General features: G+C 31.8%; 1 protein-coding gene and 1 long non-coding RNA gene across 5 annotated transcripts; one reads left to right on the top strand and one right to left on the bottom strand.

The window, feature by feature from the left end:
* The first annotated feature begins 27814 nt into the window (after window positions 1-27814).
* LOC139503498 (probable nuclear hormone receptor HR38) lies at window positions 27815-71445 on the top strand. 4 transcript variants are annotated; one of them, XM_071293287.1, is made up of 12 exons: window positions 27815-28012; window positions 38340-38670; window positions 41865-42078; window positions 54537-54954; window positions 61771-61898; window positions 63855-64585; window positions 64860-65043; window positions 65331-65460; window positions 65678-65838; window positions 66317-66519; window positions 66881-67059; window positions 67990-71445. In XM_071293287.1, the coding sequence occupies exons 5-12, from the start codon at window positions 61878-61880 to the stop codon at window positions 68247-68249; spliced, it is 1869 nt and encodes a 622-aa protein (XP_071149388.1). In that variant the 5' UTR covers window positions 27815-28012; window positions 38340-38670; window positions 41865-42078; window positions 54537-54954; window positions 61771-61877; the 3' UTR covers window positions 68250-71445. The 4 variants fall into 4 exon arrangements, with proteins under 4 accessions (XP_071149388.1, XP_071149390.1, XP_071149387.1 ...); XM_071293289.1 differs by lacking the exon at window positions 27815-28012 and having other exon boundaries at window positions 38083-38670; XM_071293286.1 differs by lacking the exons at window positions 27815-28012; window positions 38340-38670; window positions 41865-42078; window positions 54537-54954 and adding an exon at window positions 56603-56729.
* LOC139503499 (uncharacterized) lies at window positions 33377-41916 on the bottom strand. Its single transcript, XR_011659115.1, has 3 exons — window positions 41730-41916; window positions 35124-37265; window positions 33377-34308 (listed from the first exon to the last, which is right to left on the bottom strand). It is a non-coding gene; the product is annotated as an uncharacterized lncRNA (long non-coding RNA).
* Window positions 71446-72089: the final 644 nt, after the last annotated feature.

Below are 72089 nucleotides of genomic sequence, written 5' to 3'. Positions count from 1 at the left end.
TTTTGTGTACACTTTTGAAAATATTACCCAGAATGGATTCGATTTTGAATCAGTGAAGTAGGCAAAAATAAAATAATTTTGTAAATACAAATATTTCCCTAACGTTTATTGTAAACATAAAATGGAAAAAAGTTATCTTCTGCAACACATTGCTGTTTAAGACAATTGTAATACAATGTCCAAAATTCCAAACGCCTTTTTCAACGTTTGCATTGCAGAACATCCATATTCAAAATTAGTTATTTTCTGACTGAACTTAAATTTAGCAATGATAATAGTTAATACACTACTGAGTATTCCTTGGTTTATTTGTTTTGCCTATCAGAAGTTACCTGGAAATAAAATTGCATTTGTAACATTGGTTCCAGATGGAAGAAATATTCTGTAATATTATTTGCTCTGTAACAAATATTACAGTATTTGTTCGGAATACAGAGTATAAAACATTTGTTGGAAAAGAAAAAGAAATGATGGGTTTGTTTGCAGCAAAGTGTCTAGTTTCTAACTTCTGTTAGACTGAATAACTATGCGTTGACATACCGAATTTAATCCAGTATCGTGCAAACCCATGCTGTATATTTATCTTTAAAAGGTACACACAGATGAGTTGCTAATATCAAAAGAAAAATTTCTAAATCTGCTTCATACAAAATGTGAATGTCACTTGCTTTGATTTCGCATAATTCAAGAAACATTAATTCTACATTTAAAATGATCAAATATCAAAAGTATGTATTTAGGCATTATGTTAAAATTTAGTCATCAGGTTTATTTAAAAAAAATAGGAGAAAGATACAAAAGGATATTGAGTTTCAAACTTTTAAACGGAACAAATTTGACATTGTCATGGCAAAACAAAAACAGATACGATGATAAAACAAACAACAGTACACAAAACACATACTAGTAAAACAAACTAGACATCGCAAACGAAAATTGGGGTTGATCTGCGATATTTTGGAAGGATAAGCAGGTCCCGCTACATATGATTACCCGTCGTCTTGCTAATATAAATAACCGACGTGTTAATCTATGTATTTATTTTTTTTCCTTTTTTTTAATCTATGTATATTTTTTTTTTCGTTATTATAGTTAAAAAAAAATCTATGTATTTTTTAACTATAATAACGAATTCAATCTTTGCTAACGAGGGCGTTTAAATATCAAATGTAAAATAAAGCAATGAACTTTAAGCATTGGATTTTACATAAACTTTTAATTATATATTAATTCACACCCGCATACACTTGCTATGTATGGGAGGTACTAGCAAAACTAAGTTTGGAAACAAATATCAATCTCCGATTACAGTGCTTTCCTTTGTTTACATTTTTGAATGCTAATAATTCAGTTCATTTAAACAGAACACCAGTGAGAATAATTAAATGTCATCGATTGTAAATCTTCGAAAACAAAACACCCCCTCAAAAAAGAGAGAGAACTTGCATAGAAAACAAAACATTAAACCCCACATTCCGCTAGTAATAAATATAACCATCTTCTATATGAAAAAAAAGGATCAATTGGGTTCTCAAATATATAAAAAAAAAAAAAAAAAGAAGAGAAAAAAATTGGAAAAGAAAATAAAGATAAGAGAACAGTAGGCCCACAACAACAAATTGTGAATAAAGAACACAATAGATACAGATAAGTCTGGTTCATATTTTACTAAAATCTATGAATTAAAAATGAACGGTGGAAAACAAAACTTTGCGACAAAAGTGATGAATTCAGCTCCCAATTGTAAACTTATCATTTCTAGAAACATGCCAGTAGCGCCTTCATGCTGAGTATATATCCCCCATTTGATACGATGTTTTAGGACTTGCATTCCCTATTTGGATTTTCTTGATGGAGAGTTGCTACTACATGAAGGAAGTTATTAAACCAAAAGTTCCAAGAGGTATACATGTAGTTGAAATCATCGCTTCGTAAATTTTACGAACACCATCACGAGTTGGTTGGCCGTTATGGGATATCTGTTTTACAGATGACGACGAATCTGTTCCAAATGTCGTTAATACAATACCGTACTCTTTTTCCAATTATGTGATCTACCGACTTAATCATCCCGTTCCAAGCTTGTGCTTACAAACGCATGAAGACGGGTGCCATATGTGGAACAGGATCTGCCTACCCTTCTGGAGCAGGATCTGCTTACCCCTCTGGAGCACCTGAAAACTCCCCCAGTTTTTGGTTGGATTTCTCATTGCTCTGTCTGTTATTTTCTATTTCGTTTTTTGTGTACATTTTCGTTCTTATTTTGCTGTGGCAGTTTAATTTTACTAATGAGTTGGAACGTCTATTTTGTTTTTCAGCCTCTCTTCTTGTAAGTTTAACTACAAGTTTTACAACTTACTCCTTTTTGAATGCTGCACTATAACATACATATGTTCACCACCAGTGGTACATGGATAAACGTTTTATTAGGAAACATACCAATCGACTTTTGAACAAAGAAATTAAGGCACCTAATTTGAAGAGCAGACAGGAAATACTCGCTGCTACAGAAAACAATTTCAACTATTTCTGTTAGAACCGATACGGCTGTTAAGTGACACTTTTGAGAGGACAGTGGACTTTTCAACTGTTGTCATAAGGACCTGCTGTTGAAAACGTAATCACCTCAATTCGTCTTTTCAGAATCTAAAGGACTGTGGGTAATTTCATAGTTCGTACACCAAAATGAAAATAACGGTTACGTCATTGGTTCAATTTCCATTGTATAGTACGTTTTAACCAATCATAACGTTTTGGTGTACGCTTTTGAAAATATAACTTAAAATGCATTAGATTCTGAAACGGCGAATTGTTACTTTATTTTCGGTAATACTCTACATAACTCTCATACAAACCTTACCCGTTTTTTAGAACAGAGTATGACGAAAATTCGTCATTAATTCTGATAATAGATGAGGCCTCAAATGGTTGCTATCGAAACAACCAGTATGACAAAAAAATGTAATAACTTAATTGTGCTAAATGGTTTTAACACCTCCCGAGGGTTCTTTACTGACGTCTGTGTTTATATCTAAGAAAATGGCCTACTCACATCTGTTCAAAGCTAGAGAGCTGAAACCTCCCGAGGGTTCTTTACTGACGTCTGTAGATATAGGAAGATGTGGTGTGAGTGCCAATGAGACAACTCTCCATACAAACAACAATCCAAAAAGTAAACCATTATAGGTTAAAGTACGGCCTTCAACACGGAGCCTTGGCTCAAACCGAACAACAAGCTATAAAGGGCCCCAAAATTACTAGTGTAAAACCATTCAAACGGGAAAACCAACGGTCTAATCTATATAAACAAAACGAGAAACGAGAAACACGTATATATTACATAAACAAACGACAACTACTGTACATCAGATTCCTGACTTAGGACAGGTGCAAACATTTGCAGCGGGATTAAACGTTTTAATGGATCCAAACCTTCTCCCTTTTTCTGAAACAATAGCATAACATCACAACAAAGAAAAACATACGATAATGTGTTTATATCTAAGAAAATGACCTACTCACATCTGTTCAAAGCTAGAGAGCTGAAAACTGATTTTTATGCAGATTTTTAAAATTATTTTTGTTTCCAGAAATTAAAGGTAGAATACCAATCTCATTAAAATCCGATGTTCTGATACGCTACCCTCCACAATATTTTAATTAGAATGCATACCAAAAAGGTCGTCGGGACATGACCCAATATCGAGTTGGTTCAGATGTTAGTGGAGGGTAGCGTATAACATCGGATTTTAATGAGATTGTTAGTGGAGGGTAGCGTATAACATCGGATTTTAATGAGATTGGTAGAATACATTCTTAAATATAACAAGATTCTATCAGAAGTTAATAAATCAAATTCGTTCAAAGGGCTAGATTTTAAGTCATTAAAAAATCTCAAGCCAACAATTCGGGACCGGGTTGTATGAATATAGTCAAACGTTTACTTAGGAGCTTTATTACACAAAAAAAGAACCTTAAATAAATAGCACAATTCTTCTAACTTAAAGGTCAAGTTTGACTGAGGGTGCTGGAACTCTAGCTGTAAATATATTTCTTAATGTATAAACGGGAAAAGAATTCATGTTAGTATTGGACCACTAAATATCAGATAAAAATATTAGTTCAGTCAGATAATAATTTATTTGGGATATGGATGTTCGATCGCAATCGAGCATCGATGGATGCCACATGTTGAGCAGGATCTGTTAACCATTCTGGAGCACCTGAGATCATCCCCAGTTTTTAGGTGGGGTTCGTGTTTCTTAGTCTTTAGTTTTATATGTTGTGTCTTGTGTACTTTTATTTGTCTGTTTGTCTTTTTCTTTTTAAGCCATGGAGTTGTCAGTTTTTTTTTTCGATTTGTGAGTTTGAAATTCCCTCTGGTATCTTTCGCTCCTTTTATGCAATCGAATATTTACAAAGGCATGTAATGTTTAAAATATATTGTTTATTATCTTCCCCTGATAGTTATTGTCCTTTACTCTATTCGATTAGCATGTCTTCTCTCAAACTCCGAAACAGCGGCGGTTACGTCCTCTTTACTATGCTACGTTGATAGTTTAGCGAAGCAACGTCACCACTGTTTCGGAGTTTGGTCTTCTCTGACATTTATTACCGAAAAGTAAACAAAGAAATTCATTGTATGGGTATTGCTCTTTTTTGCAGATCGAAATGACCGTTGCAGTTCAAAATGTGTTTATTAGTTTCATATTGTAAACAAAATGAATAAGTAAAACAAATTCCTAGATAATGAATAACAAGGACATTCTGAACGAAAACAGACATTCTATCAAACATTAAGCTATATGTGTTGTCTTGCTTGCCCCATTTTTCTTATTTTAGTTATGAATATGATGTATGGAAAAAAATCATTAATTATTAATTTACAGTAGGTTTCTAAGCTTTATCCTACTTAATGTATTTTTACTTTATGAATAAAACAAATACATTTGTACATGGTAAATTGACCTTAATCTTTTCAATTTGGAAATAAGACTTAAAGTCTTCTTTTTGTGCCTCTCTTTTTTTTGGCACAATTTTCTTTATTCTGTAAAATTATATGTTCTTGCTATTGAAGTTTCTGTAATTTTAATTGCAGTCTCTTATTTCGTATATTTAAGAGACTTATTCCTATCTTCATACTTCAGTACAGTACTATGACTTTAGAGCTTGAATGTCCTTTCGGTATCTTTCGCATCTCTTTCGCAATAAGAGGGAAAAGTTCAGAAGAAAGCGTAAATCAGAGTTTTTACTTATTCAACAGATCCCTACGTTGTACACAAGGGTGGTTAAATATCAAATAGAAAACAAAGCAATAACTTTCAGCTTGTATTTTTATATAAACATTTAATCATTTATCAATATACACCTTCATATTGTTTATATAGATATAAGAAGGTCGTTGTAAGAGTGCCAATGAGACAACTCTCTCATCCAAGTCACAATTTGTAAAAGTAAACCATTATAGGTCAAATACGGTCATCATCTCTGAGCATTTACTCACACCGAACAGCAAGCTGCAAAGAACCCCCTAATTACATGTGTAAAACCATTCAAACGGGAAAACCAACAATCTCATCTATATAAAAAAACGACAAACGAGAAAAACTTATGAACCACATCAACAAACGACAACTACTGAACATCAGATTTCTAACTTAAGACAGATGCAAACGATTGCAGCGAGATTAAATGCTTAAATGGTACCAAACTACCCTTATCTGAAACAATATTGTAACATCACAACATATAAAGACACACTATAAAATATCAATTGAAATGACTTAATCAATCAAAAGACACATTAACACAAGTAAACATACAGTTTATATGTATAGATGTAATATCACTAATATACGGTTACCTCTACGTGTTTTTTTTTAATTTACTATAACGGGAAAACTTGAAAACAAAATGTCAACACCCGAACAGAGAATCCCTTTGTTAAATAGTTGAATGTTTATTTGTCATTTAATTACAAAAGGCTGCAAATAAAAGAAAAATATGTCTAGCTTGAATATATTAAATACAATTGTTTCTAATCTTAAATGTCCTTGTGGTATCCTTATTTAGGCCAAACAAAAAAGTATGTGTGTTTACTGTCACATGCTGGAAAAAATAGGGTAGGTACATGTAGGTAGGGATTATATTTTTTTTCTTTAATATTTTTTTACATTGAGTCTATGGGAGTAACATTGTGACTTCTTTAACAGTGCTTAATCAAAAATTGTCAAAAAAAACTCTAGGGTAGGTAGGGATACAGCAAACACACATATCTTTTTGTTTGGCGTTAGTTAAAAAAAAATCATTGTTTTTTAATTCTAACACTTGGTAATAATGCCTTCATGGTACCCCAATTTAATGAATACAATTTCTAATTTTGTATTGCGAAATTATTTTTCAAAAACTAGTATGCACTTAAAAATGGGTTAATGTAAATCAAAACTACGCGACTATGTTATTCATACTCATGATACATATATAGAAATAGGAAACTGTGAAGAACATGCGATATTATTGTTTGTTTTTATTTAGTTTAATTTGAAACACAGTCTTTCTCTGTTTGTACTTTGAGTTTGAACAACAATTAATAAAGCGGAGTTTTCCCACTGAGTAAACCAGTTTTCTATTTTTACTTTAAATACTGAGAAAGAAAACAACGCGATAGTGTTGTTCAAGCTCTAAATAAAACATACAGCTCTAACACTGGGAACCAAATGAAAAGGGAAAGAAATTAGAAGAATAATAAAGATTAAAATAAACATTCAGCTGTTTATCATGGAAACAGGTATAATAGTCAATTTCTGTACGAAAATTCATTTTCTGATTTCTCAGTAACTTGTCTTTGTCCAATATATCAAAGAAATATAAACGTCATGCGTCAATGACTGCGCAAGAGCTGTATAGACAGTCAGTGTCCGTAAAAACTGCCATCGTCGTCGTCAATGATATTGCAACCAAACAATTAGTACAACATAATGTTGTTTCAGGTGGTATGGGTGTTTTTCGCCATTTTGGATTGTAAAAAACAAAGTACCTAAGGTCCAGATTTTCTATCAAGTTAGCAAAATTTGATGCAGGAATGCAGATATTTAATGTAAATTTCATTTAAAAGAACCAATTTATAAAAATATAACTTATAAATATTAATATTTTTACAAGTGTAGACTATTTTTGGGTTTTTTTTTAATGTTTTTATATTGGCATTTTAAGGGGCGGTAATCCTTAAACAGTTCTTTTTCTGAAGGAATCTACATGGAATTTTCCTATTTTGTATTTTAGCCATCTTTTCTTCTGATATTCTCAAAGCATTGTCTAAAAGCTATCTTTTAGTAATTTATTTTACAATTCTATCATTTAGTTTAAATTAATTTCTATACACAAAATGGTGTTTTTTTTCCATATAATCCATACAAAATGTGTCGTTTTGTCACAAGCTGTAGTTTGATAAAATGCGCGGTGACCTATCATTTTTATTATATTTTTTAACATATATCAATAGATACTACATTTTGGCAAAGTCAGAACAATTTCTATCATTTCTATTTTAGACTCCCATACCACCTTAAAGTACGAACATAACTACTGTGAAAACACCGCGACATTGTTATTCAAACTAAAATTAAACGTAAAACTTGGATACTGTGAGGGAACGAAACACAACGCGATATTTATTTTTCGAAAATCAAAGCATGCAGTTAAAAATGGGATAATGTAAATTAAAACTACGCGACAACTTTATACAAACTCAATTAATGTACAAACATAGAAAAGGGATACTATGAACTTCAAGGAATACTTCGTGATATTGTTAAAACTAAAAGTAAAATTATAAATCTGGCTTATTCAGTGGGATAACTCCGCAATAGTGTTATTCAAACAACAATTAACGTACAAAAAAAGCGACACTGTGTTTCAAACTCAAATTTTAAAATAAATTAAACCTGGAATACTGGGATATAAAAACAACGCATTAGTGTTGTTCAAGCTCAAAGTACAAACATACAACTGTGATACAGTAACTGTGAATCAAATTACCAATCGTCACAACTCGGCCGATTCCGTACCTCATAGAAGGAGAGAAGCGGAGTCATCCGAGGATTGCCGATTGCAGGATATCTCATTCGTCACAACTCGGCCGATTCCGTACCTCATAGAAGGAGAGAAGCGGAGTCATCCGAGGATTGCCGATTGTCAAATTACAACTTGATCAGCGAATTTGTTGGTCAAACCAATTAAAAGAACAAAAATAAAACTGGGATACTGTGTACACAAGGACAACAACGCCATGATATTGTTTAATCCAATAGTACTAGTATTAGGTTTGTACGTTACTTTGAGTACAAACAACACAATTTTAGCATAAAATATGAGGGTATAAATTGAATACTTTTTAAAAATTGCCCTCTCAGTTTTGAATCGGCAAACAAATGTTGCATCTCCATATTGCCTAGACTGAGAAATAAAAAACTGAATCACCCCATTAGAATAATGCAAACAGGAACACGTGAAGGTGCTGCAACCAGACAAATTGACATCAGAAACTCGCCTTACTGTGAATTTGAAAATGCCACTATCTCTTTTAAAAGCAAGAAAAGGTTAAAAAAAATATATAAATGATGTAACAAAGCCACTCTGCTGTGCTGATGTTTCTGGACGAGGATATTAATAGTTTACAAAGATTGACAGTTTTCCTGCCGAAGGTCTGCTGTTTCTCATCGGGTACTCCGGCAGCCTCAATACATAAAAAATGGTTGCAATAGATCCAGTCTAGGAATCTCAAAGTTGCAAATAAGAATAAAAAATAAACAAACAAGCAAACGAACAAATAAAATGTCTCAGATCCTTTTTTTTTTTAACTAAGAAAACAGTTTTTACACAAAAGTACACGATATTATTGTTTTAAGTACAATAAGTATTATGTAAAATTGTCAGTGACAACCATGCTTAAAATATAAAATCACAAGAGTTACCTCGCTTTGAACCAGGATTCTTTGCTTTTTACACACCAGAAATAATCACTACCAATGAAATCAAACGAATGTGTAATGTAATGTGTAGAAAAGTGAAATAGACTTGCAAATACTTTGGAGAAATAAAGAAACACGATCCCTCGCTCAATGCTAAAATACATTGTTAACCAACTTATTTTCCAGAATACTTTATTTCTCCTTTATAGTCCATTCTAGCCCACTTCGCACCGATTTAATGTCGCGTTTTTCGAATGTTTTTAATGCAGTTTAATAAGTAACATTGAAAGTTTTATATAATCGCGTAGTTTTCTATTCTCTAAAGTTGCGATAATAGAACGTTCGCGAAAATTAGTTGGTTTAATATATTTATGAATATGGCAGACATAAGTCATAATAAAGAGAATTATGATCTTAGCTGGTCTTTCGGATATATTTTCTGTAGCTTTTCTTTTGCATGCTGTTCGTAGTATTTGACGCTCTAACTTTTGTGGGTCTGTCTCATGTGTATGTGCAAGACTTCCCCTCAGACAAAAATGATACTAAATATACAGTGTATATAAAGTGCGAATCCAGTCAGTTCATGTTCACTGTTGTATGTGAGTATGTTCATTGTAGAATAAAGGATCATGGGAAAACATTATTTAATTACGTTTTAAAAATACCAAAATAATTGATTTGAAATTAAATTTTAACATATTTTCATTATGATGTGTCTTTTTAATGTAAAATAAATGTATTAAAATTCAAATATGTGTTATAAAAGCAACATAATATAGAATATCAATTATTAAAGGCGATCCATTTTCACTATAGATGCGATGAATTATCACTGTATGGCATTCATTTCTGATGTAGAATTTTCGAAGATGCGATGAATTTTTATTGTAGATTAATGTGATAATTAGACTTGCAACTAATGAAAAACTTATTAGATTGCTTTAATATTTATATCTATTTATAACTTGTTTATGTCTATAAAAACTGGCTGGCCATTTATACCTTTTCCCACAGTATCGACATGTGTGAACTGTTTCCCTGCTTTGTGATTCGCTAGGTCTTTAAAAGTTGCAAATTCCTGATTACACAAATCACACTGATACTTTTTGTTGTTTTCTTGGTGTATGTTGTTTCAAATTATGTTTGTAAAAAAAATACTTTCTTAAATTTATAGGGCTTGTTGTTTAGGTGCTTGTTGACTTGGCCATCAAAGAGTTGTTTTTATACGAGGGCAATTTTCGGTTCGTATATTGCTATGATGTCGTCATCGTCTGCGTCGTCCGAAGAAACATTTGGTTTCCAGGCAACTACAATTTAAATGAATGGATCTATATAAATTTTAAAGAAGGTTCAATACCACAAAATGAAGGTTGGGATTATTTTGGGGATGATGGTTCCAATTTTTTACGAAAAAGGGGCATAAAAGAAGCATTATTTTTAGTTTCAGGATAATTTCTTGTGAATAAGAATTTCGATTGCTCTGAAATTGTAATACAGCGTTCAATACCACAAGTAGAAGGTTAGGATACATTTTGGGGTTATGGTACAAACAGTTTAGGAATGAAGGAACAAAAAAAGTGACAAAAAACAATCCTGTTAACTTTGTAGTTTCCGGACAATTACTTGTGTGTAAGTTTTTTTTTTTTTATCTTTCTGGCATTGTGCCACAAGGAACAATATCACAAATAAAGGGAAGACTTGGGTTAGGTTCGGGGATAAATGTCCCAAACATGCAGAAATAAGGGGCAAAAGAAATGGCAATTTTTTTTTCTAATTTCCAGACAATATCTTGTGTTTAAGTGTATAGATCTCTCTAAAATTGTACTACAAGGTTCATTACCACAAAGGAAAGACTGGTATTGGGTTTGATGGTTATTGGTCCTAGACGGAAAACAAAATGTAATGGTCGGGTTCTAATTTTTTAAAGGGGTTCATATCGCTTTTATTTTATTTTTTTTATTTCAAATTTTTGAAAAGTTTCAAGAAGAAGCCTTCAGTTTCACAGTATTGCGCATACGATTTATAAAATCTTCGACCACATTTACCTTGTGTCAGAAACCTATATAACGTCATTTCACAATTCAAATTCAGATAGTATCAAGCTTTTTACGTGTTGTAGAGCACCCTTGATACTACCGCAGAGGTCGAACCCCGAACAGTTTGGGGCAAGTATTTACACAACATTTAAGCAAGACATCATTTTTTATGAAATAAAGAAAATGTTGAATATCGGACCCTTTGGACCTCAATGTGGACCATTTTGATAACTTGGCCCAAAATACCAAAATCCCAAAATTAAAAACACAGTGAGATTCAGCATGCCAAAGTACCCCAAATATTCAATTGTTGTTGAAATTCAAAAGAATTTATTTCTTGACAGTTAGGACCCCACAAACTTGTTAAATGGACCAAAAAAATAATACACACTATCATGTATAGATTCAGCCTACCAAAGAACCTCAAGTTTTATTTTGGACCCTGTGGGCCTATTTAAAACTGGACCCAAAATCAAAAATCTTACGTCAAAACCTCGTTGAAATTGGTCAAGAAGGGATTTATAAAAAAATGTTAGAAAATAATTGTTGTTTTTTATCCCCCTTATCCCATTCTATTTCGATAGACATGATAGATGTACGTATTCAGTGATGAAGTGTCATTGCATTGGATTAATATAACTGTACTTTAAATAAAGATGCTGATGAATTATAACAAAAATCTATGACATTGCTTCTTCTGCTTTGTAAATAGACCCATACTCGAAATCCAATGATAAAATTTGTTTGCACATGCGTATAATGACTACTGCAGAAACATGAATTTTATCAAATTGGCATGAATTTTAAAATATATTTCTTTAATCTAAAACAGTTACACTTTCAACTCCTAAATGATCCACATGTTGTTATATCATGACTATTATATAAAATAAATATTAATTCTATTGAATTAAATGGATTGTTCAATCAAAGTTTCCATCTCAAAGTCAGAACTATCAAACCCTAATCTTACTTTAATCATTGTTTGAGCAAGTCGGCTGAATTAGGAATTTATTGCATAGAAATGAATAAAACTCATACAGTGAAAATGCACCGCTTATACAATACTAATGAATCGCTCTACATTGAAAATGAAAGTAAAGTATCATTATTCAACAGTAAACATGACTCGCATAAAGATAGCATTATAGTGTAATTCAATACAATATGGACAAACCAAATAACAAAAGCTATTCTACGTTATACAACATTAATAATTGTGTTGAAATGAATATTTTTCTTCAACTACATCTTTCCTGCTAGTTTTTAATCACCTGCACGATTCTTTCGTAAAACGTCCTAAATATTCACCTATTTCGGTATATATTTCACGTATGGATGGCTCTCGTCGCGATAAAAATCCGTTCCCATCTCTTATTTTGTCTAACTTGTATTATTTATTACTCAACATTTACATGTGAACTATTATTCTTCATTTTCTTCAAATATCATAATTTTTTCGTCTGTTTATTTACCATTCTACATCAGAAATGCGTGGCATATACAGTGAAAATGGTATTTTAGGATCCGCACTTTACACACACTGAATATATATTAATCTTTAATATGTACGATCAATATGTGTTCAGGGAAATTGGCGCAAATGAGTTCCGAAAACAGGCGCAATTGATACATTTGAAGAAAAAAAATTGGCGCAAATGATACCCCTAAAAAGAGTAATTGGCGCAAAAGGAGTGTTGCCTCAAGTACGTTGAGATTAATTCTATCTTCCTTTAGATATGTCGACCATTCATTATCTTAAATATTCAAAATTGCACCATACGATTTTTTTATGACAAGTCAAAATGTTGAGTTTAACCTTTGAATTATCCATACTGTGATTTTTAGCCGTATAGTCCGAATGACAATGAAACTCCTTAAATAAGCGACTTTTTCTGACTTGGTCACCGTACTATAACTATAATAACGAATTCAATCTTTGCTAACGAGGGCGTTTAAATATCAAATGTAAAATAAAGCAATGAACTTTAAGCATTGTATTTTACATAAACTTTTAATTATATATTAATTCACACCCGCATACACTTGCTATGTATGGGAGGTGTACTAGCAAAACTAAGTTTGGAAACAAATATCAATCTCCGAACAGTGATTTCCTTTGTTTACATTTTTGAATGCTAATAATTCAGTTCATTTAAACAGAACACCAGTGAGAATAATTAAATGTCATCGATTGTAAATCTTCGAAAACAAAACACCTCCTTAAAAAAAAGTGAGAGAACTTGCATAGAAAACAAAACATTAAATCCCACATTCCGCTAGTAATAAATATAACCATTTTCTATATGAAAAAAAAGGATCAATTGGGTTCTCAAATATATATAAAAAAAAACGAAGAGAAAAATTGGTAAGAAAATAAAGATAAGAGAACAATAGGCCCACAACAACAAATTGTGAATAAAGAGAACAATAGATACAGATAAGTCTGGTTCATATTTTACTTTAATCTATGAATTAAAAATGGACGGTTGAAAACAAAACTTTGCGACAAAAGTGATGAATTCAGCTCCCAATTGTAAACTTATCATTTCTATGTAGAAACATGCCAGCAGCGCCTTCATGCTGAGTATATATCCCCCATTTGATACGATGTTTTAGGACTTGCATTCCCTATTTTGATTTTCTTGATGGAGAGTTGCTACTACATGAAGGAAGTTATTAAACCAAAAGTTCCAAGAGGTATACATGTAGTTGAAATCATCGCTTCGTAAATTTTACGAACACCATCACGAGTTGGTTGACCGTTATGGGATATCTGTTTTACAGATGACGACGAATCTGTTCCAAATATCGTTAATACAATACCGCACTCTTTTTCCAATAATGTGATCTACCGACTTAATCATCCCGTTCCAAGCTTGTGCTTACAAACGCATGAAGACGGGTGCCACATGTGGAACAGGATCTGCTTACCCTTCTGGAGCAGGATCTGCTTATCCCTCTGGAGCACCTGAAAACTCCCCCAGTTTTTTGGTTGGATTTCTCATTGCTCTGTCTGTTATTTTCTATTTCGTTTTTTGTGTACATTTTCGTTCTTATTTTGCTGTGGCAGTTTAATTTTACTAATGAGTTGGAACGTCTATTTTGTTTTTCAGCCTTGGAAGTTGAACTACAAGTTTTACAACTTACTCCTTTTTAAATGCTGCACTATAACATACATATGTTCACTACCAGTGGTACATGGATAACCGTTTTATTAGGGAACATACCAATCGACTTTTGAACAAAGAAATTAAGGCACCTAAGGGAGCTACATTTGCCATTTGATTTTTATGGGGAGGCTAGGATGAAAAATTTTGTCCTGCATTTTGTTTTAGTTGTAATCTCTGTCCTGCCTTTTTATTTTTCACTATATGCGGTCCTGCTTTCTTTTTTTTTTTATAGTTTATCCTGACTTCTTTTACTTAAATTGTCATCCTGACTTTTTTATTGCAAGTGTCTCATCCTGCCTTCTTTTTTACTCAAAACTCCTGTCCTGCCTATTTTGAAAATATAACCCAAAAATGTTCTGAAACGGCGAATTGTTACTTTATTTTCGGTAATACTCTACATAACTCTCATACAAACCTTACCCGTTATTTAGAACAGAGTATGACGAAAATTCGTCATCAATTCTGATAATAGATGAGGCCTCAAATGGTTGCTATCGAAACAACCAGTTTGACAAAAAAATGTAATAACTTAATTGTGCTAAATGGTTTTAACACCTCCCGAGGGTTCTTTACTGACGTCTGTGTTTATATCTAAGAAAATGGCCTACTCACATCTGTTCAAAGCTAGAGAGATGAAACCTCCCGAGGGTTCTTTACTGACGTCTGTGTTTATATCTAAGAAAATGGCCTACTCACATCTGTTCAAAGCTAGAGTGCTGAAAACTGAACTTTTTGCAGATTTTTTAAATTATTTTTGTTTCCAGAAATTGAAGGCAGAATACATTCTTAAATATAACAAGATTCTATCAGAAGTTAATAAATCAAATTAGTTCAAAGGGCTAGATTTTAAGTCATTAAAAAAGCTCAAGCCAACAATTCGGGACCGGGTTGTATGAATATAAACAAATTTTACTTAGTTGAGTTGTCATCGTAATGTTATAATTCACATGGCTTTAAAAGAGAGGTTTGGCATGCCACAAAACCAGGTTCAACTCGCCATTTTTTTCTTTAAAAATGTCCTGTACCAAGTCAGGAATATGGCCATTGTTATATTATAGTTCGTTTCCGTGTGTGTTACATTTTAACGTTGCGTCGTTTGGTTTCTCTTATTTTTGAGTGTAAATTCACATTGCGATAAGACGTGTCACGGTACTTGTCTATCCCAGATTCATGTATTTAGTTTTGATGTTATATTTGTTATTCTCGTGGGATTTTGTCCGTTGCTTGGTCCGTTTCTGTGTGTGTTACATTGTAGTGTTGTTTCGTTGTTCTCTTATATTTAATGCGTTTCCCTCAGTTTTAGTTTGTTACCCCGATTTTTTTTTGTCCATGGATTTATGAGTTTGAACAGCGGTATACTACTGTTGCCTTTATTTACTTAGGAGCTTTATTACACAAAAAAAAGAACCTTAAATAAATAGCACAATTCTTCTAACTTAAAGGTCAAGTTTGACTGAGGGTGCTGGAACTCTAGCTGTAAATATATTTCTTAATGTATAAACGGGAAAAGAATTCATGTTAGTATTGGACCACTAAATATCAGATAAAAATATTAGTTCAGTCAGATAATAATTTATTTGGGATATGGATGTTCGATCTGCAATCGAGCATCGATGGATGCCACATGTTGAGCAGGATCTGTTAACCATTCTGGAGCACCTGAGATCACCCCCAGTTTTTAGGTGGGGTTCGTGTTTCTTAGTCTTTAGTTTTATATGTTGTGTCTTGTGTACTTTTATTTGTCTGTTTAATGTCTTTTTTTTTAAGCCATGGAGTTGTCAGGTTTTTTTTCGATTTGTGAGTTTGAAATTCCCTCTGGTATCTTTCGCCCCTTTTATGCAATTGAATATATACAAAGGCATGTAATGTTTAAAATATATTGTTTATTATCTTCCCCTGATAGTTATTGTCCTTTACTCTATTCGATTAGTTATTGTCCTTTACTCTATTCGATTAGTTATTGTCCTTTACTCTATTCGATTAGCATGTCTTCTCTGACATTTATTACCGAAAAGTAAACAAAGAAATTCATTGTATGGGTATTGCTCTTTTTTGCAGATCGAAATGACCGTTTCAGAGGGGGTTAGGAGGGGTCCTGATCCCGAAATCCCGGGCTTAAAAACACGATATCCCGAAATCCCGGGCTAAAAAACACGAAATACCGAGGTCATGAAATTCGAAAAATAGAACTCCATGATCCCGAAAGGGTCAATCTCGAAATCCCGAGCTTAAAAACACCCTATCCCGGAGTCCCGATGAAGGTCTTACCCCCCCCCCCCCCCTTTTCGTTTCAGTTCAAAATGTGTTGTGTTTACTAGTTTTATATTGTAAACAAAATGAATAAGTAAAACAAATTCCTAGATAATGAATAACAAGGACATTCTGAACGAAAGCAGACATTCTATCAAACATTAAGCTATATAAAAGAGGGACGAAAGATACCAAAGGGACAGTCAAACTCATAAATCTAAAACAAACTGACAACGCCATGGCTAAAAATGAAAAAAGACAAACAGAAAAACAATAGTACACATGACACAACATAGAAAACTAAAGAATAAACAACACGAACCCCACCAAAAACTAGGGGTGATCTCAGGTGCTTCGGAAGGGTAAGCAGATCCTGCTCCACATGTGGCTTCCGTCGTGTTGCTTATGTGATTACAAATCCGGTAAATAGTCTAATTCGGTAGGTCACATTCATGGAATGACCGTTTCAGTTCAAAATGTGTTTATTAGTTTCATATTGTAAACAAAATGAATAAGTAAAACAAATTCCTAGATAATGAATAACAAGGACATTCTGAACGAAAACAGACATTCTATCAAACATTAAGCTATATGTGTTGTCTTGCTTGACCCATTTTTCTTATTTTAGTTATGAATATGATGTATGGAAAAAAATCATTAATTATTAATTTACAGTAGGTTTCTAAGCTTTATCCTACTTAATGTATTTTTACTTAATGAATAAAACAAATACATTTGTACATGGTAAATTGACCTTAATCTTTTCAATTTGGAAATAAGACTTAAATTCTTCTTTTTGTGTCTCTCTTTTTTTTTTGGCACAATTTTCCTTATTCTGTAAAATTACATGTTCTTGCTATTGAAGTTTCTGTAACTGTAATTGCAGTCTCTTATTTCGTATATTTAAAAGACTTATTCCTATCTTCATACTTCAGTACAGGCGCTATGACTTCAGAGCTTGAATGTCCTTTCGGTATCTTTCGCAATAAGAGGGAAAAGTTCAAAAGAAAGCGTAAATCAGAGTGTTTACTTATTCAACAGATCCCTACGTTGTACACAAGGGTGGTTAAATATCAAATAGAAAACAAAGCAATAACTTTCAGCTTGTATTTTTATATAAACATTTAATCATTTATCAATATACACCTTCATATTGTTTATATAGATATAAGAAGGTGTTGTAAGAGTGCCAATGAGACAACTCTCTCGTCCAAGTCACAATTTGTAAAAGTAAACCATTATAGGTCAAATACGGTCATCATCTCTGAGCATTTGCTCACACCGAACAGCAAGCTGCAAAGAACCCCCTAATTACATGTGTAAGACCATTCAAACGGGAAAACCAACAATCTCATCTATATAAAAAACGAGAAACGAGAAAAACTTATGAACAACATCAACAAACGACAACTACTGAACATCAGATTCCTGACTTAAGACAGATGCAAACGATTGCAGCGAGATTAAATGCTTTAATGGTACCAAACTACCCTTATCTGAAACAATATTGTAACATCACAACATATAAAGACACACTATAAAATATCAATTGAAATGGCTTAATCAATCAAAAGACACATTAACACAAGTAAACATACAGTTTATATGTATAGGAGATGTAATATCACTAATATACGGTTACCTCTACGTGTTTTTTTTTAACTTACTATAACGGGAAAACTTGAAAACAAAATGTCAACACCCGAACAGAGAATCCCTTTGTTAAATAGTTGAATGTTTATTTGTCATTTAATTACAAAAGGCTGCAAATAAAAGAAAAATATGTCTAGCTTGAATATACTAAATATAATTGTTTTTAATCTTAAATGTCCTTGTGGTATCCTTATTTAGGACAAACAAAAAAGTATGTGTGTTTACTGTCACATGCTGGAAAAAAATAGGGTAGGTAGGTAGGGATTATTTTTTTTTTCTTTAATATTTTTTTACATTGAGTCTATGGGAGTAACATTGTGACTTTAACAGTGCTTAATCAAAAATTGCCAAAAATGTCTAGGGTAGGTAGGGATACAGCAAACACACATATCTTTTTGTTTGGCCTTAGTTAATTTAATGAATACAATTTCTAGTTTTGTATTGCGAAATTATTTTTCAAAAACTAGTATGCACTTAAAAATGGGTTAATGTAAATCAAAACTACGCGACTATGTTATTCATACTCATGATACATATATAGAAATAGGAAACTGTGAAGAACATGCGATATTATTGTTTGTTTTTATTTAGTTTAATTTGAAACACAGTCTTGCTCTGTTTGAACTTTGAGTTTGAACAACAATAATTATTATTAATAAAGCGGAGTTTTCCCACTGAGTAAACCAGTTTTCTATTTTTACTTTAAATACTGAGAAAGAAAACAACGCGATAGTGTTGTTCAAGCTCTAAATAAAACATACAGCTCTAACACTGGGAACCAAATGAAAAGGGAAAGAAATTAGAAGAATAATAAAGATTAAAATTAACATTCAGCTGTTTATCATGGAAACAGGTATAGTCAATTTCTGAACGAAAATTCATTTTCTGATTCTCAGTACCTTGTCTTTGTTCAATATATCAAAGAAATATAAACGGAGATGTGTGTCATGCGTCAATGACTGCGCAAGAGCTGTATAGACAGCCAATGTCCGTAAAAACTGCCATCGTCGTCGTTAATGATATTGCAACCAAACAATTAGTACAACATAATGTTGTTTCAGGACTGGTGGTATGGGTGTTTTTCGCCATTTTGGATTGTAAAAAACAAAGTACCTAAGGTCCAGATTTTCTATCAAGTTAGCAAAATTTGATGCAGGAATGCAGATATTTAATGTAAATTTCATTTAAAAGAACCAATTTATAAAAATATAACTTATAAATATTAATATTTTTACAAGTGTAGACTATTTTTGGTTTTTTTCTTAATGTTTTTATATTGGCATTTTAAGGGGCGGTAATCCTTAAACAGTTCTTTTTCTGAAGGAATCTACATGGAATTTTCCTATTTTGTATTTTAGCCGGAAAAACGTATGGTGACACCATCTTTTCTTCTGATATTCTCAAAGCATTGTCTAAAAGCTATCTTTTAGTAATTTATTTTACAATTCTATCATTTAGTTTAAATTAATTTCTAAACACAAAATGGTGTTTTTTTCATATAATCCATACAAAATGTGTCATTTTGTCACAAGCTGTAGTTTGATAAAATGCGCGGTGACCTAGAATTTATTATATTTTTTAACATATATCAATAGATACTACATTTTGGCAAAGTCAGAACAATTTCTATCATTTCTATTTTAGACTCCCATACCACCTTAAACTCTAAGTACGAACATAACTACTGTGAAAACACCGCGACATTGTTATTCAAACTAAAATTAAACGTAAAACTTGGATACTGTAAGGGAACGAAACACAACGTGATATTTATTTTTCGAAAATCAAAGCATGCAGTTAAAAATGGGATAATGTAAATTAAAACTACGCGACAATTTTATACAAACTCAATTAAGGTACAAACATAGATAAGGGATACTGTGAACTTCAAGGAATACTTCTCGATATTGTTAAAACTAAAAGTAAAATTATAAATCTGGCTTATTCAGTGGGATAACTCCGCAATAGTGTTATTCAAACAACAATTAAAGTACAAAAAAGCGACACTGTGTTTCAAACTCAAATTTTAAAATAAATATAAACCTGGAATACTGGGATATAAAAACAACGCATTAGTGTACGTAGTCCCAGATTACTCTGACGTCCAACGGCTGTTTTGCCAGACAAGCTGGGGCCGTGGGTCCCACGGCCCCAGCTTGTCTGGCAAAACAGCCGTTGTCCACGGCCCCAGCTTGTCTGGCAAAACAGCCGTTGGACGTCAGAGTAATCTCGGACTAGTGTACGTTGTTCAAGATCAAAGTACAAACATACAACTGTGATACAGTAACTGTGAATCAAACTACCAATCGTCACAACTCGGCCGATTCCGTACCTCATAGAAGGAGAGAAGTGGAGTCACCCGAGGATTGTCGATTGTCAAATTACAACTTGATCAGCGAATTTGTTGGTCAAACCAATTAAAAGAACAAAAATAAAACTGGGATACTGTGTACACAAGGACAACAACGCCATGTTATTGTTTAAACAAATAGTACTAGTATTAGGTTTGTACTTTGAGTACAAACCACAATTGTAGCGTAAAATATGAGGGTATAAATTGAATACTTTTTAAAAATTGTCCTCTTAGTTTTGAATTTGAAAATGCCACTATCTCTTTTAAAAGCAAGAAAAAGTTAAAAAATAAAATTAAAAAAATATATACATGATGTACCAATTAAAGCCACTCTGCTGTGCTGATGTTTGTAGACGAAGATATTAATAGTTTACAAAGATTGATAGTTTTCCTGCCGAAGGTCTGCTGTTTCTCTCCGGGTACTCCGGCAGCCTCAATACATAAACACTGGTTGCAATAGATCCAGTCTAGGAAGCTCAAAGTTGTTGATCTACCATATGATCTTCGAAAGGCATATTGTAATTTTAGATGTATGAACCATAAATTGCCAATAGAACAAGGTCAATTTTGTGGTGTTGAGCGTGATGATCGCATTTGCGATTTATGCAATTTATGTGAAATTGGTGATGAATTTCATTATCTATTTAAATGTACTTTTTTTCAAATGAAAGAAAAAGGCTTTTGCCCTGTAATGTGTATAAAAAGCCAAATGCTATAAAGTATTGTGAACTTTTTTGTTCTGATGACTACAATTTAATTGTCAAACTTGCCAAATTTTGTAAAATTGTCCTGTCTGTTATAAATTAGATTTGCCTTCCACTGCAAATTCCTTAAATCATGTACTTTATGTATACCATTGAATATGTAACCATGTCATTCTATTATCTCATTATTTTGTATATTTGTTATTGTTTGTTATTACTGTTTATATTCACATACCCCTGATGGGGTCTTCAGAAATAAAAAGTTTCAAAGTTTCAAGCAAATAAGAATAAAAAATAAACAAACAAGTAAACGAAAAAATAAAACGTCTCAGATCCTTTCTTTTAAAACTAAGAAACCAGTTTTTACACAAAAGTACACGATATTATTGTTTTAAGTAAAATAAGTATTATGTACAATTGTCATGCTTAAAATATAAAATCACAAGAGTTACCTCGCTTTGAACCAGGATTCTTTGCTTATTACACACCAGAAATAATCAATACCAATGAAATCAAACGAATGTGTTATGTAATGTGTAGAAAAGTGAAACAGACTTGCAAATTCTTTGGAGAATTAAAGAAACACGATCCCTCGCTCAATCCTAAAATATATATTGTAAACCAGCTTATTTTCCAGGATACTTTATTTCTCCTTTATAGTCCATTCTAGCCCACTTCGCACCGATTTAATTTCGCGTTTTTCGAATGTTTTTAATGCAGTTTAATAAGTAACATTGGAAGTTTTATATAATCGCGTAGTTTTCTATTCTCTAAAGTTGCGATAATAGAACGTTAGCGAAAATCAGTTGGTTTAATATTTATGAATATGGCAGACAAAAGTCATTATTAAGAGAATTATTGGTGTCTCAAGTACGTTGAGATTAATTATATCTTCCTTTAGATATGCCGACCATTCATTATCTCTTAAAAAACGTTATTTTTCAAAAGTTTCTGACAGTTTTTTAGGCCACAAAATTAGGTCTACGCGCCTTTTTTTCTTAAAATGTCATATATTAACTCAGTTTTTCGTTTCTCTTTTTGTATGCGTTTGTTTTTACACCAAGTCAGTGTTTCTTGTTGTTCTGTTGTTTTCCTCTCATAGAGACCCGGATTTGCTAAATTTTTAACTATTGAACAGCTGTGTACTACAGAAATAACTGTTGTCTTTATCTATTCTAGAATAGTTTCAAATAGTTCTAACCTAGAACAGATTTCAATGATAGTTCTAGACTAGAACAGAGTTTGTCTGAAACTGCCATTAATTCTAGCCTGAAATAGTTTTTCACTTCGACCTTAGAACAGATTTTTGCAGCAGGCATACCCACTTAATTATCGTTTATAATAGTATTATAAACTCGTATCTGCTTAAAATAATATAATATAATTTTACGCACATTTATTAAAAAACGGCAAATGTAACTTTTGAACTCCTCAGTCGAATTGAAATTAAAACTAGGTTTCTTTATTTCAACCCAACCCTTTTTCAAATTATAATAATAATAATAATTATTTATTTTATTAAAGTGTCACATACTTGTCTACAGATTTTTATACAGATTATATAAAATACATTGCACAATAATGAAATAAGACAAATACCCAGCCTAGAAAGGCTTATGAGACACAATATATACAAATATATATCTATTCAACAAATACAAATCGAATAACTAAATTATATCATAGTAATAGGGAAGTGTATACTACGTTCGTTGATTTTTTTGTTCTTCCTATTGTCTCACTTTTGCATCCAAAACTGTTCCTGGATCGGTCGACAGAATTTTGTAAAACTTTCACTGAACATTACTTACATGTTTTAGTTATGCTTCTACAATGTACTATTTTAATTCTTTATCTGTATGATTTTTGGGGTTTGTTTCTTAAATGGGGGGGGGGGGGGGGGTAACTATTCAGTCTATATGATTGTTAAATTAATATTTGTAATTTTTTATTTACAAGCTATTTCAACAACTTAATGGAAATTCAATGATCCAATGCATCGGTTGTTGTTACTTTGTTAAAATGTTCCAGATTTTTTATCTACCTCTAGCATGAAAAAAATAAAGAAAATAAAAAATTGTCACGTACATTAACTTAAGAAAATGGTTGTCACAAACTATTTGAAATAAAAAAAAAAGAGTTGAATTATCTTTCGTGGAATTAGGCTTCTAAATAATAATAATAAAACAATTCTAAATAATAATAATAAAACAATTCTAAATAATAATAATAAAACAATTCTAAATAATAATAATTAAACAATTCTAAATAATAATAATAAAACAATTCTAAATAATAATAATAAAACAATTCTAAATAATAATAAAAAAAAATGTTTGTATATTGCTTACTTTATAAGCTTCATACGATATGCGTTATAAGTAATTACATTACAAGGACAGAATATTTAGCTAAGACGAAGGACGAATATGGTTTAAATAATATTGAGAGGTGAATGAAAATAGGTTGAAAATATGATGAAAACAGAATGTTTGTGAAGTGAAAAGTATAATCCTTGATCTCACGAGTAACCAATATACTGTGTTTCCTTTTATAACGATTTAAAACGTCTGGTTATTGCGAAAATAATCATCTTTGCTATTAGGTAGACCAATTCATTTCACGCTTGGGTCATTTTAAAAATGACTTTAAATCTGTTTTGGAAATTAAAATTGCGACAACCGCAAATGTGTCTGTAATTTAGCAGTAGTCGTTTTTTGTATGTCGTATTTCTTTTTCGTTTGTTATTTTTTCTTTTTTCAATTAATTGTTTAACGTTTTGTTATGTTGGGTTATTTTATAGCTTTCTTTAAACAGTTTAGTATTTAGCTTATTGTTGAAGACCATAAGCAGACATATAGTGATTGTGTCATTTTGGTTGCTGGTGTACAGTTGTCTCATTAACAATTATACCACATTTCCTTATTTTATACTAGGAGAATTTTCAAACATTATTTTGTATCTTAAATTTAAAACCGATTGATAAATGATTGCAAATATTTGGGCACATTTTGAATGAAAAAAAAAAGTTTAAAGAGCTTCTTAACCAATACTCGATTTCTGTCGGTAGTAAAGCTATATAATTTATATTATCTTTTCATGTATTTTTTTTATTGAATGTCTGTAGAGATGCAAAAGTTACAGAGACACGTAAAATTTATAATATTTTATAAAAAGTTGATTGAAGCAATGTAACACATTGGACAGCATGCTGATAACATGCATGGAAATATGAAGTGTTATAAGATAATTAAAAATAATCTAAGGCCAAAAAAGTTTCATCAAATTTCGAATTCAGGAGAAATTAATTATTTTGCCTTCGACCCTCATGGACCTTATAATTATTGATTGATGTTTGCTTGGTACCGTTCGCTTTACATTCAGAGGGAAATACTATTTGTGTGTTCAGGACAAGAGCAAACTGAAAATACGTCCAAAAGGTAGGCTCTGAAACGTCCAGTAGCAACTTTTATTTCGATACCCTTTATAGCTTACAATTCGGTATGAATTTTACTCATTGTTGATGGCTGTATGGTGACCTATAGTTCTTGACTTCTGTGTAATTTGGTCTCTGAGGAGTTTTCACATTGCATGGCAATCATACCACATCTTCTTATTGTTATATCCAGGAAAAGAAACTATAAATAATGTATAAAATAACAATAGATGGGCTAAACGCTATGTGTCTTTGTTTTGAAATGATACCGACTCCAAATAAAGCATATGTATTTATATATTTATGTATTCATTCATCCATTAACTTCAAGGCGGGTCACAGGCGTGAAGGTATAGTATTTTTTTACTACCACTGGAAGACAATGGTGTGTTGGGTGGAGATAAAACGGATTATTTTTGGCCTGAGAACTATCAGATTGCCTGAAGTTGCATCTCCGTCTCAAATACTAGTTTTTAATATCTTTAATATGGTTAAAAGTCCCTCAAATAGTATGGTTTGATGTCTTATAATGGTTTAAATTATAGGGTATACATCAGACTCCGAAACAGTGGTAACATGCTTGGCTTCTTTATTTGGAGTTTGGCTATATATATAAAATTCATAACTTTATAAAATTTGCTATTTATAACTAATCGTGACTGCGTTCTATTATAAACCCTTAACTAGAGACAATAAATCATGCTTCGCTTCTTTGTTGAGAAAGACAAGCCTGGCCTGAACGATAACGCTGTATGGAGTTTTATTTTGCAATATATATAAAATTCATAATTCTATAAAGTTCGCTACTATAACTAATCGTGACTGCGTTCTATTAACCCCAATTGTAACATCATCAAATCGACACAATAAATCTAATATACAATTTATGGGAAAAGTTTTTGATATGGTGCAAATTATACATAAAACAGACTGAACTTCGCTCGGGACAATTTATCTCAAATATAGTTATTACGTTAATGGTTGGTGATTCCCGAGTTGTCAGATTGACATTTAACTATAATACCCACAAGTAATTCACCTAATTGTCTTTTATGTATGAATTGAAACACGAGATTAAATTCGATAATTGTCAAATTTGAAGCAATTTTCTAAATAATTGTCGATGATTAGTCACATAAACTGTTATCGTGGTAATTTTACAAATTATTTCTTCCGTTTATTATATTCTGAATTAAGTAAAAATTGTCCTTATTATTGTTGGTACAGCATTTTACATGAAAATGTACAATAGTTTATAAAATAAGTTTTTTTCTAGTAAAAATCAGCAAAATGAATGGTAAATATTTGTTAAAACATGCAAACATTTAACTATTTATAGTAACTGTTATAAAATAAAAAAAAGATACTATAAAATTATGTTGAAATGCACAAGAAATTCATAAAACAATACTTTGTGTAGTAAAATCAGCAAAACGAATGGTAAATATTTTATATTAACATGCACACATTTAATTATTAATAGTTACTGTAAAAACTAAGGAAATTAAATAATAGACTAAGTGTAATAGTATGTTAACAAAAAAAGTTACTAAATCTTTTTAAGCTGTACGACCGGTGCATGAGAGTTTGGAACATTTGAAAACCATCATAGTGAAGATAACTACATTTGAAATCTGCACATTTAATAAAGATCTTATTTCATGTACATCTTTTTATTTCTTAAATTATATAAAAAATTACATAAGGGGTTACATGCTTGCCGTAAAATAAGAAAATGTTGTTTCAGTCAGGGCCTGGTCCATCCTAAGTACAAGTTTTAAAATGGGGAGATGTGGTATGGTTGCAAAAGAGACAACTATCTGTTCAATTGAAGTGGATATTATAAAGCAATTATACACCACACTAATGCATTCAACAATGAGACCACCCCAACCCATATGTTCACTACATTGTGCGTAAGACATGCATTTCCCTATGAGAAAAACTCACACCGTATATATTCGGCTATAAAAGCCCACGATATAAAAATGTGAAACAATTCAAACGAAAAAAACTAATTAAAAGAGCACAGCTTTACAGACAGATTCGTGAAAAATCATAAAAAAAATTATATGAACTGATGCTTGTTTAGTGAACGACCATTTAACTTCAAAGAGGGGAGTATGTTTTTTCGTAAAAAAGATTCTGATCCCAAATTTGATGAATTTTGGTTTAATTATTGTGGTCAAGCAGATTTCAAAAGAAAATCTTCTTCTCGGGTGATAATATTTTTCTCTCGTGTGTTAATCTACTCTAACACCTTAATCCAAGGTTATGATGCTTATATTATAATGTGTTACATGTACTTGATTTCAAATACACCTACATAGTCATATCAAGGCAATACCCGGCCATAGAAGGTCAATAAGTGTTTCTTATGTACCAAATTTTATAAAACCATATTCGGTACAGTACTAAACTGTCAACCCTAAACACACGTCGTAGACAAAATCACCAATATCATCAAAATCAGTGATTCTGAATAATTTGAGACATGATTAGAAAATCATGATATTTTATATAATATATATAGTTGTCAACATGTTTTTTCCAAAATGATTTATATCAAACTTCATAAGATTTGTCAAAATATTATAAATAAATGGTCCTTCGTTTTACACTTTGGTTTTAGGGTAATACAAAATGACAATTCACAATTACACCGACAGTGCGTTGCATCTTGTTAAACAGCTTAAATAAAACAAACTATAACTTAAATTTAAAAAAGGGAGAGCCGATAAAACCCGACTAAATCAAACGTTAGACTATATAAACAATATATATAATGCGTAGTTTAATGTAACAAAGTTAAATTTTAAGAAACTAATGTATAAAAGTTAATTTTAGAAACTTTCAGGAAGCAATATATTGATCCCGTCCGCTCATTCAAATGGATTCCGTAGCTGTACATTGTAATTCCTATACAGTGTTTTATTTGATTTCAGAAACCTAAGAAATCTTTCATTTATCCATAGCGAAGTTTGTTTTGTCCCGTCAGGATAGATATGATCTATGATTTAACAATATTATCTGTATAGAGATGAAAGTCAAAAAGAAAAGGTCATGATATTTATACATACGGTTTCTTTAATGTCAGGGCGGCGTGTTCGATTGTTACTAACCTTTTCATATCTGTCCTACCAAAGCGTCTTTAGTCAAAATATAAGGTCATGGTATTTTGATAAAATGTCAGAACTATACTCATCTTTATATAAATGTTGAATCTTTCATTAGCATGCCATATATCGTATCCTATTATTTTGGGTCGAAACAGTGTTATATCTGGTGGTTTTAGAGTGTGTACGTTTTGTGCATTTTGTGTACTTTTTGGGTATATTGTAACTATTTGTCGAGTTATGGAATACTTTCTCAATAGTTGTAAATTTGGAATATGTGTTATCTCACTAGTGTTCGTTTTATAAGAGCATTACATACGTTGTAAGTATATTTTTCTTTTCGCCCTGAAGTTGATATTGATATTTATGAAAAAGATCTCGCATGATAATGTACATGTATTACGACGATACCGTTGCAGGTGATCGACGTCCATATTTTAAAATAAAGTGTAGGTGCTCGACGTCCATTTGAGTAACAAACAAACAATATAAGAATAATTTTGTTCAACAACTGAATGCAAACGTTATCTGTGAACCACGAACAATCGTGTACTTCTAGAATGACACATGCATTTATTCTGCATTTAACCAACTATTGTAGGTCATACAACAGATATACAAGTAAATTTTGACTTTATTTGTAGTTGTACAAATACAGTCTCCTGTCACCCCGCTTCCATGCTGAGCAAGCGGTACTGTGGATATTTCTTTTTGAGTAACAGTTCATTTTGAGGTCCTCTTCGCGGTCCTCGTTTAATTTGTGTCGATTTATTTAATAATTAGAGACCATGATTTGGATTTGAACAACAAAAGTTTCAAGTGTCGGGTGTAAAATGCAGTATAGAAACCTTCAATCTAATTAAAAACTCTTTCGCTTCTTGGCAAACTGCGCCATCTCCCGGCCCGACTGGTAATCGGTGACTACCACATCCAAATTTACAAAGGATGTACATATAATAAGATGATAACTCTGAGATTTATTTTTCAAAACAAAAAATGAGTTTTAAATAATCTTTGCAGTTATAGTGGGAGGAAGCCTTGAGGATGTTCGCTTATCTTGTTTTTGACTTTTTCGGATAGTATTAATCCTCTGGTGTCGTCCATGTGAAGTGTCGTTTAATATTTTACACGCTGACAACTACTTTTCTTTTTGTATTTTTACTACAGTATAGTTTAAAAGCAATTTTTGAAAATCTTATACGTTGGTTTTTTTTTTTTTTGCCGTTTTTGAAAGATAAAAGGCGCCAAAGATAAATTAATAATAAGAAAAAATATAAAGAGAACCATTTCCCGCCAACTTTTCAATGGTATATCTAAAGCAAGTGACACAAACCTTTCATTCCCCCCTTATTAGTTGCGTAAATCAATATAAAACAATGTTTCGAAAAGCTTGTTATTTTGGAAAAGACCAGCGAACATCATTACATCATTTCAATTTGTGGAACAAATTAAAAATTTGATGTAAAATCTCTGAAACGTATAAAGAAGTTTGTATATATGCACGATTAATGAAAAGGAACGCTACAAATAACATTTAAGACAAGGCTGTACCAAAATATGTACAAAAAATGTACAAAATGTATATGTTCAATCATACATGCTATTTGGTCTGTTCACCAGAAATCAAGCCTGCTGAATTTCCATGTGTTAACTAGGTGTTAACCAGAAGTGACAACAACAAGAGATATGTGCTAATAGCAATGGGCACCTCTACAGCATACGTGATTTAACAAAAAAAAACAAAGATAAACTTGCGGTGAAGGTGATGCTCATTTCATTATTCAATGCAGTGCGGTCACCTACCTATAGTAGATTACATCCACTGTATTCAGAATATGCTAATTTCATTTTCAATACTTGTCGCAGGTCCAAAAAAAGAAAGAAAGGTCAATGGCAATCTAACCACATCTCCTTGGTTTTTTTTAAAGCCAACAAAAGGTGAAAAAAATAAAGAGTTATTTTTTTAATTAAAAAATCTTATTCAATGAATATAACAAAATTGAACAAAAATATTAAATTGTATAACAAAATGGAACCTGAAACCACACATATTTATTTGAACGAGACCCAGACTTATAAAAACCCGATCTCGTCCATAGACATATTTCTATATAATTATATAGTTTATAATTTACTTACTTGATTTGGGTTAGTTTTTTTTTTTTTTATGAATATACGAATCTGTACTCGACTTGATCTGACATTTAATTAATATACATATTATATGGGGGAGGAATATTTCAAAACATTTAAACTAATTTTCACATTTGGTAAGTGAAAATAAATTAAATAAAATATATATATATATATTTATATATTTTTAAACTTTAAAACATAAACACAAAAATACATATAGAAAAAGGGGTTTGTTCCCAAAGCTACTGTGATACTCATAAATGAAGAAAAAATATACATGTACATGCCCTAATAAAAAAAAAAACAACTAAACAATCAAAGCTTTTTAATATACTATAGACATGACTTTTTGAAGAAGAAAAAACATATTTGCACATCAATTATGCTATTTTTTGTGGATCAAATATATCTACAGATGAGTAGTACTTAAGTTTACTTCATTTTTTGTTTTACAAGTACACAATTAAACTATCATGCAACAAAACGCAGTTCAGGTTTTAACTCATTTAAGGTATTTCAAGGGACATTTGATAGTTAAATACTTACCAAAACTATATAAAAAAAACTAAAATAATATATTCTCTTCTGTTTTCCTATATTTTTTTCTATAGCGCTTTTTAAATTAATTTTGTTGTTGTATTGTTTTCTGATTTGTGTACACCCCGCATATTCAATTAAACCGTCTCTTTATCTTACCTCTCTTCTATGTAAATTTCAAATCAAGAATGAGAAACTAAACATTCAATTTTCTCAATCTTTTTATATCACTCCTCTTAAAATTTTGGTGATATTATGACATGAATGAAATAAATCTGCGATTGAATATATTTTGTTTTATATCTTTTCACGGTGAAGTGTCTCGCATTGTATTGTTTTTATCAGGATTTGTAATGTTATTATTCATTTTAGAAACTATAAAACAGAATGGATATGTATATAATGCCAGACATTTTTTTTAAAATGAATTCATTGTAGACGATCTCTCACAATCGACATTGGTCCAAAGAATAAAAACGAAGGGCTAAATTCCACCGAATTTATTTCACACCAGAACCATTTTCAAAATTTGTTTTACTTATATTTTGATACAAGTATGATAGCTCCAGATGTGTTCTTTAAAAGTATCACGGCTAAATTTTAAAGAGATCTTTAAAATATAAAAACCTGAAATTAACATGAATTCGCCATTTTGAGAACAAAATGTTAAAGAAGGATACCATCAACAAATACAAATTTCCTTTTGAAAGTAAAGCTATATATACTAGTATATATTGTTTTGCGTGTATACTTTAAATCATTTGGGTTGGCGACATTCTTCTTAATATAGAAAAATAATATAAGAAGAATTCACAATTTCTGAAATCAAGATGCCTCCAACAGCAACTTGCATAATACGATGTTATGGAAATATCGAAAAATGTTGAAAACTTTAAGATAAATATTATATTATCATGATTGGCCGTTCGAGATATTTTTTTCAGTAGGGTTCGCCATTTTGACTGAAAATTTAATAATACAGGGGAAATAGACCCAACCTCTATTACGTGTTCAGCGTGTTGAAAAAAAAAGATACATTTCATATATATCCTGGTATGTCTAGACGGTTTTTTTCAAAGACAATTATATCATTTAATAACAATTTGATATATGTTTTATTACGTGCATATGGTGCGTTTTATTATATTTAGTGTCTTAAGTGCTTTATCATTCGGTTGCGTTTTATTATATTTAGGGTCTTAAGTGTTTTATCATTCGGTTGCAATCGTTTAACAATTTAAAAAAAAAGTGGTTTTGGTGGGGGTTGATATTCTTAACGTAAAGATGAGCCTTTAAGTCATCACTGATACTTTCAGTTTTAGTTAACAGAGTTATTTTCTTTGTCGAGATGATAATCCAGTGGAATATGAGAAATCCAATATATCGCTTTATATTTTTTTATGAGACCAATAGATTGCTTTTTGATTGCCTAACGTCTAGTGGCAAATATTTCATCTTTATATACCAACACAAATTAAAATTAAACCCCATATGAGGTTATGAGTCGACCTGGAGGACAGGCGATACATTAAGACTGGTACTTGGATTTTTTTTGTAAAAATGAGGCTATCAAAAAACACATGTCGAACAGAGATTGACAAAATCATGGCACAAAGAAGAAAAAATCATCAAAACGAACCCAATAAAAAATAACGGTGGTGATCAGATGTGTTCCTTCGTAAGCAGATCCTATAACACATATATGGTTACCTACATAACACACATGTTCTTTCGATTTAATAAAAAACATGAATTAACGTTTTGTTATTTGATTTTGCCATGTGATTATGGACTTTCCGAATTGATTTTCCTCTAAGTTCAGTATTTTTGTGATTTTACTTTCTACATTAAATTTTGTGATTTCGGGGCCCTCTTCGTATAGCTGACTATGCGACATGGACTTTGTTCGTTGTTAAAAGCCGTATGGTGACCCATAGAAGTAAAGTTCTGTGTCATTTGGTATCTTATGGAGAGTTGTCTATTGACAATCATACCACATCTTCTTTTTTTTATAGTAATTGTGATAAAAATTCAACGTAACTAATTCAAAGCCTGTAACTTATTTTGCTGCAATACAAATACTTATAATCAGGTATTGTCTGTACTCGATTAATATCCACTATGTCGGTAGTGTTACACTAAGAATATGTTCACCTCTTATACATGAAAAATATTTATTAAAATCTTTTTGTTAGAAAAAGAAGAATATCTGTATTTCCTTTAAATGGGCCTACAAGGGGAATGGTACAATAGAGAACAATATAAGACACTAACAAAATGAAACAACAATGGTTGTTAGTACTTGATCGTTTAAAATAAAATTTATATACATGTATAGTTTCATGGATACTTGATCTGCTCGATGATCGCATTAAGTTAAAAGAATCATTCTATTGATATTCATATCCAGTTCCATTTTCTCAAGATGCATGCAAAATTTCATGAGAATCCGTGAAATCTGTAATTTAGTCATCTGTTTCAACAACAAAAAAGTTATTACCATATTTATAAAGCATTTGGCACACAGATAGAATTTTTTTCATATTTGAATTATGTCCCATTTGCCAGAAAGACCTCAAATAAAAATATAATCTTATAGATGAAATTGGAATGTCTGAAAAATTAGATACTTTTACAGCAGGATCAAATTGTAATTTTTTAAAAGGAGATATATCGGTTTTCCGGATACCTCCAGATGCGGATTTAGGGGGGGGGGGGGGACAGGGGGCCCGGGCCCCCCTTTTGAGAACAAATTTTGGTTGCTTATATAGGGATTCACTGAAGCGTGAAGCGTTCGGGCCCCCTTCTTAGGCAGCCAGTGGGCCCGCACTTATGAAAATTTCTGGATCCGCCACTGACCTCTTCCATAAAATTCTTCAAATATGATCTTAATAAACAAAAGAACGAGATAAGAATGGAAAGAGTCAGTGCCGATTTTACCTATATTTTTTTCAAGCACGTGGTTGACTTGTGAAAACCTACTATTATTCGAATATAAAAAGAGTCTATGTTATATTCTAATATATTTTATTATCAATTGTATATTATTACATATATTTCTAATAAATGGATAGGTTTTATCACCGCTAAATCTCGCTATATTGATGACACATTGTATCTATACATTGCTATTTGTAAAATCAAATATTCTATAGGATGCCTCTTTAAATAAGTGAATTCGTATTCGGGTCATTATAAAAAAAAAGTGCAAATTTCGACGAAGTAATATTTTGAAAAATGATGTCATTGTTTAAAACATTTAAATGTGTCCCGCTATTCTATAGTATGGTAGCAACGATATTCAGAAATATGCAATGGGGAAAATGAAGAGTTTCTTCAATTTTAACAATTTTAGGTCATCCTTTGATAGAATCGTGTCAATGGTGTTACCAATTTAAAGCATACATTTAGGTACTAAATATTATTGTTTAACATCGAACAACTGTTCCAATTTGTCGTTTAGGTTCAGGTTTAAATTACGACTTATTGACATTATTATTTTAATTTTAGTTTCTTGTGTACAATTTGGAAATTAGTATGGCGTTCATTATCACTGGAGTAGTATATATTTGTTTAGGGGCCAGCTGAGAGACGCCTCCGGGTGCGGGAATTTCTCGCTACATTGAAGACCTGTTGGTGACCCTCTGCTGTTGTTTTTTATTTGGTCGGGTTGTTGTCTCTTTGACACATTCCCCATTTCCATTCTCAATTTTATTATTCATATAGCTGTGCATTCTATTTAAACATAAATTTCAGCAGAATACATTGTCGTAAAAAAGTTGGCTGTCCTAATTATGGTCGTTGTAAATACTAAAAAATACACTAAAACTGAATATAAGTGAATTGTATAAGATTAAATGATAATAATATACCTAATACACGACCTAAAAACACTTTCATTTATGAATAAAGATAAAGAAAAATCTCGCATTTTTATATATAAATCTTTATTGCAAAATTACACCCATGAGGGTCAAGCAATACAATGAAACAATAATTTTATACTATACAATGCAATACAATGAAATACAATGTAATACAATGAAATACAATGTAATACAATGAAATACAATGTAATACAATGAAATACAATGTAATACAATGAAATACAATGTAATACAATGAAATACAAAATAATACAATACAATATATGGAATAATAGTTCAATTATAAATGTATGTAAAAAACACCATCATAACCTTGCCTGACACGGGTCTGACTCCCTCAGTTCTAAAGACTGTTTAATGAAGACTCCAATATGACAAACAAGTTCAGGGATGGGGTTTAGAATGTGTTTAAGTTTATTGAATGCATCAAGATGCTGAAATAATGGTACATAGTCTTTTAGATAAGCAAAAAGATTAGAACGCAAAGATATGTTAATGTCACAATACAAAAAGAAATGATATTCATCATCTAGGACTTCACATTTTTTACATAATCTTTGTGCTCTTGGAATGTTTCTGTACCTTCCTAATTCAATGCCTAGGGAATGATCACTTAGTCTAAATTTTGAGAGTAACTGCCTATGTATAAAATTATTGCAATTTAAATATTCCTCAGACTGACAATTATTTTTTAATTTCCCATAAAGACAAAGTTTGGATGAGGAATCCATTTTTGAAAGTTTAATTAAAGTATTTTTTTCATATTCCTCTGAAACACACTTTTTTATATTACATTTTAACATATTTTTTGATTGTTTAAAAGGTACATTATTATTAGAGTAATTTTCTGGGTTTATTTTTATATAGTAACACCACTGACCCTTCAGTAACTCCAATGACACAAAAGTATCACCATTGACATCACATTTCAAATTTTACTGAACACAAAGCCAAGATTACCAGGCAAATGAAAAAGATGAAAAAATAATTCTTAGGCTAAAAAATCTCAAATTAAACAACATATATAACATCTATTACTAAAAATGTCAATAGTGTTACTAAATAGTGTCATTGGTGTTACCAGCATACATCAGTTTGTGAAAACTGTGTATATGTAATACATCATATTGTTAAAACTTTGTTAAATAAGTATTGTTTTTCATAAATAATATGATGTTTCGCTTGTTAAACATGAAAAAAAAAACACAAAACAATGCTGATTGTCATGATATATTCAGTGGTGTTACTAAACTGGTCACTGGTGTTATTTTTATCAAAATGGTCTCACCATTGACAGTAACACCAATGATTTAAGATGTATTTTAAGATTCAGTTACGAAATAAGTGCTCCATTCCCCTATTCTATATGTTGTTACTGGTGCATGTTTCTATAATTAATATATTTCAAAGATAAGGATATGTTTATAAAAAAATGATTTATATAAAGGGTACACCATGGACACTATTTCCAATTACGATATAAGCTTTACTTACTTTTACGATTTTTTCACTAAATCTTCAACATAATTGTTTGTTTTCTTTTGCATACCATGCTTACAGGTAACATTGCTAAGGGAGAAACTGTTGCAAATGCACAAATTTTGCGAAAGATAACTCTTATCCTACTAATTTGTCTTTTGGTAACACCATTTACTTACAAAATGTTACATTTCCTTTTGGTGAAATTTGTTATTATTTAACCAACATACACCTCCTAAATCATTAAAAAAAAACGTTTGTATGTATCAAAATGCAATAAAAATTGATAAATCATAATAACAAATGATATGAATAATATTCCTATTTCAAGTCTGAAAGGATTTATTGTAAAAAATAACAATTATAATTCTGGCTATCTTCAAGGTTTTAAGAAAACATTAAGGATGTTTTTATAACATTTCATACTGTACACTGTATATTGTGTATCACAAAACATTCATATTTAACATATGCAAGTGTTATTTTGATATATTTTCATGTCTGTGACTTAAAAAGACCCAATAACATAGTTTTGCATGTTTTTTTGATAATGACCCATTCGAAGGACAATTGATAGTTTTCATACCTTAGACTTTTAGAATTTGTTCATGATTTCAGGTGTCTCCTTTTGTTTTAGATAAATATTCCAAATTCCCAAAGTCTGTAATCACCATTGTAGATTTGAACTCGGAACTAGGTTTTTGTGGGGAAAAAAAGGGGGGGGGGGGGGGTTATTCCACTATATTTTTTATTTTTCAACAAACCAAATTACACTTGTATAGAGATAAACACACAATAAATATTACATACTATATATGAATAGACATACAAAAGTTATGCTGAAACGATACATTTGTTGACAATTTAATGCTAAAAGTCCTCTGAATCATGAAAAACATTGTAATAAATTTCTTTTTTTCACACTCTCGTCCCCCCCCTTTTTTTCAGCCTCTGAATCAGCCACTGGAGCCAGCTTAAGTCATTAAAGGTTGTTTTAACCCTTTACTGAGAGTAAAATTTAAATACTGAGAATTTTAGCAATGATTGGAACACAAGTAAAATCACAAAAATACTTAACTCCGAGGAAAATTCAAAATAGAAAGTCCCTAATAAAATGTCAAAATCAAAAGCTCAAACACATCAAATGAATGAATAACAACTGGCATATTTCTGAATATAGTAGGAAATGGTGGATTGAAGCTGGATTTATAGCTAGCTTAACCGCTCACTTGTATGAGTCGCATCAAATTCCATAATATTGACAACACAATGGTCCTGGTGTGAAAATATGAGTGAACATTGATTAATGCTGTACATTTTAATTTTGATGTTACGGAATTGGCAGACTAGCAACGATGAAGAGCTTGGCCGGCTATTTATACACCTCTCACTCTATAAGTCTTGATGGTCGTTTATGTCGTCGGGGTGTTGTCTCCTTGGCATATAGGGAAAATAGTGGTATTACGTACATGTTTCCCTGCTTTTGGTAGGCTTTTTGTATACCCAAGGCAGGTGAAGAAAGTCAAGTTTCAAACGCTGTAATTAGATGTAAGGGTATAATAATATTATATTATATATATAGGTATTTGAACTCATTTATGAAATGAATAGTTATCAATATACGTTTTAAAACCCATTAAATAATTTCTTATGAATTATTCGAAAAGACTTCCAATTTTTCACAAATTTGATGCAAAATTACGGTGGGTATGGATACATTAACAAGCTACGTTGGATGATAGTCACGATACTGTTTGACTTCAATTTCTAATAAATGAATCTTTCTTGCAAAATTACACCCATAGGGCCATGCACTACAAACAAACCGAATGGTACAATGAAGCTTTACTACCACTGTGACACATAATTGTTTTTTTCCAGGTTTTTATTTTAATGAGAAGTAAAATTATGATAGTATTTTCGATCGCCTATGGACGTCAAGTCATGGAAGAATAAATACTACCGTTGTAACCTATACCCAACATCATAAGATCGTAACACACTATAAGCCATTCATATTTACACAGTTGATTCAGTAGTATGGATTCACTATGAAAATAGAATATAAAAGTACTTTATTGTTAAAATAAACATACGTCCTACAGTTTCAAAGTAATCGAAGCGCAAACATGCACTATAATTGAGTCAGTTACCGACATGGTATGTTAACTCGACTTAATAACGCACAATACCTCGAGTATTGTAAGGTCGTCATCTGTCTAAATTTAGAAACATTTCTACGTCATAGTGATGGTGAATAGATCGTCTGCTGACGAAGTCGATCTAATTTTAGCAGACGATCAATGCTAAATTTATAACAACAAACGAGAGCATTTGGTAGAGCACTTCCAATAGCTTCCGCTAAATCGATAGAAAAACGCAATCAGTGTTCAATTCGAATCGTTGCTACGCTACGAGACTGTCATTGCTTGCGTCATAATGAAAATTTTGTATTCATAACGTACATAATTGTTATCCTTTACGTATTTACCTTATCCTATGGTATATATAGATTTATTTTATATCAATGAAGGTTTTCCAAAATAAACTCTTCTAGAACATGTAGTAGTTTTGTAGAATTTTAAGAATAATTTATTTTATTAACAAAAGGTCCAAAGGCCAAACAGAAAGAGTCCATGGAGATGAAATTTTTGAGGCTTGCATTTGACATTGGGTTTAACAAATGGATATATTCTTGACCAGTGAAATTTCTTGACAACATGGAAGTTAAAGAAAATATGTGCTAATTCGTCAACAATGTGCGAATCATCGCCTGGATTACGTCACAGAATGGATACGTTGAAATGACATTTAGTCATATTAAATATTATATTGAAACGGATTTACGTGATAATATCAAAGTTTTACTGCCGCCTTGCTACCAATTAAGAAATATTTTACTCTTTGGTATTCAGCTGACTTTTGTGATGTTACGTGTATGGTAAGTATTAAAAGCGTCTGAAGACATATAAATACCCTTTTTTGGACTGTTGGGTATTTATGTTTTTTGTGGGGGGAGTAGTGTTTTGTGTACATAGTTTGAAACATATTTGCTGTCAACTTAGCATCACCCGAAAAACGTCTTCACATTGAAGAGTCATGTTTTGTTTTGACATAAACATGCCGCTTAATATTTTATAAGCATGCACAGAAAATGTACTTTTCTATGAAAAACACGCTTAGGTGTGTTATCTATTTCTAACCTCTTTTCACATAATCGACAGTGCTAGTAATTTTGAAAAGATTTTCCTGAAAGAAAACCTACAATGGGCAACTAATGTGAGTGAACAAGGATGGATCCAGAATCATTAAAAACGGTGGTTTAATCCAGGATTTAAAAAAAGGGGTAGAAGTTCCAATCCAGGATTAGAAAAGGGGGATGGTTCCGACCATATGTCCCTATTTTAAAGCGGTATCAACTAAATGTCCCCATTTAAAAGCATTTATCGTAAAAAAAAAAGATTGGTTGCAACCCCCCGACACCCACTCCCTTTAGATCTGCCACTGACTGTATATACGAATAAAGTTTGTTGATGCATGATGTTATATATATATATACCTTTACAAATGTAGGAATAATGTTCCTTTGTTATCGCATCTGGAAAACGTCATGGATTGTCGTTCCTTGATGTTCAGTTCTGATTGGCGATCAGTATAGAAGCTTTTTTTCTCACGCAGTATATATGAAGGGGGGATCAGGGGAATCCCTGAGTCCCTACCACTAACTCCCTCTTCCCTACTTCTTCTTCCCTCCCCAATTTCCCCTTCCTTTCTTACTTACTCTCTGCCGACGAAAAAAAAAGGTAAAAAACAATTCCCAGTAAAAATTTTTCCCTTTTTTACTCACCCTTTCGAAGGTGGGGCATACAAAATAGGCCATCTTTTGGTCTTTTTACATGTATATGATTTGATAGTTCGTCTTTAGAAACTGTAAATAAACACATACATAGGTTCTCGTTGTTAGCTATAGTAAGACTTTTCTATGCATTCAGTTAGTTTGCCCCTCTGAAAGTTCACTAATCTTTTTTGTAATACCACATACAATATTATATACATGAAACATGAAATTTAAATGACGAAAGGTGACTTAACTATTTTCTACGGAGGTAATATCAACCTTAGGACTAACGTATTATTTTTAAGAGCGTCTCTCCGCCTAGAAATATTGCACCGGCAGTTATGTTGCACTTTTATATCAGCTTGTGAACTAGAATTGTATAAAACCTTGTAGGCGTTTTCGGATTAAATGTTGACGGACGGTTTAACGTAATACTACTATACGCCAATTAAATGCGTTGTGACAATGGATATATACTCTTTTAAATTACTTATATAATATAGGTGGCGGGATAATTAACCTCCTGCTTAAAGTCCACCAACCATATCTTGGAATAAAGTGACTGCTTTATGATTGACTGATGACTGATTGTTTCTTAACGCAACCCGAGCTTACCGAGGAGGATGCACATGTATATCTTGGAAATCGGAACACGTTTGTGGTTACAACATTGTGAAATCTTACTTATTACCTTGAGGCGGTTTGGCCGACCTTTCAGCCTTACCTATGACATTTTTAACCGAGAATAAGATCAGTTAAGAACTGTAAAATTTACTTAAAAGGGACCTGGTGGGCGACCATGTGATCTAAAAGTAAAGGGGTAGCCTACTTGAGCCTCCTGATTTGTACTAGACCGACATATCAAATCTTATCAAAAAGTAGTTTTATTTGTATATACTAGTAAATACTCATCTGTTAATTTTTGTCAAACTCTAATATTACCAAAAAAAAAACTAATATTGCATTTTCACGTTAAAATTACTTTAAGTGTTGTATAATATTTTTATTCAGAAAACTCGGTCCATAGATATAGTTTGAAAACCATTGATGAACATATAAAATGTGTTTCATACTACTAACATGTTTGTAACTTAATGTCATTGATGAAGTTTAAGATTTTTAATGTCAAGTTGTATGTTAAACTGAAATAAATAATATGCACTTAGGCTTTATTTATGAATGACTCAAACCACAAAACTATAATAAATCGGTGAACATTTCTGTACTTTGGTTTTTTTCCCAATGAGCGAAGGCATGAATTCTCATGATTAAAAGTAAGATACACTGTGGATATATCAAGGGGCGGATTCAGCCATTTTAAAAAGGGGGGTTCCCAACCCAGGACAAAGGGGGAAAAGGGGGGGTCCAACCACATGTCCCTATTCAAATGCATTGATCGTCACAAAAAAATGGGGGTTCCAACCCCCAGACCCCCCCCCCCCCTGGATCTGCCACTGATATCCCTCCTTGGCTTGTTATTTCTATTCAGATTTCTTTCATAAAAAAAAATAACGGTTGACAAAGATTAATTGATTCATTAGAGTTTAACGCTACTTTCGACACTATTATTCTATTTCGTTAGGGCCCGTTTTTATTGTTACAGGAAGACAGAGTGCCCGGAAAGAATCGTAGACCTTCGGTAGGAAAACTAACAATCTTAGTCAATTAAGATTAGATTCGAGTGCAGGACTTAAACTCACAAGCTCAGTTTGGTCATTAGTTTTAGATAGCAAGTTTCAAATAATAGTTTCTTAATTTTTACGAACACAACCAGGATTAAATTGTCTGTTTTGAAATTTTAAACTATATTTCTGATAAAAATTGCAACATGTATGTAGTCACAAGCCCATCCTCTTTTCCTCTTACATATAGTACAAGCGAATGGCACACGGACATAGTGAACAATCAACACGAAGACTGCTACTAGTGGAGCAAAAACTACATTTGTACAACTTTGGTAAAATTTTGGTTTCAATACTGTTCAATTTCGTATTTGAATTGACATTTGAACTGTTTGAATTTAAAAGCGTCACGAAAGTGTCTTGTGTAGTCACGGCCTTAGTATTTTCCGTCTCTCTTTTGCTTTAACCACCACTGATCACCACTTGAAGTGTAAAAGTAGATGACACGAATGGTATAATATAAGATAAAAAAAAACTTACCGTTTCTTGGTGTCTTCCTGACAAAGTACAAATGTTATTAGCTTGACAGCGATATTTAAAAGGAAAAGTATAATTTAATAATTGTATTCTGTCGTCAATGAATATCAACAGTGCGTAGTTTCTATATCTTTACAGGTTTCTAGAAGTCTTACTGACAACAACTCAATATCATAATATGTTTTTGAATGAAAGAGGATGACGTTTTTCTACCGTAAATTCGATATTGAGGGAGAGTCGTATCGAGGGGACATCTCAAAATGGCATACGATTCAATGTACTCTGCTACAACTAGAACCGGAGTATGAGGAAAAAACGCAGCACATATTTGAAAATAATCTTCCAATATCAGGTAATTGTTTTCGTATTGTAATTGTTTTAATCTTATATCCTACCAACAGCAGGTTGAAGGGTAAACATATGCCAGAATGAAAGTTTTATGTTTTGAGTGTGTCCCTTATTTTCCTAACAGCTGCTCTTAGCTACACCGAAAAAGAAGCCCAGCAAATGTTTTCTTTCAGGATTATATTTTGTGAAAAAAGACCGGATGTGCGCATGTTACTTGTTAACTTTAATACCTGTTTACGTAAAACTAGAATGTACTTCTGGAACGCACATGTCACCATGTTTGATAAATAAAAGGATCGTCAAGCATGACGATAAACGTTTACGTAACAACGATGACAATCACGTGACCAAGCGATTGCATTTCAAGAAAAATCAAATTTGTAAAATATTTGACCAATAAAATGCAAAAAGTCTAACACTTCAAGATATTTATTTACAATCAATACGTAAACAACATGCAGTTCCAATTAAATCTTGAAAAATACAAAATATCTGTACTGTAATAGATCATATATTATGTATTGTAAGTAAATTAGTTTCACTCCAATAACACTGTGTCAATATACCGAGGCAGACTATCTGAACATGCATTGTTGGTTGCTGTTTTCGAAGTCGTTTAGTGTTGTGGATTGATTTTATCTGTCCAATAATGTTAGTACAGTGTAACCTGCGCAATCCGCAGATACCTGAGTATTCCATTATCCTGCCTTAACCGACACATTTTCATAGTCCCAAAATATGCCTATCATTGCAGATAAAACCTGGGTATTCCGACACAATGCTTAATCCGACATTGGTGCCCCCGCCCCCCAAACCCAGTGTGTCGGATAGGATAGATACACTGTATTTCCTGGTACCCTGTTTATGTATTCCATAAGTACACATATTTTTTTTAACAAGGAAATCTAATTGTTTATTTAATTATGACTGATCTTTTCATTTAAAAATATTGATAATCACAACTGTTCAATAATGACATTTATCAAAATGGGGGATTTCAATCCTAAGACAAACTTCATGGGGATTTCATTAATGAAATAAATCAAATGCATAATATTACCAGTGAAGCTTTCGTGATTTGGTCATCATAATTCAACCGTCAATATCTTTCTATTGAATTACAACTTCCCCTTAAATTGTGATGAGGAAGAACTTGCATAATTGGTTATCGCTATGTCATCAAATATGTCTTACAATTGCAATGCCAACGCCTATTTTCATGAAGATTTATAATATTTTGCTTGGTTTTTCCAAAGCGTAAGCTCTATCATAATTTCAGACTGTTGGTAGAATTTCCTCTTCTTCGCATCTCGACTATCTGATTGGTTGTGCCTTATAAAATGTGGTTATATGTGCTGTGTAATTACACAATAATATTATGCAAAAAAGTGCAATTGATGGACACATATGTCATAAGATGTCACTCTGACTTGTTTATTTTATGCAAATTAAGTTTAAAAGTACGTTTCGTCAATTAACCAATTAAAAGTATTTCTAAATAAAACCACCAATCGTTTTGTTTTCAATGCCACACTTACATTGACAAAAATCACGTCAGCGAATCAGAATTAGCGTTACAAAATTAACGGAAATAAATACAAGGAGAACGCCCTGCAGACCATTCAACCATGCGAGAACGGAAGTTTCTTTACTTTTGTCGAACAGATTTCTACATTAATTATGTATTTCTTGTTTTTGATATATGTAATTATTTACACAACTACACACTTCTTTGACTGACATGCGGAAACATAGGCTATTCATTAAACCAGTAGAAGACGTTGCATACATTAAGTACGATGAACTTTTTGTGTAAATTACTATACATGGAGCGTTTAAGGGTTATTAATAACCCAGAGATTTAAAAAAAAAATACAAAACATATGACTTTACTTTATTGTTTGTCTTTCATTCACGGGAAATTGTTTAAACGGGATTTCATTAGGCAGGAAATTGCCAAAGATAGGAAGATACGATGGTGCCACTTTTTCAAATATTTTATAATTTATATCGTGTATGTTTTTGAAATAACCCTCAGAGGATACAGTATTTGTGTAAATTACTATACATAAAGCGTTTTAGGGTTATAAATAACCAAGAATAATGTTTTAAAAATACAAAATATATGACTTTACGTAATTATTATGTCTCTCAATCACAAGGAACCGTTTATACGGGTTCATTTAGCAGGAAATGGCAAAATATTGGGCTGTGCGATGATGGTCTTTTTCTAAATTCGAAAGTTGAATTTATTTGAAATAGCTAGCAGATAAATTGTTCAATTATAGCTGGATCGAAACAAAAAAAGTCCTGACGCAGTAAATGTGTCAATAACCTGTAAAATCCTTATTCACAAAAAAAAGTGTGCGACTAAGTGAACTTTAAATAACATAAAAAGACATAACATAATTCATCATCGTTTCTTTCATTACTGGTCTAACCTGAATGCACTTAGGTAGTGTAGTTTTTGTCATATTTGTCTTTAGAAACGGCTCACTTTGTCTACATCTGTAATCCCCACCCCACCTAATCCATCGTGGACGGTCGGGTTGTTTATTGTGACAATAATTGAAATTTGAACCACCAGCAGGTTACCGGTGATTAAATTTTATAGATTCATCAAAATGATACAGATGAAACTTGAAGATTGGAGGAAATCGCATCAATTTCAAAAGGAGGGAGACTGGGTAAGCGTCTCTTTCAACGCATATATTACCCATTATGCAAATCCGAACTGGGTCAAATGTTAAACTTGGGATTATGACACCACCAATAAATTCAAAATTTAAGTGACTCAATTGTTAACCAACTTGAAATAACTAAGACCACAAAAACAGATCGATAGTGAGTTGAGACACAGGGTTTAAACCATTCGTCTCAACTCGGTCGATTCCGTAGTCTCATCTAACGGATAGAAGGAGAGTAGCGGATTCTACCGAGGATTGCCGATTGGGTTTAAACCAATCGATTATTTGTGAATACGATAAAACGTATGTTAAAGGTCGTTTCAAGTCTTCCTCCTTATAACTATGCTAGTAGTAGCTTAGAAGGTTACCATTGAACCCCTTGGAAAATCATTCGACTAAGCACTGCTCTACTAAAAACACTTGGTAATTTCGAACCTAATTTTAATGGAATCCTTTATGGATTTTCATATATAAATAATGACAATATTTGAAAACAAAATTTACCAGAGAAAAAATAGGGTCACCAGAGGCAGGTCATACTACTGGCCTCAATTTAGAAAAAAATACTACATCTTTATTTGCTTTGTGCGTTTAGGTTCATTTATACCTGGCATATATACCATTAGAGCATTTGACACTTCAAGTTTTTAGTAGTTTTAAGATAAAAAAAAAAACAATTTAGAAGAACCTACCGGGACTACTGCAAGTTAAAAAAACAGACAAGGCAATTGTCCAACGAAACACAACTAAAAGACAAGTCCAAAAATCTACGCACGAAACGATTGGATATTTGGTTTTCAAATTGAATTGTTTCACATTGAAATTCATCAAATGAGAAAAATCAGATATACGTAGACGTTGAACAATTTTAAATGGACAAATGAGTCTTGCCTTTTTCATTACATTTTATGACCCTCCAAAAATTACCAACAGCATGTCAATTGATTAACAGTGTTTTTGTTCTATAGTTGTGCTGTTTCACCACTGATTGTACAGTTTGTTTTTATTTTAAGCTGTTATACACTGTTTATATTTTATTCAGTTGTTCGGTCCCACTACTGTCCTGGATTTTCAAATGGGGTTGAGCGCTCACAACATGTTTTCTCTGCCACGGTCTTTGTTTGCAGCTGTCCTAACTAATGAATTTGTAATTTAGTGGTTGTCATCGGATGCTTTCTGTAACAATTGCTTTCGATTGATTTGCAATACGTCAATCCGTTAGTTTGTTTAGTTCGTATTGTTTCACATTTCGCATGTCAGTGCCTTTCACCACTGAAATATGGTATGGGTGTAGATCTTGCTTGAAAACCGTATGACGACCTATAGTTGCTTACTTCCGCGTCATTTAGATTCTGATGAAAATTTGTCTCATTGAAATCATACTACATATCATCATTTCATACAGACGAATTTCCTTCTGTTAAGACCGATCCCTTGTTTTCATAAAATCTTGATATCATTTTGGTTGTTTATTACCTACAGGTAAGTTAAATGAAAACAACATAAACAGTTCAAAGTCAAACTGTTAAGGAAGAGAACATATTTCAATCGACCTCCCATAACTGCCACTCGGTTGTCACATAACGTGCACACAGTGTCAGGAAGTAAAACAATTATGTCTTTCTTGACAATTCAACTATCAATTAGGAACGGTGAATTTTGTTGTTAACTAGAACAATATTTTAGCCTGTAAAAGAAATAGTCTGCTTTTCATGACTTCTTTCGAGGCTAAAATAAAAATCGAAGTAATTCAATAGACACCGTTATAGTCAGATATGTTTCAATAAATGTTCAAATCAGTGTCCTCAATTCATCGAATAAGCCTATCCTTTATTACAGGAAAGCCATTCGAACGCGCCAAATTTATAAGGTGTATTACAGGAAAGCAGTTCGAACGCGCCAAATTTATAAGGTGTATTACAGGAAAGCAGTTCGAACGCGCCAAATTTATAAGGTGTTGTGTTTGTTTTAAAAGTCTTTATTGATAACTAGCATATAATTATGTCCAAAACCCTGCTACAAATAACTGAAACAATACCAAACAAAAATGACATTCATCCCAGAGAAAATGTCATTACCTTTATATAATAAGACTACCTCCCACACAAAGAAATAGTGTGGAGATAAATTAAGTATTAGATCAGAAAAACGCTATTATTCAATTGTTTTACAACGTAAAAATGTTGAATAAAATAATACCTGCTCAAGTACTTTTGATTAATCAGTTATACTGGTATTGTAAATTTAGACAGAATTAATGTCCCACTTCTACTTGTACCAGAAACGGACACTGTAGGATTATTGGTAACGAAGTTACGGGAACACCGTTGCTATATCTTCAATAGGAGCAAGCACAATAAACCTTAGGCCCTTAAGTTCTACAGTCCCTTTTTAAGGGGAGAAACATCAATTTTCAATGCAATGTCCTAGTGACGGTTTCTTAGTATTTGATTAGTTAAAGACTAAATACAAGGCATGTCTCTCATTGTACCTGTTAATTGTCTAATTACAGTCAAATATACAAGCCTTACCTCCATATCCACTCTTCAAAACTAAAAAAAATCAGTTCTTTTGTGTAGACTTCTGTTCTGAAAAAATTGCATTCAATTTTTACCACTGGATCTAAATCAAACACTAGATTTACTGCTCCAACCCTTTACTCGTTGTTTTCTATGATTATATATCTTGGTGAATATCCATGGAATTGGTTTAACATTGCTGTTTACCTGTGGATATTCTAATTGTTTTATAAACAAAATGTCGCATGCTTAATTTTATCGAAATTGTTTAGTTCATAGAATGCTTTTTACCGCTTTATAACGTGCAAAAGATGTCTAGTATATCTTTGATAAGTGTTTTAAACCGTTGGATCAATGCCATTGCTGGTGACTTCTGTACTGACACGATATATACTTTGTAGTTTTCAGTAAAACCTCTTCGGGGTTTACCTTCATCAAAATAGCTCAAGAGAAAGAGGTTTAATCATCGTAATAGGTAAACATCATAATAAGACCAAAAGGGGCCACATAGTCTAGGGAGGTGGAACCTTAGATTTATAATAATTGATAAAAGAGCAATGTAAGAAAGGTATGCTTAAAGTCATCTCAGTATCGATGCACTGACTACTGATCTAAGGATACCACTGGTCAATAATAGTCCACCATCGGCGATGTCTACTCAGTGATATAAAAGAATATCCATACCAGGTGTTTATTGTAAAACTCATAATACGTATACTATATAGCTTGGTACTTATGCAATAAGTACTCACGTGTTTTGGCTGAAAAGGTTGTTTTACTTTAATTATTAAGTTGGTAGTGACACAACGGTAATTTGTAATGCATTGAATTAACTCAAATGGGTATAAAATGAAAATGACTTTAGTGACCAATTTCACAAAGGTTACACTCATAAGAATCACGGATGAGTTCAACAAAAAAAACATTGAATTGGGAATAATGTTTTGAGAGGTCACTTGTACAACTGATCCATGGCATAACAATTCCATATCAAAAGTGCACTAACATTCCTTAGCTATATCTCACATCGCATCTAGTAGACTGTTTTCAAAGTTTCGACTGTTCCGTAGGTCGGTTTTTGGTTTCTTTCACTAGGTCTTTTGTACGTACTTTGTTGATTTCAGCATCACTAAAACAATAAAGTCTCGTGTAATCTAAAATGGATATTGAACATGTAAAATTTTCTTACATTTTACAAATGATCAACTATATATTTGATATATTTGTTCATTTATATATTTCGGAGTTTAGTATGACGTCCAGTAAACCTGAACTAGTACACATTTGTGTTTATGGGCCACCTGAAATACGCCTCCGGGTGCGGGATGGTCTTGTGGTGTTTCAGACCCATAGGTAGCTTTCGGCTGTTTCTGATCTTTGGTCGGTTTGTTGTCTATTTGACACATTCCCTATTTCCATTCTAAATTGTATATGGTAACACTAGACAAGCTGTTGCACTGCTATTCAAACGCCAGTGCAGAAGCGTGGTGTACTTTGTGGCCTTCTCTAAACCATACTCAGACAAGTTTCGTGTTACATAAAGTTGTCATTTTACATTTAAAGAATTATTACCACGCAAAAAAATGTATCTCAACATGATATTTACCTTAATCTGAACACGAGACTATCATTTGCATTGCCTTCCCGCAAAAACCCTCGCCTGCATAAATCGTTTATTTAGATTATCCTTTTCTAATCTTCTAGACGCCCCCATTAACCCTGAACCTTTAGGAGAAAATCAAACTGTTGCCGTTTAACATTTTAGATTATCGCATTATGTAACAAAAGTGGAACAATTATAGCCACAGGATAACATAAAATATATACCAAGCCACCCACCCGATAATATATCTTTGATGTCTACTTTCTTAGAACAGAAGTATTTGGATTATTGCCATATTTACGAGACAAATGGCCTTAAAACCTTTCGATTAATCTTCACAATGTCGGATTTAATTTTAACTTAAACATCAATACTTCAGCAAATAAACCCCTGCCATATATGGTATCTTGTTTTAACGTCACACTGCCTCTGACATCAGAAATACTCTGATGAAATATCTTTATCCTTCCCATATATGGTAGTTTGTTTTTACGTCAGAGCTGTTCTGATATAGCATATCTATGACGTCTTAATTTCCTCATTACTGTATTGATCTTACCTTTCGCGACCAATACTGACGCAGATTTCTGTCTCTCGTGTACGATACCTGGACTAGTTCTCTATATACGCATGCTCAGCTTTTATAATTGTCTTTCTTAGAATCGATATCGAAGTATTTTCCGTGCAAGTCATGGATCAGACCAAATTAATCCTAAAAATAATCACGAGGGAGCTATTAAACCTCAATTTGGTTGTTTATTAGTTTATATTTAGATTTGAGACCTAAAAAAGCATTGTTTTGTTTGAAAATCTGTAAACAAAGTGATCAAAATATAAGATAAAGACTATTTTAAGATGAATAAAGCAAAAACTAAAGAAAGAAAAGATATAAATAGCATATTAACAGTATATACATGTATTACCAGTTTATCCGAGTGAGGTCTTGTTGCCTTATCTGCACTGAATCCTTCTGTACAATTCATAAAATTTGTTTTTTTTATAGACATTTTTTTCTGAAATAAAGTAACATACTTGAATTGAAACCTACTTATACTTTTAACCCGGCCAAGCAGACACCGAACTTGACAAAACCAGGCTTGCAAGTATTTGATGTTAATGAGATCAATTGAAGATGTATTATGGAATATGGAAGAATTTTAGTTTTTAAGGTTTAAAACTGTTTTCAAAATTATTGATTTTTTTTTGTGTCTAATGGTTCACATTTCATATATATGTAGGAAAAGGACTAATTATTAAATAAACCAGTTGGTTCTTGATATTTGTTGACTGTCGCTATCATGACTTCAAGAAAATGAAAATTGGTACGTGTACTATAAATAAGAGGGTTTGGTTTCATTTTTTATCACTTTCTCAGATGTGTGTCTTTTCGTCGTCGTATCTCGGTTGTTTGTGTTGTTATTGGTATGTCGACTTAATTATAACTTATCATTTGTTTTTGTCCCTTAATTTTGTATTACCCCCCCCCCCCTTTCCACCCACCCCTCTTTTTTAGAACTGGATTATGCATGACATCGTTATCATGAAACAAAACGGCGGATATGACATTCCTACGATGCCTGTTGATTAAGGCTTGGTCGGGAAATATAAGCGTCTTAAATCATAACAAAAGAGAACTTGATATGCCAATTTACACGCATTTTAAAACTCATTTCAAGAGCGTAAAAACCTTATAAGCTGAAATTGTGTCACACTTGTCATATCGAACCTGAATACCTTTACTCGATATTAGCCATGGTAGGTAGTGCATGTCATGCCGTAAATTGGAGTGCTACTGAAGGGATTTGTATTTCTGCTATCAAATCGACAGTATATAACATTACACATATTTATACTTTATCAGTATTTTATACTAAATCAGTAGCTTACGTTGATTTTTTCACAATACCTGTATTATGTACATTGTGTCTCTCACCGAACAACGTCGATACCTATAAAGTCCTTGTACCGTTTTATTGACCGTGTTTAGATGTTGGAACTCTCAACAAGTGCAAAGGAGGGACAGCTTGCCGTTTCCACGTTTATATTTCAAAGATGTGAAATCAACGTTGTATAAGTATAAAAAGGTTTCCCTTTCAATGGAAATAACATAATATTTACGCTAGACAATGTAGTTCCATGTAATTAAATGAATTTCACATGTCCAACTTAACGTTAACACCTGTTGAAATAAGTACTTGTTTGTATTATATAGACATATGCTGCAAACTTCTTGTTAAACAAGTGAAAAAATACCCCACACATGATTTTGTAGTGAAAATAAATAATCCAAGAGAACTGTAAACTTACACAAACAGACCAAAACAATTGATTTTCTTGTTTTTTGCTTATTAAACAAAATATAAAAGTCGAAAGTGCTATCGGATGCACAATAAATATTGTAGGCATTATATTTGAGTCTTATTTTGAAATTTTGTAATGATATTGTCTGAAAAAAAACCTTCACCATCGACTTTGTCTAGACTTCCTGAATTTTACAAACAATAAAGTATAAATAATAGCAAATTTACTTTATAACTGCACTTTTACATGTAGAAGTGAGACTCCATGGATTAAATTTTTTAATCATTTTTATTACCGGTATACTACTGTTGTCCTTATCTATTATATCAACAAGCACAATGCTACAAAACTACAGACAGTTTGATCTGCGTCATTTTTGCAATAAAGGTGGCAGATTACAAAACAAATATATGTAAAATTGACTTGATCATTGACAATAATATTGGTCACAGCTTTGCCATTATAAATTTGTTTTGCTTTTTAGTAGTACAGTACTTATTTTAAACTTGACTGTATTACTTCTGTGTAAAACGACCATACATATCTTCAATTGGTTGTAGCCTCAATCTTCTCGTTTTTTTTTTGTTCAGGGAATCGTCTCGATTTAAAATCAAATTTGTATAAAAAAAATTCCTGTACAACACGACGAATACCAGAGATCTTTTAAGGCATAAAGTAACTACGTTACTTGAGCACCTGAGGACCTGAGTTCACCTGGTAATTTGTGGGTTTCGTGATACTCACTATTTTGTTTCTTCAGTGTATTCTGTTTTGTGAACATTTGTTCTGCTAACCGTCTCGTATGTTTTGGCAATGATGTTTTGTTTTTCTGTCTTTTACGTTTTACGTCAACATGTTTGTCCTTTCTGTTAGTAATTCAGTTACTAGTATGGCGTATTTTGTCTTTTTCGTACTATCGTTGTCTGCTTCTTAATTTGTTTATTGTATCTGGGAGGACTTGAAGTTTTTGTAAACACGTACCAAAAAGACACGTATTGCTAGCTTGAAGTTAACGAGTAATGCGATTACCATCACCATTCAGATACCTTTCTTTTACGGATTTTTCTCGATTTTACTCGATTTGTAATACATGTAAATTATTAAACGATTACGGTATGATACCTTCTAACAATCCCCTCTACTGACTGGGTGGTTTGCAACTACTTTGACTGGCTGTTAAACCCTAGCATGGTCGACGACGTCCCTCTACGGAAACAAACACGTGATTCTCTATGTTCGGACTTCATGTTCACTTGTGGAGTATTATAAAAGATCAAACGAAGAACTTTAAAAGGTCAAAGTCTATATGCTCTTTTTAACAGAATTTTCTTTGGAAACATGATTTTATTATCCATTCCTTTGATGTGTTTGAGCTTTCGATTTTGCCTTTTGATTAGGGACTCTCCGTTTTGAATTTTCCTCAGTCTGACAGAGTTCAATATTTTTTTGTGATTTTACTTTTTATATAAACAGTGAAATATTATTCATGTTCCTTTTGGAGGAATATTTTATAATTTTCCCCGTACTTATATATTTTTTCTTTTGTGTGTGGTTTTCTAAACTATTACTTCCAATTTGGAAACACCCTAATCAGTTTTTGTTTGTGATATCCATTACATTCTAAATGTTTTTAACATGTTTATTATTCACATTTGTTTTTCCTCTATGTTTTACAGGTATGGAAACCTGAATATTTATTAATTTAATAATGCTTCTAAATAAATTTATAAACTTAAAGAAATAACTTCAAAAAGGTTTTGTAAAAAATTAACTTCAAAAAGGTTTTGTAAAAAATAAATTTCAAAAAAGGTGTTGTAAAAAATTAATTTCAAAAGGTTTTGTAAACCAATTTGAAAGTATTTGACAAACATCCCTCTGTAACGTTTAATTTACCTGGGACATATTATTAATACAAAAGCTATTTTTAGTGACAATGTACTTTTTGCTCCCGGCTGTATGTCAACACCTTTCTACACAGACGATCACGTGGTTTCATCAACCATGGACATATCACATATTCTACCTGAATGAAAAGATAAATTTTGTATTACTTGACGACAATTTGATTTTAACACAAATAAATTCATCGCGTCAAATATTGCACTTCACGGTGCAAACTGGAAATTTATAGACGTGAAGACTGCAATATGTCATTTATTAGTAAATGTTTTAAATTTCGAACTTTTCTTTCGTAAATTTGTTTTGACATATGACCATCTCGATCGACAGACGTGTTGTACCTTCTTTGTGATTCGCAATTAATAAGCATGTTTATGCGGACTTCGCGGGATGTTTGTGTTGCATACAAACGAATTATAAAGTGCTGCCCTGGACTAGTGCAGTGGTTTTGTGTTTTATTTCAGGAGATTTGAAATAAGTAATGCTATTCAAAATCAAAGGAGGGAAAACAATATTGTACAACTTAACTTCTGTTGGTATTTTTTTTCCACTAATACATTGTAAACTGCCTCTATTTCATACTCAATAAGTATCGTATGGAAGTACATGTATGTCAATCTCAATAACCTATTTATGAACTAAAAGTTTCATCTGCCAGCAATGATCAATATCATTATGGAAGATTTTCATCCTATAAGCTATACATTTTGGTTATTAAACATTGGTGAAACATATTTAACCCTTGTACATATGATAGTTCTTTCATTCTTCAACCGATATCAACATCTACTTAAATGAGACTATTTAAAATTAATATTTCGCGACAACTCTTTCTTTCTTTTGCGACCCTGTACTATTTCAATAAAACGTTATTTAAGATAACATGCTCTTTTGTTGCTATAATACTGTAGCACTACAAGACGTATTTCTTAAGTGCATTCGAGCCTACCTAATCGTTTATATATTTATTTAGTCTAACATTTCGTTTTTCATCACTTATTTGTTCTATTTATGTGTTACAAATAGATAATGGGATATTTTATCACCTTAATGTCAGATGACCTTAATTTACCCTTACAGAGATACAACGTAAATCAGCTAAACATCAAAATCGTTGAAGCGTTAACAAATACAACATACCACATCGGATTATTGACAATTTTATTCTCAACACTTCCAAATAAGGGACTTTACAATTCTTGTCAAAGCCGTGGTATTGATCCGATGGTAAATTCATCAATACGCTATACACATTATTGAGAAATCTCCAATTCTATAATTGCTTCAATGTTCCTATTTTTAGCACTACTGCTTGCGAAAAAGAGATTAAGGCATACGTAAGCATTCTATGTTCGCTACAATGGTTAAATGATTCTAGAATACCCCTATCGTAAGCCTGATTGGTAGTCTTTGTAGTTTATTGTTGTTTAATATGTATGTTTCTGTTCTATAGATAGATCGTCTGCGTCAGACGCAGTATCGACCGTCTAATGAGCTTCACACAGCAGCCATTGACATCAAGTAACTCTAACCAACCATGCAGAATATTAACAGACAGCCAATCAGAAACGCCGTTACATCTATACCAATTACCTGGAATGTGTATTGAAATGTGGTGACGTACGAATTGATGCTGTGTGACGTCACTGGTTGTTCCCCAAGACCTTGTTACGATGATGTTGAAATATATACACACGATGGCCCAGTTTTCATTGATGTTTGAGTTAGATTGCGAACTATTCGGATGCATGGAGTACTTCGTATATGAGGGACTAGTATTGCTTTATAAAACAATCTGGATTATTACAAAGGATATAGTGGAGTGTCACAAATTGATTATACATTGGATAATTCTCAGCAAAATATTCAAGGTAAGGAACTTGCAATTTTAAAGCATTAAAAGTCAGCAAAAGTATTAGCTATTTTTCCTAGATTTATTTTTATTTTTGCTTGATAAGTTACTATTGTAAATAGAATTAACACTTACATTTTTTTTATAATATATATCATGGAATTTGCTAATTATTTTTAGCGACGTACAACTTTATTTTAAAAATGGTTAGCACCTTTTACTTATAGTAACCAATGGTCAGTATTAGGAAACAACCACCTGTTCTACAAATCATTGCTACAGTTCCTTATTAACTGAATATGAAATTCATATGACAGTTGTATATCGTGATAATATTGATAATACACAACTGTAGGAACTGCATTATATAAACTTACTGTATTGATAAAGGTGCACCATAGTCTTTATACTTTCTTCAATAGTTTATTGTTTTGTCTCGGTTATGCTTATTGCTGAATGTGTAATTATTTGTATTCATTGTGATTGTTTGAAATTTAAAAAAAACATTATCTAACAGAAGAAAACCTAAAACATTCTGGTAACGGATCAAGCTTTTTACAAAAAGAATTAATAACACCGTAGTCAATACAGAGCTTCAAATATTTTTGTTCAAATTGATGACGCTCGAACTGTTCCTTTAGTCGGTGCCTTCTAATTCTATTGTACATTAAATTGGTATCAAATCAAAATTGTTTGCTGGTATGAAGTAGGGTACCGTACGGTTTTTAGAAAAAGGATTATTATTATTTAAAGGTTTTCTTATACAGTAGGTGTTTCTTTTTCGAAATACATTGAAACACAGTGTTCTTGGTTCGAAAGGGGAGGGTGCAAGATACCACCCTGTTTAGTTAGAAACAGGTGGCTGTTGAACAAGGTCCAGCCGAATGTTTTCGTTAGATACTAATTCGTCTTGCTCCTATGTGATTAAATAGGGATTCATGTATTGAAATAAACGAAAACTTGTATTGACAGTTTTTCCTTGATACTCATAAGAAGTATAGGTTATTATTAGACCATACTTATTGAAGAGAGTTTATAGTTGTATTAAGCAAGAAAGAGTCAAACAATGTATATTAAAATTAGTTAAAAAATCTTTTAAAACTCATGCATTTTTAGCAAAACTTTGGTTTTTCCGGTTTAGCAAAAATTAAATATATCATATTGATTTATACTGATGATCGATGGTGTGTTGAGAATAAAACACGAGTATTTTTTTTTTTCCATTTGTAATTTACAGTAATTAGATATGTATATTACGGCACGATCAAAATTCAAGTCTTGCAATACAAAATCAAATGTTACATGCACCAAACATACATGACAAAGTAGAAACGTGAAAATATCGACATCGATCCCCCAAAAAATTAATACATATATGCAACAACAATGATTATTTTGTAATTATGTGCGATAGGTCAAAATTAAGAGTCTCTCTTGTTTACATAGTTGTTTGAATAATTTTTTATTCATCCAGTCTCAGATTATTAGAATTGCAAACAATGTGAAGTCTGACATTTTGTACAACAAACTAAAATATCCAAGTATATTAGGATAAGTTAAATGATTTGATATTTTGCTCGTTTTGACATTTGATTGTTTGTTGTTTATTGTTCATTATTGGGAATATTTATCAACTCGAAGAACATTTAAGATTGATCATGAACGATAACTCTGTCATTATTGATTTGTTGGGGGAGTCGATACCTTATATAATTAATAAGAAAATGAGACATATAAAGCATCAGGATAAACAATGATTTCATTTACAATGGATTAGGTTAACCTACATGCAGGGTATGAATATTTAGTTTTAAATAAGGTTTTGGGGGACATTTCGAATATTATTAGAAATGATTGCTGTTATGTGTGATCACTAAATACGTCGTTTTGAACTGTTCGTAGAACATATGATAAACATTTTTTTTTAATTTTATTGGATAAGTGAAACTTACAGATTTTTTGAAAATAAAGGATAGTAAAAGAAACAGCAATGCTCTTTAAAATGGTATGTTAATATTTGTATATGCTTCTAACACATTGGCAATATCAGTGGCGGATCTAGAACTTTTCCTAAGTGGGGCCCGCTGACTGACCTAAGAGGGGTCCCGCTCCAGTCATGCTTCAATGATTCCCTATATAATCAACCAAATTTTTCCGCCTATGAATATAGAAAATGGAAAACGATGGAAAGTTGAATACAATGTGTATATACATTGATAAATTTTTATGAAGTTTAGTGAAGACTTAAAACGTACCGAAGTGACTTGTGTAAAATATATGCTATAATCAGTTTATAATCAAGCAGTACTGAAATTCATTACAGCATTATATTCAATATTTAATTTCGCTGAAAAAAATGTTATACATGATTTTCCTCAAAAGATTTCTATTCCAGACTACTAAATGATTTAATGTGGATGAAAACATATGAATCGGGATTAGTTAAAACGACCTTAATACCTTCTTAAAAACTATTCCCTTTTATTGTAATTTGATGTGCATTTTATTCAGTGTCTGCATCTAGATAATCTTTTAAATCTCTTTGATGAAATATATCTCTACTTCATTTATCTCTATGTTTGGTACAATTATTTTTACTTTATTGTTATAATGCCTGTAGCAGTGGCTGTTTCACTGTGATGTTTTATTAAATATGACAAAATATGTATGCACAGTTTTGTGTCTGAATCATACATTTTAACAGTTGCACTTGCACTTAATTTTTATTTTGAAAATATTCCTAATGTTCATGTTGACTTGACCTAGTCCTCTTGTGCGTTTTTTTTTTTTTTTTTTTTTTAAATCTAGTGGGTATCTGAATTGTTCAATTATGAAATTTAATTAAAGAACTCGAATTCAATTTCTATTTTCGAAGTTGACTCAAAAAAATTGTGAATAGTTCTGATGGTATTGACTGAGCTTAAGTTTATGTCTTTTGAGTTTTTTCTTTAATATTTTACATTTAAAATAAGATGTAAGTAAAGGATCTCCGAACTTCCATTCATTTTTTTAGAGGCTGACGGACACAAATTCTAAAATAGTCCTGATGGTATTTGCTGAAGACTGAGGCCTTTATATGTTTTTTTTTTTTTCTTTTAACATTTCATTTTCCGCGATTTAACGAAATATGAACACATATTTGCCACTGGACATTTGAATACCAAAAATCAATATGTCTTTCTTCTTCTTAGAATCAAAGTAACTGCTTAAATATAATAAAAATAAAAATCGTAGTCAAGAGAACTTCTATCTCCTTGTCGTAAAATACATAATTCCCGTTTTGTGAATACTAAAGGCATCCGTTACGTTATGAAATTGGCGTAATAATGGTATGTTTTGAGATTATTTGCCAATCTGTTTATTTTACAATTCGCAGATGGACCATTATACCTATATTTTCGAACACAATCAGCCTACGTGACGTAAGCAATCGAAGAAAATATTGTATTCGTAATGAAATTTCCAATAAATCATAGCAATTGATAACAATTAAGACGTTTATAAAACCCACCTTGCTTCAAAATATATTCCAACTGCGATATCTGTTTTGGTTATTGTTTATACCTGACAACATTTAATGCAAAAGTTCTAAAGAAGTCGTAATGTCTTGTACTGTTAATTAGATAATTAAATTTTGTATTTTACAATGACAAATTAATGGTGATATTTAAACAGTCTTCTTTTGGTGTTCCAGGCAAGCGAAAAGTACGGTGTTTGATCAAGATGTTCATTGAAACTATAAAGTTAACTTGTTTTTACTTGAAACTTATGCATGCAATAATTTCGCGGCAATGAGTTGAAAAATTCTGAGATTTGAGAAACGTTAAAAGATAGATTCGGAACACCTAGCTCAAATAACCAAAGTTATTCATGAATCTCGTGTTGCTCACTTCTTTTTTTTCTAATCGGTGTTTTGTTCACTTGTTTGTCTTTTCGTATTTTTTGTTGCTATACGGGGTTTTCTTTTTGACAAACACAGGTTTTCCTATCTCTTTTATCGCTAAAAAATGGATAAAAGCAATTATTTTTTAACCTCAAGCAAGTATTTAACCATTTTCATACAATTTTAACAAGTATAACAGTGACACAGGTTATATAAGAACTAAAAACGTTATCAAGTGTAAAATAAATTAAAAAGAATGCAATAACAGCGACAAGAATATGTATATGTTGTACCGAAGAACGGGACGAACCCCACTAAGGGTCATTTAAATATGCACCAGGGTCTCCAATTGTAAATTGAAAACTGTTAATTTGTCAACACATTGCAATCACGTTGATGTAATTTATAATTCTATTGTACTTTGCTGCACTGTATGCAACCTGCCAAATTTTGATGCATTTACCAATTTACCTTAGTTAAAAAAAACTATGATCGTGATATAGCAGTTAAAGGGAAGCAACTCGAATTCATTTGACGGAAAATAGTAGCGGTTTTAACGGTATCGATATTTTTCTGTTTTTTAATGCAAAGAATCGTTTAATTTGAACCGTATATGAATACTTTGATAATCTGATTAAAAACCGATCTACACTCCCTCTAACGGTGTTGAGTATCGCAGCGAAAACCTACAGGTTATTTTAATGAGATTCTTATTGAATGAAAGTACAACTATCTGAACTTGCCTCGATAAAAACTTTTAAGCCCGCAAAGTCAAACGGTTTATACACATGTGAGTAGCAATTTATTAAACGGCTCCTGAAAATATCGTCATTATACATATGTTCTTGTGGGTTTTACCTTATATTACTAGTGTATTAAATCTTTTGGTTATACTTTTTTTTTTCTTTACATTTTTTTGGACCTGACCAGCTGGATGTTATATATTAATTCGTGTTTTGCATACGGAATTCTGACGTAGTAGCATTACGTTAAAGGCTAATTTTCAAAACAATCGTCGGGTAACTTGCCGAGTATTTAATATTTGCCACCACCAGAGATAAAGAAATGGCTTCTAAATATCAAGATACCCACGGATACAATTATATTTAATTGAATATATTATAATAAATATATGAACTTTAAGAGAGATTCTACAGAGGTTCAAAAATAAACAAGATTAATCACACCTTTGATCCTTTGGTCTATACTGGTAGTCCATTGGCAACCATTTTACCACATGTCCTTATTTTTTAATATTAGATTTATTAATTGTACATATTATATACGTATTATCTCGTGTATTGCTGAACCATTTAAGGTAGTAACTCCCATCTATATTCATTTTACGTAGATTCTGCAGGTGATTGACATCTTCAATGCCAAGGTGTTAAACGTCTATAGAAAGTAAACATAAGTTTTCTTCTTCACACCAATGCGATGACCATTGTGCGTCAAGAAATTCTGGCGTAATTGGAAAAACTCAATATAGTTCTAACTCATCCAATGAAAAATCGAGCTCGTCCATTGGGCAGTTAACTAATTGAACATGTGGATAAAATCTAGAAACACTTTTAAAATTGGATAATTTCATTCTAAACATGTCATCAATAATGAGTGGGAATTTTTATCATCGAAGACCAGTTATTAAAAGAGAACCACCATTTAATGCATGCGTTTTATATAATCTTGGTAAGTTCAATGCATGAGTTTTATTAGGTTAAAATATATAGAGAACCGACAAAAATTAAACGCTTATATTATTTTTTTTATTAAACTTATAAAAGAAAGCAAAGTTTTATCAAAGCACGTGTTTACTGTTTTATGTTTACCTCAAATGCAATTTTAACAAGATACTATATATGTTTGCACCATTTTTTTTTTTAAAAGTTTTTCAAACTCATAAACATAGAAAAGAGAACTGTAAAACAAACCGCTAAGTTTAAACAAAAGTTACTGATACATTGAGTACTTTTACATATCTATAGTAAAACTTTTTGTAAAATAAATTTTTGTGTTTTTATTATAGCAAATTAAAAATCATTGACAGCACTTTATCAAATTTTAAAATATGGAACATATGTTACAGAAAATGACGGCTCGTGACCGTCACGTGCTTTTGAACGAGAGCGTATGCACTCGTTATGTTGAGTTACATTTTATAAAATCTTTAACCGCAGCTAATCTTTAATAAAGTTCTATCATCAATAGTGTTGTTTCCGAGTTAGAATGTAACAATTCCATTTTTAAACGGTTAGTAACAATTTGTTTATTAATTGAATGTTTTCATTTATCTTTTAAAATGATAATCTTATCATTTTTTTCAAATATCTATTCTAGATTTTTTATATAAAAATTGGGAGACTTTCAAATGTTGGCGAAAAATCAAACACACGGGATGGCAAACATGAATATGAACTTGCTTCAGTTGGCCATTTTTATTTCTTGATACCCTAAAATATTACCAGAACTCACCTATAAATATTGTCTAGCCTCATCCCGATGTAGAAATTGTTGAACGAATATCCAACCAGAATTTTGCAGAGAAATGAGCATGCGACATCATTTAAAGTAAATATAGGCCCCATCGTGTTTGTGTATGTGTGTGTGTGTGTGTTCCCATCTCACAGTCAAATTAAAAATACAGTTTCCTTTATTAGACAGTCATAAGAACTGAGGACGGGAGACCCAAAACAATAATTTGAACTGATATATATTGTATTTTGATATTGTATTGTTTATTTTTGTATATATTTTATGTTTGTCACAGATGATGTGTTTTTGATTTTTTGGCAATACAATTATTTGATTTGATTTGATTTGATTTGATTTGTTAATAATTTTAAACATATACCGGTGTTGCCAAGACGTAGACTATATATATACTAACAAATTCATTGCATCATATTCAATTGTCGCCAAATAATTTATGTTTATTTTATTTTATATTTTCAGATTCCTCACAGAGAGTCCCAGCCTCTCCAAGACGCCATTCATTAAGTGTGACATCTTCCCCTCAACAATCACCATCAACAACCACCATTACATCATCAACGGAACAAATGTTACTTTTACAGCCACAGGTAATTTACATGTTACTTTTGCATCCGCAGTTAATTTACATGTTACTTTTGCATCGCAGTTAATTTATACCTTACTTTTGCATTCGCGGTTAATTTACATGTTACTTTTGTATTTACAGTTAATTTACATGTTAATTTTACATCTACTTCATTTCAACTCTTGTAAAAAGTTGTCTCATTACCGGGCAGTTAAATTTCATACTACATTTGCAGTCACAAGTTAATTTGGTCATACAAGTCCTAACTTGTCCATGCACGTATATATGTACCCCTGACGACTTTCAAATGGTCGATTTAATTGTTCCTGACAGAACTTAAATAAGAAAAGCGATTCGGGTACCCGCAACTTATATTTTCATGTACGAAATTTTGCCACTGGACGTTAAGCAAAAACATCAACCATTCAAATTTCTAAGGGCAGCTGTATGTTATTTATTAAAACCCTGGATACAATATCTTTATTAATAATAACGATGTGTTCGTTGGCATCTTATATAGTTTTATAAAATTTATTATGAAATTGTTCAAGGCTAAATTGTTCTTCTGTTAACACCTTTAAAATCTATAAGAAAAGGTGGATTGTCTCGCGATTATTAGATAGACGTAGGATCGTTTCTGTAAAATTTTCTTCGATTTTAGTCGGGAAAATGGTGTCGAAAGTTAATTATCAAGCGAAAAAACAAAACCAAATTGAACTAGTCGTCAGAATTATATATGTTTTTTTTTCAACTCTTTTTAAAAACATCGGTTGCCTTAACTTTACGCAAAATAAACGTTTTTTTTCCCAAACAACTTTTAATTTTACATGTAAAAGTCTATCATAATGGTATTACATTGACAGTGTATAGAATGCATGTCTCGGTTTTGAAGAGTTAGACTGAAAGGAAAATATAAAAAATAAAATAATTTTGCAATCGGGAAAAATGAGCATTACTTTTATTAGCGTATGAATGCATATTAATTAACTGGAACTACTTATCCGTATACTCTAGTTGAGGCGGGACTTTGACTGTTATCACTTTCGCAAACAATGGATTTTAACCATATGGTTAATGTCATATGCTTAAGTTATAACGAGCGGAGGCACACTCCGTTAAAGGCGTGAACACTTATTTATAACACCAATATTAATTTAAGTAATTAGAGTATTAATTTCTTGTATTTGTTTCATGAATCCCGACACGTGTTTAAGATTGCGTTAAAAGTTCGATTTCGACGAATACGGTGGTTGCTCCTCGCACGACAACGCCAAACACCAATTGACATAACTTATAATGTCATGAGCACGAGTAAAGTGAAAACTTAATTGCCATGAAACCACAGAATTATATATTACTGTGATAGAGAACCACTTGATGTGTATTAAAAACGCAGTGGCGTAGAGAAAATGTTTAAATGACCAAATGCACGTGCGAAAATCTAAAGTATCCGCTAATAATTAGGTTCTGTCGATTACATGTATTGCTTTCACCTAATTAAATAAACGATTCAAATTTTTTTATTAATTTTACCACGGCGACAATCACAGGATTGGAACACATTTTATACATAAACGCACGCAAACAGACACCAAATTTAAGAATGGACCCAGTAATATATTTCCGTACAAGTTTAAATTAGAAACAATGTCGAAATTTAAAAAATATTGAAAAATACATTATAAGGTGAAGCCAAAAGGTACTCACAAAGATATGTTTAGGTGCCTAAATATGCTAAAACTCAAAATTCAATATTTCTCGCACCTTGTGAATGTTTTATGTTGACATTTGACTTAGGGGTCAATTTTTTTCGCAGCTTGTGTTGTATTCGCTAAGAGAAAACGGACGTCAGCATCAGGCTATATAACACAGTGTCTTTTAAAAGTCAAGCATTATTTCACTTGGAACTTGCTTTTGTAAGATCTGCTGTTAACAAAAATAATATCAGTAAGACATTTTTATTTTTTTCTGTTTGTAGGCTGCCTTCACATCTCAAGCCAGTTTTCTGGGAGATTTGCCTGCACCGTTTGCTTCGTGCGGAACACAGTCAGGTAGTGCGGATATCGGAATATTTCCATCATCTGCAGGATTTCAAGGAACAATGCCTTCGGATACATCATACGCATCAGAAGATATTCCTTCTGATATTTTTCAGGGCGGCTTCGATTCATCTGCTTTTCAAAACATACAACAAGGCTATCCGGAAACCTACAGTTACGAAGGAGCATTCATGGTGGACAAAGAGTCAGCTAAACAGCTAGGAGCTATGTATTCACAGGAAAATCAAAGTTTCCCAGGATCTCAACCAAAGTATACCGATTCCATGATGTCTTACGAAGGCAGTTTTCAAGCATTTCCGGCACAGGACTGTGACTTATTACCACAAAGATACATCAGTGACACTAAACAAAAATTCACTTATCCATCACCTCATGAACTGTTCCAAGCACCTCATATTGGATATTCCGAAATCGATCAAAAACATCCGCCATTCAGTTCTCATCAAAGTTTTAGTGATGCTTCAAACATTTTCTGCAGAGACAGAAGCAGTTTTCCTAGTTACGGTCAGGGTTTCTATGACAACCGAAGTTTACCTCACACGGAGACTGATAGGACTCATTATCGTCCTGGAGATTTAAATGTAGTGCGTCAGGGTTTCTCCCGAAGACCGCCTCTTACAATTCCAATGCCTCCTGGTACCCCAGAAGGGTAAGTTGACTTCCGACCAGTTCTACAATTTTTACTTAATTTTCTCTTATTCAAATTTTATTCTTGCTTCCTATTTACATATAGTGACTTTTTCATAACCTTTGCCGAATTTATCTTCACTTATCCTTAAAATGTCATTTCAGAAAATAGAAAAGAATATATTAAGAATGCTATTTTCAAAATATAAAATCTGTTAATTTTTTTCTTAATCTGTCTTTGATACCTGTTATCAACATGACATTTAAAATTTAAAACATGTATTCAATCTTTACAGAATGGATGTGCAGAAATTTCATATCAAATCACCAGCTACCCCTTCCACACCGAGTTCTACAAGGTCTTCCCCTGGGAGGGAACAACCACAGAAGGAGAGTCTATTATGTGCAGTTTGTGGCGACAATGCTGCTTGTCAACATTACGGAGTCAGAACCTGTGAAGGATGCAAGGGATTTTTCAAGGTAAGAGGAACGAACATTTCTACATTTGATTTTCTTTAAAGGGAAGAATTTTAAATTGAAACATTCAAAGAATAAAAAGTTCAAAATTGTCTAATGAATCTTATTTTTTTCCATTTCTCATGAACATCTACAGCGGCAATGCATGTATTAATCTTTATACAGCGGCAATACATTTACTAATCTTTTATACATTATGAAGAACAACTTGTTGCTCATAATCATGATAATAGGCAAGCAGCAAAGAGTCGATTTATTTTTAATAAAAATATTTTCTTCTTCTTAAACAGAGAACAGTACAAAAAAACGCCAAGTACGTGTGTCTGGCCGATAAAAATTGTCCAGTAGACAAGCGAAGACGGAACAGATGCCAGTTTTGCCGATTCCAAAAATGTTTGGTTGTTGGCATGGTCAAAGAAGGTTCGTTAAATGTTCATTTACAGTTATCTTTGTAATAATATTTCTATTATTCTTCTTTTTTTTTTTTTTTTTTTTAAATTTACTGAATTTTAAAGTGAAGCTGAAATTTTACAGATTAGATCAAGAGTATTCCCGTAAAATTTCATTTTAATTGATTAACAGCCGCCTGTAATTAGTATTTCAATGGAAATTCAATGTCTATAACTTTTTTTTATAGTTGTGAGAACAGACAGTTTAAAAGGCAGACGTGGTCGGCTTCCATCAAAGCCAAAAAGTCCACAAGAATCACCACCTTCACCCCCTGTCAGCCTCATTACTGCTTTAGTCCGAGCACACGTAGACTCTTCCCCAGACATTCCTAATCTGGACTACAGTAAGGTAAGTTACAACACGTTTAAAAATACCATTATTATTCAACAATATATATTGTTTTATGTTTTTTCATCGTTAATATGATAGAAGAAAGATTTGAGTCAACAGTAGTTTACTGATTCAAAACTCATCAATTCATTTAGGAAGTACAAATCAAGGTAAAACTCAAAATCTAAGGGAAATTTAATGAACTTATAAAGGAACAAAAGCGCATGCGTCGACAGGCTGATCATCTTCTGCAACGACTTTTAAATTAATAACAGCTTATGTAGATGTTGTTCTCTAAATCAGGGTTGATTTGAATATATCTTTCATCTAAAAGGAACATCTCCCTTTCGCGTATGCCTTCATTATAGAAGTAAATATTCAAAATGAAAGTTTTAAAAAAAAATATATATATATATATATATGTAACATGTTATCCTAATAATACAAAATATCGTTATTACATGACAATTATTTAAACAATTTTATTTACCAACAGTTTGAAGTGCCTTCCGGTTCAACAAGCCCAACCTCACATGAAGAAAAAATCAGGCTTTTCTATGATATTATCCTCACCTCCATGGATATACTGAAAGCATGGGCAGAAAAAATCCCGGGCTTCTGTGACCTGTGCAAAGAAGATCAAGATCTCCTTTTCAAATCAGCATCATTAGAACTCTTTGTTTTGCGGATAGCATACAGGTAAGTCACACATTATGCTTTATAATATAAAATGTGGTAGAAAGACAAAAGACAAACCTTTCTGAACTGCAAACATATCTATTATAATAATGTGAAATTAGGAACATTTTATTTAATCACGATAACTGAATAGTGAATGTTTGTCCTTTTATAATTGTTAATTGCTATTAGATAAAAAAAAAAAGTTCCTAAAAATGTCTGCAAGTAATGACAGCTGGTGTGTATATAAACAATTTTGAGAAAACTTTCCAGCTTTAATAAACGTGAATGTAAGACTGTGCATACGTGTATAAATTGAATACACAGTTAAAGTTTATACCTTTTTATCTATCATACTAATTATATGAATTTGAACTTTCAGAGTTCATCCAAATGATGACCAGATAATTTTTGACAATGGCCAGGTATTCCACAGAGACGAGATTAGAAGTATATTTGGTGAATGGATTGATTCCATAGTAGACTTTGGGCTGTCTCTCCACAGAAACAATCTAGACATCTCATCACTGGCTTGTATGGCAGCTCTTACTCTAGTCACAAGTAAGTCATCCTAATTTAATGTTCTTACTTTAGTCTCTAGTCATCTTAGTATACTTTTTAAAATCTAGTCACAAGTAAGTTATATTAGTTAAATATTCTTACTCTAGTCACAAGTGAAGCATCTTAGTTTGCTATTTTTTCAAAATGTGTTATACATCTTGGTCTAGTTTACTTAGAAGCTTCTACCCTAGTAAAAAGTAAAGCATCTTAGTTTACTATTCTTACCCTAGTCACAAGTAAAGCATCTTAGTTTACTATTCTTACTCTAGTCACAAGTAAGGCATCTCAGTTCACTGTTCTTTCAAAATATGTTATCCCTCTTGGTCTAGCTTATTTGACAACTTTAACTATAGTCACAAGAAATGGATCTTAGTTTACTATTCTTCCAAAATGTATTATCTCTCTTGGTCTAGCTAAACTTGCAGCTCTTACTCTAATCTCAAGTAATGGATCTTAGTTTACTATTCTTACTCTTGTCATAAGTGAGGCATCTTAGTTTACTATTCTTTCAAAATGTATTATCTCTCTTGGCCTAGCTAAACTAACAGCTCTAACTCTAGTCACAAGTAATGCATCTAAGTTTACTATTCTTTAAAAATTTGTTATCCCTCTTTGTCTAGCTTTTTTGACTGCTCTAACTCTAGTCGCAAGTAATGCATCTTAGTTTACTATTCTTTTATTAATGTATTATTCTTTTTGGTCCAACTTCTATCTGTTCTTTGTATGCTACATGTATGCCAATAGAATTTAGGCTACCACTAGTGTTTCATTAACATTACAATTCTTCTTTAAAAAGTCACACAAAATTGATAATGATCGAAAAAAATCCAATTATCCGTTACGCCATTAGGGAACAAATATGCATTAGGAATACTCTGCGATGTATTGTCATGAACAAACTTTATAATGTTTTTTAATTTTTTTTTGTAGCACGGCATGGAGTCAAAGATCAAAAGAAAATGGAAGATTTACAAATGAAAATCATAGACTGTTTGCGTGATCATTGTACATACAATAGTGACGCACAGAAGAAGCCACATTTATTTTCCTACATTCTCAGTACGGAAGCAGAACTTAGAACATTAAGCCGAGAAGGGCTTCAACGAATGTTGTTTTTTAAACTGGAAGACATTTTTCAGGCCCCATCTATCATTGAAGATACTTATTTATCAAGTGCACTACCATTTTAAATTTGCATTCATGACGTCATCAACTATGGATAAGGATGACGTGGATATTAGTATTGACATTTGAACTGATTTTTTTTTCTATTTAAAAACAATATATGTCTGTGAAAAAAAAGATAATAATATGTCTATTTTCTAATTTATATTGCAAAAATATGACACACATTCTAAATTTCTGGTACCTGGATGGACCAGAAATTCGATTCGCTGTTTCACAATCTTATGCATTCAGGGTTATTTCAAAACTACTCCAAAACACCAAAAACAATGGTGTTGTTAACCAATGATATGGCCTCATTTTCATTTTTTAGTACCACCATTGAAATTACCCATAGTTCATTAGATTATTAAACTGCAAATTGATTAAGTCATTGTATCTCCTAATAGTGCTACTTTTTATATAGTGCTATGTTGTAATAAACAAATGGTTTGTTTTTCTCGAGAAAACCTTAGTGATAATTGTTTTTTTATATTCAGATTTTACTTTGCAGATGTAAATTAAAAGTGTTAACAAAAGATTTCTATAGACATTTTTCATATAAACGACTTTTGACTCCGGATTATATAATTTTTCGACAGGTTGCCTTATCTGCTGTTCGACATACTAACAGCGACTAAAAGAAGTAAAATCAAATAATATATTCAGTGAAATTTTGGGGGAAAGTTTACTGCTTACCCCACAATTGTACCGACTGAAGATTGATTTTACTTGTTTACGTTGCTCTTACTTGACTGAGTACCAGGATGTCACAATCGTCACAACTCGGCCGATTCCGTACCTCATAGAAGGAGTTAAGTGGAGTCACCCGAGGTTTGCCGATTGAGGATGTCCTACAGCAGAATAGGTGACATGGCGAAAAAAATATTAACTCTGGATTAAAAAATCGGTACTGTGAAATCGTCTATTGTTAAAAAGCTCTGTCTCAATGGTTAAATGCTATTTCATATATCTACACTTTTATAATCAAAAAGAGAATGTATTTTACATATACTTGTTAACGTAGAGATCTATTAAACCATTAGTAATTTCTAAATTTGATTAAAATTAAGCACCAAGACTACACTATCAAATCTCAATTAAACTTACAAAAAATATCGTATTTGCTCATTTAACTGTAGATGATTTTAAATCCAAATAAATTGGTTAGGGGAAATGTATGTATATAATTGTAAACCAGACAAATCCTTTAACTTGGCCTAATCCTTACACACAACAGTACCTAAATTTCCTCTTTGTATTTTATACATTGTGACTATGTTATGATAATTATGATATGTATAATTTTTCTGCACTTTTGTACATATAAAAACATCTATGTTGTCGAAATGTCCACAAAATCTGTTGTTAAGTTATATGTTATATTTGGATATACATATTTTTTCATTAGTATCTTTTATTTTAGAAGCAAAATGCTTTAGAAACGTAGAAAGGTGTTACATTCATTTTAAAATTTTTGATGTTGTCACGTGATAAATAATTGAATGTTCACTTTTGATAATGATTTACTGTTTTAGTGTTAAAAGTCTTTTTTTTTATTTATTAAAAATGAATGGAAGTTGGCTTGTAACTCTCAGGATTAAAGAGGTACATTGTCATTGTATCTTCAAATTTCAAAGACATTTCTGTAATTTTATTCAGATTTAATATCTTCGTACCATTGGATTACTATATTTCTATTTTAACATCTTGATAAATTTTACAATCAAATTCTGCATAACAATTACATTATCTAAAGAAAAGGTTGATTTTGATGGTCGTTAGCAGATGTTAATATTCACTTCATTTTCTTCAAGTGATTTTTTGTGTGTACTCTTTTGATGTAAGGCAATAAATGTTATATCCCGGTGAATTTTAGGTGTTAATGCTAAAGTATTTGTGTTGTTGGTTTGCTGTCTCACATAAATCCAAAATGTGCATTCATTATTTTAAAATTTCATGTTTTGTCCAGTTTTTATTTGTGTTTACTATTTGTCTCTCCTCTTAATAATATGATCAATGATAAAGACGCTAAACAGTTCATTCATTATAAGTTATAAAAAGATAAGTCCACAAAAACATGAAATTTGATGTCGTTATCATCAAATGAAATTAACACTTTAATATTTCGTGCGTCTATCATAAGTAAATCAGAAACTCTCATTTGCAGGTCTAACCATGTTGAAGCAACAAAGATAAAAATAAGTGTAATATTAAATTCATTTTCGTTTTGTAAGATTTTTTATCCTCTAAGGAATATATTCATATGTTATTGCTTTAAATCTTTATAAATTAGAAAACGCGAACATCCTAGTCTTTTAGAAGTTAGATTTTGGGCATTCGAAGATGTTAGGGAACTATATTTTTATGTATCTACGCAACGACAATTAATCTTTCCTTCAAAGTGAAGAGCTCTTCATTCTAGGGCAGATGATATTATTGAGTTACTAATGCCATTGAGGTATAGATATATGTTTATATGGTGTATTTATTATTTTACTATACTAGTCATAATTATTTTGCATTTTGCTTGCCAAATTAACATGTATTGTTGAAGTGCTATGTTTGTTTTTGTTAAATTATTTCTTTATTTTCATTAAAAAGGGTTCATAAAAGACGTTGTTAAATTGTTTTGTAAATAAACCTTGCTTTCAAATACCACTTTGTCCATTTTCACTTATCTGGAAGTCAATATAGTATGCGCATGATCGTAGGCATGCTGATAGAATGGTTGATGACGTCAGTTCTTCGGTTTGTTCAGACCCAGAAAAATCGAATTTTGATTTGGAATTTTATTAAATCTTAAAACATTATAGAAGAATATTTAAAAAATAAAAATGGTGGAAAAAAATATAACATAATCATGATAATTTGATGACAGAAAAGAAATTTCATCAAAAAGACTAATATAGATTTTGAGAGCCTGAAGGTTTATCGTTCCGTTTTCTGAAAAGAAATAAAACTTTTTGAACCCTTTTAATCTTTATCTGTGATATTCCATGATAATAAATACACCATTTGGAATGTTTCTTCTTTTTTCGTTGAGGTTGAATTCCGAAAAACTGTAAATATTGGTTAAATATGTTGTGTTTACATTAGATGTATTCTAAATTAGCACTTTTTATATAGTTGATGTAACCTTTCCAGTCACGTGTTTGAGCAAAGCTTGAACATTTTGTTTTGTTTTGTCTTAAAATATGTTTATTAAAAAATGCAAAAATCTCCAAGTCTTTTTGTTTATTTAGTAATCAGAACCTCATTAACGATACAACGATACATTGGAAGCCTGCAAACATTATATATATCTCGTCTAAGAATTAACAATGTTAGAACTGTAAATTTTTTGTTCTTCCCTCGCCGGGATTCGAACCCATGCTACTGAGATATCGTGACACTGACTCAGACGTACTTATATATATATGTGTGTATATATATACAACTCGTCTAAACATCAACCGAACAATGTTAGATCTGTAAGTTTGCTTTATATATATATATTATATATATAGGGCATGCGAAGCTGAAATTATACCAGAAATGACAACAATTCTCAGAAATTATTTTGTTGGTGACCGTTATATTTGACGTTTACAAACCATTTAACATTTTTGAACATCCATTTTGATGCATACAATAATACAGGCACATTATATTTCATGAAAAAATTGATGCCATTTCCCTCCTATATATGTTAAACATTAAAAAAAATCGTTTGAAGAAGTGGAAGAAAAGAAAGTGTACCATCGGAGAATTGAGGGCTTTAAGATGTAATAAGTTGTCTCCTACGCTAATTTGAAATATAAATTCTGAATACAGACAACTATGGTTTCCACATCCATTACTAACATATTATACAAGAGTAAAAT

The sequence above is a fragment of the Mytilus edulis genome, chromosome 14 (genome assembly GCF_963676685.1).
Source record: "Mytilus edulis chromosome 14, xbMytEdul2.2, whole genome shotgun sequence".
NCBI lineage: Eukaryota > Metazoa > Mollusca > Bivalvia > Mytilida > Mytilidae > Mytilus > Mytilus edulis.
The sequence above is the reverse complement of the archived record's forward strand: the minus strand, read 5'-3'. Positions and strand labels throughout refer to the sequence as shown.

What these genes read in the sequence shown, in the direction of transcription:
- LOC139503498 (XM_071293285.1), top strand. Translation starts at nt 60,417, where the DNA reads ATGTCATCAATAATGAGTGGGAATTTTTATCATCGAAGACCAGTTATT. An exon ending in TGTTACTTTTACAGCCACAG is followed by an intron (nt 61,899 to 63,854) that starts GTAATTTACATG and finishes TTCTGTTTGTAG; the next exon opens with GCTGCCTTCACATCTCAAGC. An exon ending in CTAATCTGGACTACAGTAAG is followed by an intron (nt 65,839 to 66,316) that starts GTAAGTTACAAC and finishes ATTTACCAACAG; the next exon opens with TTTGAAGTGCCTTCCGGTTC.